Source organism: Moschus berezovskii, chromosome 4, assembly GCF_049115385.1.
Source record: "Moschus berezovskii isolate FMDL1 chromosome 4, NW_MosBer_1.0, whole genome shotgun sequence".
NCBI classification, from domain to species: Eukaryota; Metazoa; Chordata; class Mammalia; order Artiodactyla; family Moschidae; genus Moschus; species Moschus berezovskii.
In genome coordinates, this window is record NC_142463.1 from 111955451 (window position 1) to 112015541 (window position 60091).

At 42.3% G+C, this 60091-nt stretch overlaps 1 pseudogene across 1 annotated transcript; it reads left to right on the plus strand.

The window, feature by feature from the left end:
- Nucleotides 1-18255: 18255 nt before the first annotated feature.
- LOC148778213 (SLAM family member 5-like) lies at nt 18256-36050 on the plus strand (annotated as a pseudogene). Its single transcript, XR_016037142.1, has 6 exons — nt 18256-18328; nt 25223-25603; nt 28266-28556; nt 30360-30494; nt 30697-30788; nt 35919-36050. The product of XR_016037142.1 is annotated as an SLAM family member 5-like (transcript).
- The last annotated feature ends 24041 nt before the right edge of the window (nt 36051-60091 follow it).

Sequence of the window (60091 nt, forward strand, 5' to 3'; positions counted from 1 at the left end):
AATGCAACATCCATTTATGATAAACCCCCCTAGAAGGTGGGAATAGAAGGAACATTCCTCAACATAATGAAAGCTATGTATGACAAACCCACAGCAAAACTTATTCTCAATGGTGAAAAATTGAAAGTGTTTCCCCTAAAGTCAGGAACAAGACAAGGGTGCCCACTCTCACCACTACTATTCAACATAGTTTTGGAAGTTTTGGCCACAGCAATCAGAGCAAAAAAAGACATAAAAGGAATCCAAACTGGAAAAGAAGGAGTAAAACTCTCACTGCAGATGACATGATCCTCTACACAGAAAACCCTAAAGACACTACCAGAAAATTACTAGAGCTGATCAGTGAATATAGTAAAGTTGAAGGATATAAAATCAACACACAGAAATCCCTTGCATTCCTATACACTAATAATGAGAAAATAGAAAGAGAAATTAAGGAAACAATTCCATTCACTCTTGCAACGAAAAGAATAAAATACTTAGAAATATCTCTACCCAAAGAAACAAAAGACCTATATATAGAAAACTATAAAACACTGGTGAGAGAAATCAGAGAGGACACTAATAGATGGAGAAAAATACCGTGTTTGTGGATTGGCAGAGTAAATATTGTGAAAATGAGTATATTACCCAAAGTAATTTATAGGTTCAATGCAACCCCTATCAAGCATGCAATGGTATTTTTTACAGAGCTAGAACAAATAATTTCACAATTTGTATGGAAATACAAAAAACCTCGAATAGCCAAAGCAATCTTGAGAAAGAAGAATTTAACTGGGGGAATCAACCTGCTGGACTTCAGGCTCTACTACAAAGCCACAGTCATCAAGAAAGTATGGTACTGGCATAAAGATAGAAATATAGACCAATGGAACAAAATAGAAAGCCCAGAGATAAATCCAAGCACTTACGGACACCTTATCTTTGACAGAGGAGGCAAGAATATTCAATGGAGAAAAGACAGTCTCTTTAACAAGTGGTGCTGGGAAAATGGGTCAACCACTTGTAAAAGAATGAAACTAGAACACTCCCTAACACCATACACAAAAATAAACTCAAAATGGATTAAACATCTAAATGTAAGACCAGAAACTATAAAACTCCTGGAGGAAAACATAGGCAAAACACTCTCCTACATAAATATCAGCAGGATCCTCCATGACCCAACATCCTGGAATATTGGAAATAAAAGCAAAAATATACAAATGGGACCTAATTAAAATTAAAAGCTTCTGCATAGCAAAGTAAACTATAAGCAAGGTGAAAAGACAGCCTTCAGAATGGGAGAAAATAATAGCAAATGAAGCAACTGATAAAGGATTAATCTCAAAAACATACAAGCAAATCCTACAGGTCAATTCCAGAAAAATAAAACATCCAATCAAAAAATGGGTCATAGAATTAAACAGACATTTCTCCAAAGAAGACATACAGATGGCTAACACATGAAAAGATGCTCAACATCACTCATTATCAGAGAAATGCAAATCAAAACCACAATGAGGTACCAGTTCATGCCAGTCAGAATGACTGCTATGCAAAAGTCTACAAGCAATAAATGCTGGAGAGGGTGTGGAAAAAAGGGAACCCTCTTACAATGTTGGTGGGAATGCAAACTACGGCAGTCACTATGGAGAACAGTGTGGAGATTCCTTAAAAAACTGGAAATAGAACTGCCATATGATCCAGCAATTGCACTCCTGGGCACACACATCAAGGAAACCAGAATTGAAAGAGACACATGTACTCCAATGTTCATCACAGCACTGTTTATAATAGCGAGGACATGGAAGCAACCTAGATGTCCATCTGCAGACGAATGGATAAGAAAGCTTTGGTACATATACACAATGGAGTATTATTCAGGCATTAAAAAGAATGCATTTGAATCAGTTCTAATGAGGTGGATGAAACTGGAGCCTATTATACAGAGTGAAGTAAGCCAGAAAGAAAAACACCAATACAGTATCCTAACGCATATATGTGGAATTTAGAAAGATGATAACAATAACCCTGTATACGAGACAGCAAAAGAGACACAGATGTATAGAACAGTTTTTGGACATGTGGGAGAGGGCGAGGGTGGGATGATTTGGGAGCATGGCATTGAAACATGTATATTATCATATGTGAAATGAATCACCAGTCAAGGTTGGATGCATGATACAGGATGCTGGGGGCTGGTGCACTGGGATGACCCAGAGCTATGGTATGGGGATGGAGGTGGAGAGGGATTCAAGACGGGGAACACATGTACACCCGGAGCAGATTTATGTCAGTGTATGGCAAAACCAATACAATATTATAAGGTAATTCAGTTCAGTTCAGTTCAGTTCAGTTCAGTCACTCAGTTGTGTCCGACTCTCTGCGACCCCATGAATCACAGCACGCCATCCTCCCTGTCCATCACCAACTCCCGGAGTTCACTCAAACTCATGTCCATCGAGTCGGTAATGACATCCAGCCATCTCATTCTCGGTCGTCCCCTTCTCCTCCCGCCCCCAACCTTTCCCAGCATCAGAGTCTTTCCCAGTGAGTTAACTCGTCTCATGAGGTGGCCAAAGTATTGCAGTTTCAGCTTCAGCATCAGTCCTTCCAATGAACACCCAGGATTGATCTCCTTTAGAATGAACTGGTTGGATTTCCTTGCAGTACAAGGGACTCTCAAGAGTCTTCTCCAGCAACACAGTTCAAAAGCATCAATTCTTCGGCGATCAGCTTTCTTCACAGTCCAACTCTCACACCCATTAGCCTTCAATTAAAATAAATAAAATAAAATGAAGACAATAAGAACAACAACAACAAAAAGGATATTCTTTTTTGTTTGTTTGTTTGTTTTTAAGTATTTGTTAACTTATTTTATTTTATTTTTTTGTAATTTATTTTTTATTGGAGGCAAATTATTTTACAATATTATGTTGGTTGGTTTTGCCATATATTGACATGAATTTGCCCCGGGTTTACATAAGTTCCCCCTCCTGAACCCCTCTCCCACCTCCCTCCTCCCTTTATTTTCCCTCTGGGTCATCCCCACATGTCAGCCCCGAGCATCCTATAACATGCATCAACCCTGAACTAGTGATTCGTTTCACATATGACAACATACGTGTTTCAATGCCATTCTCCCAAATCATCCCACCCTCACCCTCTCCCACAGAGTCCCAAAGACTGTTCTATACATCTGTGTCTCTTTTGCTGTCTCGTATACAGGGTTATCATTTGCATCTTTCTAAATTCCATATATATGCATTAGTATACTGTATTGGTGTTTTTCTTTCTGGCTTACTTCACTCTGTATAATAGGCTCCAGTTTCATCCACCTCATTAGAACTGATTCAAATGCATTCTTTTTAATGGCGGAAAAATACTCCATTGTGTATATGTACCAAAGCTTTCTTATCCATTCGTCTGCAGATGGTCATCTAGGTTGCTTCCTTGTCCTGGCTATTATAAACAGTGCTGCAATGAACATTGGAGTACATGTGTCTCTTTCAATTCTGGTTTCCTCGGTGTATATGCCCAGGAGTGCGATTGCTGGATCATATGGCAGTTCTATTTCCAGTTTTTTGAGGAATCTCCACACTGTTCTCCATAGTGGCTGTACTAGTTTGCATTCCCACCAACAGTATAAGAGGGTTCCTTTCTCTCCACATCTTCTCCAGCGTTTATTGCATGTAGACTTTTGGATAGCAGCCATTCTGCCTGGTGTGAAATGGTATCTCATTGTGGTTTTGATTTGCATCTCTCTGATTATGAGGGATGTTGAGCATTTTTTCATGTGTTTGTTAGCCATCTTTATGTCTTCTTTGGAGAAATGTCTGTTTAGTTCTTTGGCCCATTTTTTGATTGGGTCATTTATTTTTCTGGAATTGAGCTGCAGGAGCTGCTTGTATATTTTGGAGATTAATCCTCTATCAGTTGCTTCATTTGCTATTATTTTCTCCCATTATGAAGGCTGTCTTTTCACCTTACTTATAGTTTCCTTTGCTGTGCAGAAGCTTTTGATTTTAATTAGGTCCCATTTGTTTATTTTTGCTTTTATTTCCAATATTCTGGGAGGTGGGTCATGGAGGATCCTTCTGTGATTTATGTTGGAGAGTGTTTTGCCTACGTTCTGCTCTAGGAGTTTTATAGTTTCTGGTCTTACATTTAGCTCTCTAATCCATTTTGAGTTTATTTTTGTGTATGGTGTTAAGAAGTGTTCTAGTTTCATTCTTTTACAAGTGTCTGACCAATGCAATCCCTATCAAGCTACCAACGATATTTTTCACAGAACTAGAACAAATAATCTCACAATTTGTATGGAAATACAAAAAACCTCGAATAGCCAAAGCAATCTTGAGGAAGAAAAATGGAACTGGGGGAATTAACCTGCTACACTTCAGGCTCTACTACAAAGCCACAGTCATCAAGACAGTATGGTACTGGCATAAAGACAGAAATATAGATCAATGGAACAAAATAGAAAGCCCAGAGATAAATCCACACACCTATGGACACCTTATCTTTGACAAAGGAGGCAAGAATATAAAATGGACAAAAGACAGTCTCTTTAAAAAGGATATTCTTGACACCAGGTCCCAAACATTTCAAAACTAAGCTTAAACTCTTTTAAGGGCTATTATAAAATGAGTTATTTCAACAAGGTACAAGAAGACTAATATTGAGCTGACAATAACCTAATTTCTATCAGTTGATTTGTTAAAGTCCACATGAAATAGAATTACTCTATTTACTACAGATATAAGCTTCCATGTTCTTTAAAAAGGAGTTAGTGGACGCTTATTTGGATTCTCTAGAGTAAATAGTGGAGAAGGCAATGGCACCCCACTCCAGTACTCTTGCCTGGAAAATCCCATGGATGGAGGAGCCTGGTGGGCTGCAGTCCATGGGGTCGCTAAGAGTCAGACATGACTGAGAGGCTTAACTTTCACTTTTCATTTTCATGCATTGGAGAAGGAAATGGCAATCCATGCCAGTATTCTTGCCTGGAGAATCCCAGGGATGGGGGAGCCTGGTGGGCTGCCGTCTATGGGGTCACACAGAGTTGGACACGACTGAAGTGACTTAGTAGCAGCAGCAGAGTAAATAGTCATATTGGTCAATGTTTCTTCTCCTCCCACAACCTTCCCAAATGCAAAATATTTATTATTATTTACCAACTCTTTTCTTCATTTAACTATTAACCAGCAAATTCTCTAACAATCAAAAGATTCAAACTGCTCTGGATAAACCTTTCAGTTCAGTTGAGTCACACAGTTGTGTCTGACTCTTTGTGACCCAATGGACTATATAATGCCAGGCTTCCAAGTTCATCACCAACTCCCAGAATTTGCTTAAATTCATGTCCAGTGAGTCGGTGATGCCTTCCAACCATCTCATCCTCTGTCGTCCCCTTCTCCTCCTGCCTTCAATCTTTCCCAGCATCAGGGTCTTTTTCATGAGTCAGTTCTTCACATCAGGTGACCAAAATGTTGGCGTTTCAGCTTCAGCATCAGTCCTTCCAATGAATATTCAGGACTGATATCCTTAAGGAAGGACTGGTTGGATCTCCTTGCGGTTCAAGGGACTCTCAAGAGTCTTCTCCAACACCACAGTTCAAAAGCATCAGTTCTTTGTCTTTTGAAGACTTCAGCTTCTGAAGTCTTTCTGAAGTCAAAACTCAGCTTTCTTTATAGTCCAACTACACATCTGTTCATGACTACTGAAAAAAATGATAGCTTTGACTAGATGGACCTTTGTTGGCAAAGTAATGTCTGCTTTTAATATGCTGTCTAGATTGGTCAGAGGTTTTCTTCCAAAGAGCAAGCGTCTTTTAATTTCATGGTTGCAGCCATCATCTGCAGTGATTTTTGGAGTCCCCCAAAATAAAGTCTCCCATTGCCTCCATTGTATCCCCATCTATTTTCCGTAAGTGGTGGGATCGGATGCCATGATCTTAGCTTCTTGAATATGGAGTTTTATGCCAGCTGTTTTGCTCTCCTTTTTCATTTTCATCATGAGGCTCTTAAGTTCTTCTTCAGTTTCTGCCACTGAGAGTGGTGTCATCTGCATATCTGAGGTTCTTGATATTTCTCCCAGCAATCTTGATTCCAGCTTGTGCTTCTTCCAGGCCAGCGTTCCTCATGATGTCCTCTATATATAAGTTGAATAAGCAGAGTGACAATATACAGTCTTGACGTACTCCTTTCTCAATTTGGAACGAGTCTGTTGCTCCATGTCCAGTTCTAACGGTTGCTTCTTGACCTGAACACAGGTTTCTCAGGAGGCTGGTCAGGTGGTCTGATATTTCCATCTCTTGAAGAATTTTCCACTGTTTGTAGTGATCACACAGTCAAAAGCTTTGGCGTAGTCAATATAACAGAAGTAGATGCTTTGCTGAAACACTCTTGACTTTTTGATGATCCAACGGATATTGACAATTTGAACTCTGATCCCTCTGCCTTTTCTAAATCCAGCTTGAACATCTGGAATTTCATGGTTCATGTGCTGTTGAAGCCTGGCTTGGAAAATTTTGAGCATTACTTTGCTAGCGTGTGAGATGAGTGCAATTGTGTGGTAATTTGAACATTCTTTGGCATTGCCTTTCTTTGAGATTGGAATAAAAACTGACCTTTTCCAGTCTTGTGGCCACTGCTGAGTTTTTTCAAGTTTACTGGCATATTGAGTGCAGCACTTTCACAGCATCATCTTTTAGGATTTGAAATAGCTCAACTAGAATTCCATCACCTCCACTATCTTTGTTCATAGTGATGCTTCCTAAGGCCCACTTGACTTCATGTTCCAGGATGTCTGGCTCTAGGTGGGTGATCACATCATCATGGCTATCTGTGTTATGAAGACCTTTTTTGTATAGTTCTTCTGTTTATTCTTGCCACCTCTTCGTAATATCTTCTGCTTCTGTTAGGACCATATGATTTCTGTCCTTTATTGTGCCCATCTTTGCATGAAATGTACCTTTGGTATTCCTAATTTTCTTGAAGAAATCACTATTCTATCCCATTCTATTGTTTTCCTCTACTTTTTTGCACTGATCACTGAGGAAGGCTTTCTCATCTCTCCTTGCTATTCTTTGGAACTCTGCATTCAAAAGGGTATATCTTCCCTTTTCTCCTTTGCCTTTCGTTTCTCTTATTTTCTCAGGTATTTGTAAGACCGCCTCAAACAACCATTTTGCCTTTTGCATTTCTTTTTTTGCAGATTGTCTTGATCACTGCCTCCTGTACAGTGTCACCAACCTCCATCCATAGTTCTTCAGGCACTCTGTCTATGAGATCTAACGAGCCTGTTAAGTTAACTGTGTGAGAGTGGTGGTTAGAAGCCTACTGGTAGGTTCTAGTTGACCATCAGTCTCCTGGAAGTGGCCCTCAATAGCAGTAGAGAGGCACAGAGGGCACCTTGCTGACATTTCTCTGAAATGATGATGTTACTTCAAAACTGAGTTTAGAGACAGGTGCTGGGTAAATCACAGGTTAACCATACCTTTGTAAATAGAGTGGCATTGTCAGGGATTAAGAAGAGTTGGTGGTAGAATATATTATATACTTATTTTATGTGTATATTTTTATATGTATCACATTTATACATTTTATATGTATACTTGTGTATTTCATATGTATATATAAAACATATACATATATATGTATAAAATGTATACATTTTAACATATATGTATATATAGATGTCAACACTTTTCTGATTTCACTTAATGTTATATTCTATAAATCTTTTCAATCAGTATCTATAGTGCTTCCTGATATTCTTACAGGAGTGCAGTATCCAACCGTGGGAACATTCATAGTACAATTAAGGTGTCCCTAGTGACAAAGAGATCCAAGCAGTCCACTCTAAAGGAGATCAGTCTGGGGTGTTCATTGGAAGGACTCATGTTAAAGCTGAAACTCCAATACTTTGGCCACCTCATGTGAAGAGTTGACTCACTGGAAAAGACTCTGATGCTGGGAGGGATTGGGGGTGGGAGGAGAAGGGGAAGATAGAGAATCACATGGCTGGATGGTATCACCGACTCGATGGACATGAGTTTGAGTGAACTCTGGGAGTTGGTGATGGACAGGGAGGCCTGGCGTGCTGTGATTCATGGGGTCGCAAAGAGTCGGACATGACTGAGTGACTGAACTGAACTGAGCTGACTGAGTGACAAATCTTTAGATCATGTTCTATCATTTGATCTCTGAAACAATTCAACAAAATAATCTTGAATGAATCCCAAGCATGGAAAACTATTTTAGAGATACGATTGTAGAGCACTTGCAGCCAGAGTTTTGACTCTTTGGTTGTGGCCAGATTGTGTCCCATATGGGTTCTACCATTTTGCATCTCTACCAGCAATGTACGAGTGCCTGTCTTTCTACACCATTTTTTTTTTTTCTTTTTTTAACTTTTGAAAATTTATACTTTTGGAATTTGAAGTCAAATGGTCTGGGTCCAGAAGCCACGCTTTTAACAGTTAGGCTATTCCACCTCTGAAGAATATTTAAGAGATGTCTATTATTTTTCTCAGTGCTAGGGATACAGAGAAGGCAATGGCAAGCCACTCCAGTACTCTTGCCTAGAAAACCCCATGGATGGTGGAGCCTGGTGGGCTGCAGTCCGTGGGGTCGCTAAGGGTCGGAGACGACTGAACGACTTCACTTTCACTTTTCACTTTCACACATTGGAGAAGGAAATGGCAACCCACTCCAGTGTTCTTGCCTGGAAAATCCCAGGGATGGGGGAGCCTGGTGGGCTTCCGTCTATGGGGTCACACAGAGTCGGACACGACTGAAGTGACTTGGCAGCAGCAGCAGCAGCAGGGATACAGAAGAGAGTGAGATGAATAAATTCCCAGCCCTCAAGAATTCACCTCCTAAGGGGGATAGCGGTAATCAACAAATGACAAAATAGATATGCAGGGTCAAGTGGTGGCAAGAGTGTGAGGACAGAATAAGCAGAGGAATGCAGGAGGGCTTCTATTTTAGATGGGACTGCAAGGGAAGACCTCTTTGGGGACCTGGCATTTGACAGAGCACTGAATGAGTGTGCATGAGAGCCATTTTAGTAGGTGGAAGGACATTCTGGGCAGAGAATATGAATGTGCCAATGCCCTGAGCTGGGAGCCTGTCCAAAGCACTGGAGGAAAGTTCACAAGGCTTGTGATGCTGGAGAGGAATGACTGACAGACCCTGAAGAACTGAGGTGGGAAAGGTGGCCTGGGGAACAATGGCATGGAGCCTGGAAGGACAAGATCAGGGCTTGAATTTGTTTCTAAGTGGAATGATTTAACAACAGAGTGTTCGGAGCAGCAGGACAGGATGTGACAATGGTTTAAAGGTTCACTTTGGCTCTGCATGAGGCACAGCAAGGGTAGGGTCTGGGCATGAGTTGGGAGGCACCTGCAAGATTCCAGCATAAAGTGGAAGTGGAGGAAGTGGTGAGAAAGGGGTCATGAAATATTATGGATAGGTAGCAGGATTTGCTGATGGGTCAGACATGAGTCTGAGCGAAAGAGGAATAAGGATTTTGACCTGAGTACCATGGAAAATGAGGCACCATATCCTGAGACAGGGACCACCAGGGAAGAAGCAGGCTTGAGGGTCAGGCATGAAATTTGAGTTTGAGATGCAATGGGAACTTCACGTGAGACTCTCAAGTAGGCAATTTTACACATGGGTCTGGAATTCAGAAAAAGTTTTATGTAGACAGGCAAGTGGTCCAGGCAGCAAAGTCTGGGCTTCAGAAGGTCATAATCAGGAAGAGGAGGCTGTTACGGTGTGGCCAGTGATTCAGTGTGAAAGTCAGGAGACTCTGGTGTCCAGTAATCCAAGTAAAGAAGGTTTCTTGAAAAAAGAAACTGCCGAACATCAGTAAAGTGAAGACAGGGATCAACCCACTGGGGTTGTCCATGTGGAGCTCATGGCCACCAGACTCTATAGGCTTCAGCTTATTTGCCATTCCTCAGAGGGGCCTCCCTGCCCCTTCAGTGTCCTCCTCCCCTCCCAGCATCCTGTAATTTCCCTTCTCTGTAACTGCCATGATATCTACATAAGACATTTCCTTGTTTAACATCTGTTGCCCACTGACGTGTGGCCTCATTACAGACAAGGAACAGAGAAATTGTGTTTACTGTACATTATGAGCATCTCGCACATGACTGGCATCCAAGAGGGAATCAGTAAACATTTACTTAGTAAATGTTGTGTAAGCCTCTGTGAGCCAGGTCTGGGGACAAAACAAAAATAACTTTCAATTCTGCTTTTGTGCGGTCAGCAGTGGGAACAGGGTTTATCTGGAAACAAGTGTTTCTGTGTATATAGGGGAAGATAGCTACACATAGATCTCACTGGCCTTTGTGGAAAGGGTGAGGGACATGCCTGAATATCTCTCATGAGCAGTTGTAACCAGAAGGGATATGTGCTCAAGACAAGTAGAACTTTAACAAAAGAAAAAAAAATTAAAACTATTTTAGATTGACAGAGAAAACGGCAAGATGGTACAGAGAGTTGCCATGTACTCCACAAACAGTCTCCCCTATTACTGTTAAAGGAAACGCTGACTGAAACCCTGAGCAGACATCACAGTAACTATTTGCATGAGCTGCTTTATGACAGGAGCTCCTGGTAAGGACGCGGAACTAACAAGCCACCACCAACCGGGAGAATTCGAGAAAGGTCAAAAGAAGAGAGGAGACACCAATCCATATGTCCTACCAACCTCCCAGAATCCTCCTCACTGGAAATTCATCTTGACTGAGTGATGAGTGCACCACCAGAAAGGACCCAGAGTCAGCATGAAGGGCCAGAAACTCGCATCACCACGAAACCCAAGACTACGAGCCACGTGGCAGAGCAGTTCTCATGGGTCCCCTTACCCTGCTGCTCTCTACCTAGGTGCACCTTCACAATAAAATCTCCTGCATTGTCAGCACATGTTTCTCCTTGAACAATTCATTCCTGAGTGTTAGACAAGAGCCCACTCTTGGGCCCTGGATGGGTCTCACTTCCTGCAACATTATCAACATCTTATACTCCTAATATTTGCTGCAATTAATAGAGTGATATCAATATGTTAGGACTTCCCAGGTGGCTAAGTGGTAAAGGATCTGCCTGCTAGTGTAGGAGACACAAGAGATGTCAGTTTAAAGCCTAGGCTGAGATGATCCTATGGAATAGGAAATGGCAACCCGCTCTAGTATTCTTGCCTGGAAAAGTCCTAGGAGAGAGGAGCCTTCGTAACATATCAGCGTTATAATATGGACACATTAATAAAGTATGAAGCATTGAAAGTTCATATTTTATTCAGTTGTCCTTCAATTGTTACCCAATGTCCTGGATCTCATCTTGCATTTAGTCATCATGTGTCCTTGGTCTCCTCTGGGCTCTGACAGTTTGTTGGCTGTACCTTTTTCTCATGAGAGGTTTGAGTAGAGCCTGTAGGGTATTTGGTAACATTTTCCTCAATTAGGATTTGTCTAATGTTTTTAGTTTGTCTAATGTTTCATAGCTGTGAAAAGAAAACAAGCAAAAAGCAAAACAGAGAAGGAAAAATCAACCCATTTGAATGCAGAGTTCCAAAGAATAGCAAGGAGAAATAAGAAAGCCTTCCTCAGTGATCACTGCGAAGAAATAGAGGAAAACAACAGAATGGGAAACACTAGAGATCTCTTCAAGAAAGTTAGAGATAACAAGGGAACATTTCATGCAAAGGTAGGCTCAATGAAGGACAGAAATGGTATGGACCTAACAGAAGCAGAATTTATTAAGAAGAGGTGACAAGAATACACAGAAGAACTGTACAAAAAAGATCTTCACAATCCAGATAATCACAATGGTGTGATCACGCACACTCACCTGGAGTCAGACATCCTGGAATGTGAAGTCAAGAGGGCCTTAGGAAGCATCACTATGAACAAAGCTAGTGGAGGTGATGGAATTCCAGTTGAACTATTTCAAATCCTGAAAGATGATGCTGTGAAAGTGCTGCACTCAATAAGTCAGCAAATTAGGAAAGCTCAGCAGTGGCCACAGGACTGGAAAAGGTCAGTTTTCATTCCAATCCCAAAGAAAGGCAATGCCAAAGAAAGCTCAAACTACCGCACAGTTGCACTCATCTCACACACTAGTAAGTAATGCTCAAAATTCTCCAAGCTAGGCTTCAGAAATACGTGAACCGTGAACTTCCAGATATTCAAGCTGGTTTTAGAAAAGACAGAGGAACCAGAGATCAAATTGCCAACATGTGCTGGGTCATCGAAAAAGCAAGAGAGTTCCAGAAAAACATCTATTTCTGCTTTATTGACTATGCCAAAGCCTTTGCCCATGTGGATCACAATAAACTGGAAAATTCTGAAGGAGATGGGAATACCAGACCACCTGACTTGCTTCTTGAGAAACGTGTATGCAGGTCAGGAAGCAACAGTTAGAACTGGACATGGAACAACAGACTGGTTCCAAATACCAAAAGGAGTACACCAAGGCTGTATATTGTCACCCAGCTTATTTAACTTATATACAGAGTACATCATGCAAAATGCTTAGCTGGAGGAAGCACAAGCTGGAATCAAGATTGCTGGGAGAAATATCAATAACCTCAGATATGCAGATGACACCATGCTTATGGCAGAAAGTGAAGAAGCACTGAAGAGCCTCTTGATGAAAATGAAAGAGGAGAGAGAAAAATTAGTTTAAAGCTCACCATTCAGAGAACTAAGATCATGTCACCCGGTCTCATCACTTCATTGCACATAGATGGGGAAGCAGTGGAAACAGTGACTGACTTTATTTTTTTGGACTCCAAGATCACTTCAGATGGTGATTGCAGCCATGAAATTAAAAGACATTTACTCCTTGGAAGGAAAGTTATGACCAACTTAGACAGCATATTAAAAAGAGAGGCATTACTTTGCCACCAAAGTCCATCTAGTCAAGGCTATGGTTTTTCCCGTGGTCATGTATGGATGTGAGAGTTGGACTGTGAAGAAAGCTGATTGCCGAAGAATTGATGCTTTTGAACTGTGGTGTTGGAGAAGACTCTTGAGAGTCCCTTGGATTGCAAGGAGATCCAACCAGTCCATCCTAAAGGAGATCAATCCTGTGTGTTCACTGGAAGGACTGATGTTGAAGCTGAAACTCCAATATTTTGGCCAGCTGATGCGAAGAGCTGACTCATTTGAAAAGACACTGAGGCTGGGAAAGATTGAGGGCAGGAGGATAAGGGGACCAAAGAGGGTAAGATGGCTGGATGGCATCACTGACTCAATGGACATGGGTTTGGGTAAACTACAGCAGTTGGTGATGGACAAGGAGGCCTGGTGTACTGAGGTTCATGGGGTTGCAAAGAGTCAGACACGACTGAGTGACTGAACTGAACTGAACTAAACTGGATGTTTCTCTCATGATTAGACTAGAGTTTTGGATTTTGGGTAAGGACATCTGAAGAAATTTCTGTTTTCATTGTATCATATCAAGGGTACATGTTATTAACATGACATACCGTGGAGGATGCTAACCTTCATCACCTGGCTAAAGGGAGTGTTCCCCAGGCTCATCCACTGTGAAGTTATTGCTTCATATTCTCCATACTTTTCATGAAAAGTTTTGGGGTCACAGCAATCTTCCCACAAAAAGGTGTTTTAATTGGGCAGGAAGTTCAAAATGCAGGAGAAAAAGCCCCCTACAGGGGCCATTGTGAGGTCTGTGCCCAGCAAGCCACCTTATTGTTGGGGAGAGACCCTGTTCACAGGAAGGCGCTGTCTTGGGTCCCTGTTTTGGCATCTGTCCTCAGACTTTTATTTCGAATGAATAACTTGGCATTCTCCTTTAGAGACCAGGGGTTAGATAGATGGGGCTGCTCTTAGGGGCTGTGGAACTTGACAGTTCTGTGGTGTGGAGTGTTTAGTCTCAAGAGAATAGACCAGAGCCTGAGCCTCAGTAGACAGCAGTGAGTCTGAGGCAGCTGAGTCTGTGCCTAGGAGGGGAGTGCAGACATCTCTTCCAGCTCTCTACGATAGCAGGCACAGGGCTGACAGAGTCTTAAGGGAAGTGGTTGGAGGGGGTGCAGACAAGAGCCCATCAGATCCTGTGGGATCTGGCTATGCCCTGTGTGTAGGGAGCATACCTAGCACTAGTGAAAGCCATAAGGCAGAGAAAGCCATAAGGGTGCAGTTCAGTTCAGTTCAGTTCAGTCACTCAGTCGTGTCCAGCTCTTTGCGACCCCATGAATAACAGCACGCCAGGCCTCCCTGTCTATCACCAATTCCCGGAGTTCACTCAAACTCATGTCCATTGAGTCGGTGATGCCATCCAGACATCTCATTCTCTGTTGTCCCCTTCTCCTCCTGCCCCCAATCCCTCCCAGCATCAGACTCTTTTCCAGTGAGTCAACTCGTCGCATGAGGTGGCCAAAGTATTGGAGTTTCAGCTTCAGCATCAATCCTTCCAATGAACACTCAGGACTGATCTCCTTTAGAATGGACTGGTTGGATCTCCTTGCAGTCCAAGGGACTCTCAAGAGTCTTCTCCAACAACACAGTTCAAAAGCATCAATTCTTCGGCGATCAGCTTTCTTCACAATCCACCTCTCACATCCATACGTGACCACTGGAAAAACCACAGCCTTGACTAGACGGACGTTTGTTGGCAAAGTAATGTCTCTGCTTTTTAATATGCTATCTAGGTTCATCATAACTTTCCTTCCAAGGAGTAAGTGTCTTTTAATTTCATGGCTGCAATCAGCATCCGCAGTGATTTTGGAGCCCCCCGAAATAAAGTCAGCCACTGTTTCCACTGTTTCCCCATCTTTTCCCATGAAGTGATAGGACCAGATGCCATGATCTTAGTTTTCTGAATGTTGAGCTTCAAGACAACTTTTTCACTCTCCTCTTTCACTTTCATCAAGAGCCTTTTTAGTTCCTCTTTACTTTCTCCCATCAGGGTGGTTTCATCTGCATATCTGAGGTTATTGATATTTCTCCCAGCAATCTTGATTCCAGCTTGTGCTTCTTTCAGCCCTGCGTTCCTCATGATGTACTCTGCATATAAATTAAATAAGCAGGGTGACAATATACAGCCTTGACATACTCCTTTTCCTATTTGGAACCAGCCTGTTGTTCCATGTCCAGTTCTAACTGGTGCTTCCTGATCTGCATATAGATTTCTCAAGAGGCAGGTCAGGTGGTCTGGTATTTCCATCTCTTTCAGAATTTTCCAGTTTATTGTGATCCACACAGTCAAAGGCTTTAGCATAGTGAATAAAGCAGAAATAGATGTTTTTCTGAAACTCTCTTGCTTTTTCCATGGTCCAGCGGATGTTGGCAATTTGATCTCTGGTTCCTCTGCCTTTTCTAAAACCAGCTTGAACATCTGGAAGTTCACGGTTGACGTATTGCTGAGAACTGTCATGGAGAACTTTGAGCATGTCTTTATTAGCATGTGAGATGAGTGCAATTGTGCGGTAGTTTGAGCATTCTTTGGCATTCCCTTTCTTTGGGATTGGAATGAAGACTGACCTTTTCCAGTTCTGTGGCCACTGCTGAGTTTTCAAATGTGCTGGCATATTGAGTGCAGCACTTTCACAGCATCATCTTTCAGGATTTGAAATAGCTCAACTGGAATTTCATCACCTCCACTTGCTTTGTTTGTAGTGATGCTTTCTAAGGCCCACCTGACTTCACATTCCAGGATGTCTGGCTCTAGGCGAGTGATCACACCATCGTGATTATCTTGGTCATGAAGATATTTTTTGTACAGTTCTTCTGTGTATTCTTGCCACCTCTTCTTAATATCTTCTGCTTCTGTTAGGGCCACTCCATTTCTGTCCTTTATCGAGCCCATCTTTGCATGAAATGTTCCCTTGGTATCTCTAATTTTTTTGAAGAGATCTCTTGTCTTTCCTATTCTGTTGTTTTCCTCTGTTTCTTTGCATTGATCGCTGAGGAAGACTTTCCTATCTCTCCTTGCTATTCTTTGGAACTCTGCATTCAGATGCTTATATCTTTCCTTTTCTCCTTTGCTTTTGACTTCTCTTCTTTTCACAGCTATTTGTAAGGCCTCCTCAGACAGCCATTTTGATTTTTTACATTTCTTTTCCATGGGAATTGTTTTGATTCCTGTCTCCTGTACAATGTCACGAATCTCTGTCCATTGTTCATCAGGTACTCTATCTATCATATCTAGCCCCTTAAATTTATTTCTCACTTCCACTGTATAATCATAAGGGATTTGATTTAGGTCATATCTGAATGGCCTAGTGGTTTTCCCTACTTTCTTCAATTTAAGTCTGAATTTGGCAATAAGGAGTTCATGATCTGAGCCACAGTCAGCTCCTGGTCTTGTTTTTGGTAACTGTATAGAGCTTCTCCTTCTTTGGCTGCAAAGAATATAATTAATCTGATTTCGGTGTTGACCATCTGATGATGTCCATGTGTAGTCTTCTCTTGTGTTGTTGAAAGAGGGTGTTTGCTATGACCAGTGCGTTCCCTTGGCAAAACTCTATTAGCCTTTGCCCTGCTTCATTCCGTGCTCCAAGGCCAAATGCGCCTGTTACTGTAGGTGTTTCTTGACTTCCTACTTTTGCATTCCAGTCCCCTATAATGAAAAGGACATCATTTTTGGGTGTTAGTTCTAAAAGGTCTTGTAGGTCTTCATAGAACCATTCAACTTCGGCTTCTTCAGCATTACTGGTTGGGGCATAGGCTTGGATAACTGTAATATTGAATGGTTTGCCTTGGAAATGAACAGAGATCATTCTGTCGTTTTTGAGATTGCATCCAAGTACTGCATTTCAGACTTTTGTTGACCATGATGGCTACTCCATTTCTTCTAAGGGATTCCTGCCCACAGTAGTAGATATAATGGTCATCTGAGTTAAATTCACCCTTTCCAGTCCATTTTAGTTAGTTGATTCCTAGAAGGTCTACGTTCACTCCTGCCATCTCCTGTTTGACCACTTCCAATTTGCCTTGATTCATGGACCTAACATTCCAGGTTCCTATGCAATATTGCTCTTTACAGCATTGGACCTTGCTTCTATCACCAGTCACATCTACAACTGGGTATTGATTTTGCTTTGACTCCACCCCTTCATTCTTCCTGGAGTTATTTCTCCACTGATATCCAGTAGCATACTGGGCACCTACCGACCTGGGGAATTCCTCATTCAGTATCCTATCATTTTTCCTTTTGATACTGTTCATGGCGTTCTCAAGGCAAGTACACTGAAGTTGTTTGCCATTCCCTTCTCCAGTGGACCACATTCTGTCAGATCTCTCCACCATGACCTGCCCGTCTTGGGTGTCTCCACACGGCATGGCTTATTTTCATTGAGTTAGACAAGGCTGTGGTCCGTGTGATCAGATCGACTAGTTTTCTGTGATTATGATTTCAGTGTGTCTGCCCTCTGATGCCCTCTTGCAATACCTACCGTCTTATTTGGGTTTCACTTTCCTTGGTCTTGGGTTATCTCTTCACGGCTGCTCTAGAAAAGCGCAGCCACTGCACCTTACCTTGGACAAGGGTATCTCCTCACGGCCGCCCCTCCTGACCTTGAACGTGGAGTAGCTCCTCTCGGCCCTCCTGTGCCCACGCAGCTGCCTCCACTTTGACTTGGGGTTGTTCCTCTCGGCCGCCAACCCTGACCTCGGGCGTGGGGTAGCTCCTCAAGCAATAGATAAATGCTGACATTTGCATTGGTGATGAGGGAAATGACACTCAAAGAACTTTGTTCTTTTGCTTATAATTTCTTATTTAGGCAAGTGACAGTTGAAGCTTATGGAAAATCAAACTCACCAAATAGTGTGAAGACATAGGAGACAACAGCAAAAGCAGTAGACTTGTGGCCTACCCTGGCTGAAACAGCATGAGTTCTGTGCCTTGACCACAGGCTGCTTTGGATGAGCATGGCTATCTGGGCTGAGCTGTTCCCACAGGGAACAGGTAAGGGGATTCCAAGGAGTGCTAGTATGAGGAATGTGAGATTAACAGTCTGGTATGACCACAGGATGGGCATCTCTAACATAGTGAAGCAGTACAGTATTTTACTCTGCAATTGTTTATTGACGTCCTACTGTAGGTGCTGGCAATAGTAATAGGAAACCTCTGCGTGACTAAATATTGGATGGTGGACTGCAAATAGAACTAACATGGTAGCCCCACCCTAGAGGTAGAGAATGGCATAAGTGTTCTTTGAGTGACACTCCCTCTTGTCTTTCTGCTCCTCCTAGATGCCTCCTCTGCAACTGCACAGGGTGTCAGGCAGACTGAGATGGCACCTTGCTCAGAAGACCCCCACCTCTGCTGGGCCTCCAGGTTCCTGGGATTCATCAGCCTCCTCCTCAGTGAGTGGCCCAGGCTCCTGGGAGGGAGGGCCTCTGGGTGGAGCAGGGAGGCCTTTTCTGTGTCTAATGTTCTTGGTGAACAAAAAGAAATAACAGCTTTTTAATTATTTAGCAAATGCAGTGCATTTGGTTTGGAGTTCTGGGGTGAACAGGAGAGCAAAATGACCTGGAGGTGGCGAGTCTAGGACATCTGAGCTCACGCAGCCTTCACTATTTTTGGTGGGCATTTATCCTGTTCCTTTACCTGCTGAGTATTTCTCAGCCTTTTCATCTTGTTTATATTGCTGTGTTTGGGGCGGCCTTTCTGTATTCTGGCAGTTTGTGGTTCCTCTTTATTGTGGAGGTTCCTCGCTGTGAGTGGGGTTGGACGGGTGGCTTGTCAAGGTTTCCTGGCTAGGGAAGCTTGTGTCAGTGTTCTGGTGGTTGGAGCTTGATTTCTTCTCTCTGGAGTGCAATGAAGTGTCCAGTAGTGAGTTCTGAGATGTCAGTGGGTTTGGTGTGACTTTGGGCAGCCTGTAGATTGAAACTCTGGGCTATGTTCCTGTGTTGCAGGAGAATTTGCGTGGTATGTCTTGCTCTGGAACTTGTTGGCCCCTGGGTGGTGCTTGGTTTCAGTGTAGGTATGGAGGCGTTTAATGAGTTCCTATCGATTAATGTTCCCTGGAGTCGGGAGTTCTCTGGTGTTCTCAGGATTTGGACTTGAGCCTCTTGCCTCTGGTTTTCAGTCTTATTCTTACAGTAGCCTCATGACTTCTCCATCTATACAACACCAATGATAAAATATCTAGGCTAATGATGAAACGTTTCTCCACAGTGAGGGACACACGGAGAGGTGCACAGAGTTACATGGAGAAGAGAAGAGGGAGGAGGGATGTAGAGGTGACCAGGAGGAGAATGCTGCTGCCGCTGCTTGGTCACTTCAGTCATGTCCGACTCTGTGCGACCCCATAGATGGAAGCCCACCAGGCTCCCCCATCCCTGGGATTCTCCAGGCAAGAACACTGGAGTGGGTTGCCATTTCCTTCTCCAATGTGTGAAAGTGAAAAGTGAAAGTGAAGTCACTCAGTCATGTCTGACTCTTTGCGACCCCATGGACTGCAGCCTACCAGTCTTTGCCGTCCATGGGATTTTCCAGACAAGAGTACTGGAGTGGGGTGCCATCACCTTCTCTGCAGAAGGAGAATAGGGGGAATCAAAAGGGTCGAGAGCAAGCTAGTCAGTAGTCACTTCCCTATGTGCTCTCCACAGTCTAGACCCTTCAGAGATGTTCACGGAGTTACACAGAGAAGAGAAGAGGGAAGAGGGAGACAGAGGTGGCCAGGGGGAGAAGAGGGGGAATCAAAAGGAGAGAGACAGATCCAGTCAGTGATCAGTTCCCTAAGTGTTCTCCACAGCCTGGAACACACAAAGAGATTGACAGCATTGGGTAGAGAAGAGAAGGGGGAGGGAGGAGATAGAGGCGACCTGGGGGAGAAAAAGGAGAGTCCAAAGGGGGAGAGAGCAGTCAAGCCAGTAATCACACTCCTAAGTAAAAATGTGTACTGAACATTGGGTTCCTAAAGGTACAAAATTGATAACAAATACCAAAAAGCAAAGATTAAAAATCTAGAGTAGAGGTTAGACTCTCAAAAATACAATATTAAGAAAACAAAACAAAGTCACAAAAATGATAAAATATATACATATATATGAAGTTTGCTTTAAAAATGGGGTCTTTTTTTTCTTTTTTTGCAAGGTAATAGTGGGTTATATACACTTGAGGGTGAATTCATATCAATGTATGGCAAAACCAATACAATATTGTAAAGTAATTAGCCTCCAATTAAAATAAATAAATTTAAAAAAACTAAAAAAAAAAAGAAAATTAAAGGAGTAATAGAGGACTTAAAAATTTTTTAAAAATTTAAAAAATGGTAATAGTAAAAATATATGTAGTACTTTCTCTGGAGCTGTTGCGGACAGGGTGGGGTCAGTTTATTTTCAGAGAGTTCCTTGATCCGGCTTATACTCCTCAAGATCTATAGGCCACTTCCTATGTAGTTGGTGCTAACTACAGGGTTTTAATCTATTGCACCTGTCACTTCCAGAGCAATTCCCTCTGTTTATTTTAGCTTCTTCTGTTTGCTGGCCTCTTCGGTGTCTAATCTCCTCCCTGATACAGGGAGGCAGTGGTGGTCACTTTTTTTAGGCTCAGTTGTTCAGTCGTGCTGTGGGGAGGGAGGAACACTGCAAAAATATCACTGGCGTGTGTGGGGAGTGCTCGCAGTGTCTCGACCACACTGGGTTTGCCCCCACTCACGGCGTGTGTGCTTTTCCAGTCTGCACTGCTCAGGCTCTAGGTTGCTCTGCTGGCAACTGTCTGAGGCAGGCCCTCCGTTGCATGCACTTCCCAGGTCTAAGCCACTCAAGTTCAGCTTCTCGGGTACTCCACAAAGGTGTAGACTCGGTTGGGCCTGTGTTTTGTGCCCTTCCCAGGTCCGAGCAGCTCAGGTGACCAAGTGCTTGGCGAGTGCATTCATCCCCAGTTGGAGGCTGCGTCTTATTGACCTCTCCCATCCCAGCTGCTCAGTTTTCTGGGTGTACAGCCTGCGTGCCTTCTCAGGTGTGCCGTGTATCTCTTCTGGTAAGATGATCTCTGGCTGCGACCCTCTTGGCGGATGTCGACCATCCAGAATCCCAAAAAGTCTTGGTTAGCAATGAAGCCTGCTTGCAGTTAGGGAGAGGATGTCTCTCTGGGGCCATGATTGCCCCTTCCAGCTCTGGCTGCCCTTGCCTGCCTGTCTGCCTGCCTGTCTCTGGCGGGGGATGGGCCGGTCTGCAGCTCGCTAGCTCTGCTCAGTCCTTTGTTCTGTGAGTTGGCCTGGCAGTGTCTTAGGTTATGGCTTTTCATGGGATAGCTATCCCACAGTCTGGGTTGCTATCTCAGGTTAGTTCCCTCAGATTGCCCTCGGAGCATTCAAGCCCGGTCATTCGGTCATTCCCCGCTTGCTAGTTGCAGATGCGAGCTTCTGGGCTGCTTCTCCGCTGGGAGTTGCCATTAGGCACATAATCTGTGGGTTTTAATTATTTATTTATTTATTTATTTTTCCTCCTGATTATGTTGCCCTCTGAGATTCCAAGGCTTGCCACAGACCCGCCAGTGAGAGTGTTTCCTGGTGTTTGGAAACTTCTCTTTTTTAAGACTCCCTTCCTGGGATGGATCTCCATCCCTACCTCTTTTGCCTCTCTTTTTATCTTTTATTTTTTCCTACCTCCTTTCAAAGACAATGGGGTGCCTTTGTGGGTGCCTGATGTCCTCTGCCAGCATTCAGAAGTTGTTTTGTGGAATTTGCTCAGAGTTCAAATGTTCTTTTAATGAATTTGTGGGGGGGTGGGTAGTGATGTCCCCGTCCTATTCCTCCACCATCTTAGGACCGCCCCCCAGCCTTCACTATTTTAAGGGAAACATTTGAGGGAGGTAAGGCTGTCTCTGCAGCAGTAATGGGAAGTCTGGAGAACCCAGAGATGCCTGCGGAGAGGAAGAGAGACTAAGAAGCTGACTTCTTGACTTGGACGGGCTGGGGAATAACTCAGAGGGAACCTGACAGTCTGTGCAGCTGTCCTGTGGAGGAGGAGGTTGATTAGAACTCTGTCTGAGATGGAGAAAGCAACTGTAGTCTCGAATTCTTGGGCAAGATGCAGGATGTTAAATACAATGAAATGAAATCCTGCTTTTGTAAAAGGAACAGCAGCTTCTTAAGAATAAGAGTTTCTGCATACCACCTGTTGTAAGAATATGGCGAAAGTATGGAAGGAACAATAGCCTGGTAATGTGGGCTCTTGAAATGGGTGAACAAGGGGAAAAGAGAAGAGAGAGGGATATAGAAACTATGGGGACTTAAGTGAAAAGTGAACTGAACTGGACAAACCCTAATCACATACGTGACTTCCTGGAAGATGATATGATTACTTATATGGAAATTAAATGTAAACTAATGAGGAAATGCCCACTGAATTATGAGATCTGGAAAAAGTTGGAAAACTTTTATTGTTTTAAGTTTTTGTTTTAGTATCCAGCCACTAAATGGACTTGTAGAAGTTATATGAAATCTAATGAATTAGAGACTGTTTATAAAGAGATGTCTTGAATTAAGAATGAGCTTTGCAAAACATTACCTCCTTTTTAACAAGAAAACTCTATGTTAACAGTAAAATGTAGACCTTCTCTACTCTTCAGTTTTTTTAAGTGGAAAATCTGTTCTGTTATCTAGGGTTTTGTCCATAGTCTTTCAGGTTGGCAGATTACATAAGAGGGAGGGAGAAACGAATACAGTTTTAAGTTGATTTGTTAATTTAAATTTTACATTATTTAATTAAACTTTTACACTATCTTCTTTTTAACTACACTCTCCGTGACTTTTTCTCCTTCAGGATTAGACCTTTGGTAGATAGCAGCTCTTGTCCCCTTCCTTCTCTTTCAAAGTCTTCTCTCATCGTCCTCACAGGTGGGCTCACTATTCCCTTCTGAGGGGATCCTCTCTGTAGCCTGAGGGCTGAGCTTCCTCTCTCCCTCCCTCCTCCTCTCTCTCCTCTCTCCTGTTTTGGTTTTGTTTTTTTCCAGCAAGTGGGGAGTCTGGCTGGGCTGTTGTTTAACCCTCCGCTGGCAAGAAGTTCCTGCCCTGCTAAGACCCTCAACATTCTTGCTTCCTCATTTCAAGAGAGGAAAACTGGAGGATGAGGCTCCAGAAGCTGCTCAGACCTAGTGATGAGACAGCAGTGCTGTGCTGGGAGCTCCTGGGGAGGACAGGGAGAGGGTGAGGGAGCTGGTGGGAACTCCTTCAGGGGAGAAGCACTGGGCTGAGAGAGGGGAGCCCTGGTGCCAGGTGTGGCTTTGCCCAGCACAAGTTCACCTCCTGAGAAGCTTCCTCTTCTGTGACACAGATGCCCCCTGAAGCCTGACCTGGAGGAGATGCGTGATTAAGTGAATTAGTGATTAAATGAATACAAAGAAATATCTGAAACCCTTGGGCATATGAACACAGGTTGTGCTATTCTCTGCTTCCACTGAGAGCTGGGAATGAGAATATAGGAGGAGGGAGACAGGTCTGAAATGATGAGAATTTATTGAATTGGAAAAAAAAATCGGGACCGTGGAAGGCTGAGACTAATCATGGCAGATGAATCCTGACCTGCTGAAAGAAGCAGATTGATCATCTTTTCAGGATAGGGCACTTTCCCTCATTCTGTTCTGTCCTACCTGGTCCCCAGAAAGGAAAGAGTGTGTCAGATCCCTTGGGCCTATGTCTGAAGAGGGAGGGTGAGCTCAGGAGATGGAGGCCATGCAGCAAATGTGCCCACTGGTCACAACTCAGGGTCACAAGGACAGTAGAGCTCATTAAGAAATCACCAACTCTCCCCCCTTCATATTCTAGTCCTTGGCAGTTAGCCTTGTGATGAGTGCTGGCCAAAAAACATGAGCAGAGAGAATAATACTTCTGGACAGATGCAGTGAAACCCCTGTGTGATTCTCCTGTCTCCCCTCCCGGGGGTGGGGCTGGAGCCTGTGTGGAGGGTGTGAGCTCCATGGGTTCAGTTGCTGCTACTGCTGCTAAGTCACTTCAGTCGTGTCCGACTCTGTGCGACCCCATAGATGGAAGCCCACCAGGCTCCCCCGTCCCTGGGATTCTCCAGGCAAGAACACTGGAGTGGGTTGCCATTTCCTTCTCCAATGTGTGAAAGTGAAAAGTGAAAGTGAAGTCGCTCAGTCGTGTCCGACCCTTAGCGACCCCACGGACTACAGCCAACCAGGCTCCTCCATCCATGGGATTTTCTAGGCAATAGTATTGGAGTGGCTTGCCATTGCCTTCTCCGATGGGTTCAGTTACAAGGTAGTAAATCCTCCAACATTTGACTTAGGATCCTTCCCTCACTCTCTGAGGGGCCCTGTGGTAGGAGATATAAGCTCTGCTTGTTCTGAGATTCTGAGGTATTGTAAGTGATTGTTACCTAGCACAGCCTAGCCTGTCCTGACTACTACATTGCCCTGAAGATGCTGGGAGGGAGAGCAGTCTTCGTCTTTGCATTAGGTATCTGATGCTGTGTAACGTGTTATCCCAAAACTTACTGCCTTAAACACCATCAGATATAATCTCACAGTTTCTGTGGTTCAGGCCTTAGAATTGGATCAGCTGAGTCCTCCGGCTCAGAGTCTTCAAGACTGAAATCAGAGTCTTGGCTGCATCAGCTTAGGGTCAAATGGGCAAGATACGTTCCTAAGAGCTCTCATGGATTGCTGATGGGAGGCAGTTCCTGTGGGTTTTGGACTGAGGGTGCCATTTCCTCCCTGGATGTTTGCCAGAGGCACCCTCAGTTTCTTGTCATGTGGGCCACTCCTTAGGGCAGCTGACAACATGGCAGCTGAGTTCCTCAGGGCGAACAAGAGTGAAGGTGAAGGAGAGAGTGTGAGCAAGAGGGAACTCACAGTCTTGTGTAACCTAGGATCACTGAGTGACATCCCTCCCATCTGCTCTAGTCTAGTCCTAAGCCACTCTCTAGATGCAGCCCCATTCCAGGGGAGGGCACTACATAAGGATGTGTACATAAGGGGACACTTAAGAAGCTCCTCCTACAGTTCTGCACTTGGCATGGAGAGAAAGTGTGCCAGGTGCTTTTGATCCATGATCTCATTCAATTTACAATGTGGGTGAGGAAACTGCAGGTTAGTTAAAGCTACCTACTCGAGGTAACAGTTCACTAGAACTAGGATTTAATGTAGAATTGCTTCAAAATAATGATACTATTTTGCCTTTTAAGAATCAAGGGAGTATATTGGATGAATTTTGTTTAAAATACAAGCTATATAATTTTATCCTTTATTGTACTGAAAAAATATATTTCCTGTTTCCAATGCCCTAGGTATCTGCAACACTGGTGTTAAGAGTTCTGGAGCACGTTTTTCTAGAGTTCTGGATTCTGGAGCCCATGTTCCGCTGCAGGGGATCCAAGGAGGTTCTGTGTTGTTTCATATGTTCGAGAATCAAGAAACTGAGCCAGAGGAGGTCTCATGGGGCTTTGGCCATGAGTCAAACTACAGAGTCCTGTTGCAAGTCCATCGTGGGGCACACACTCCTACCTGGGTCAGCCTCCAGGACAAGTACCAGCACAGGGTCCATGTGCCCAGTGTGATGTCCCTGAGGATTGAGAACCTGACCTCTGAGGACAGTGGGCAGTACCGGGCTCGAGCCAGCTTCACTGGAGGAAGAGAATATACCCAGGTTTTCCTCCTCACTGTCTATGGTGAGTGACACTCCTCACTCCACCCTATGGCTTCCCTTGTTCTTTTGTTCTAGGAGTTTCACACAAGCCCCATTTTTCAGGATCCCTTCCAGATACCAGCCTTCAGACTCCTTTTCACCTTTGAATTAGGAAGTAAGTGGTTTGCTGCAAATGGTGAGAGGAGTTGGGATTTATACCAGGAATAAAACCACTTTAGTATTTTGGGCAAGGAGAATGGAAATTTGGGGAAGTGATATTGCCATAACAATTATTGTTCTTTTTAGGTCCAGGTTTACTTGATGTGGGTATTAGTTGTCTGTTGCTGCTTTAATTTGGAGACTTAACACAAAGCAAAATTATTATCTTATTATGAGCTTTTTATCTTATTATGAGCAACATGTCAGAAGTCACACATGAGTCTCACCAGGCCAAAGTCAAGGTATTGGTAGGGCTATGTTGTTTCCTAGGGATTCCAGAAGGAGATTCATTTATTTGTATTTTCCACCTTCTAATGGTTGTTTATATTATTTGGCTCATGATCACCTTCCTCCATCTTAAAAGCATGCAATATTGGGACCAATTCTTCCCAAATCTTATCCCTTTGACCTCATAATCCTCTTCCTTCCATGTTTAAGGACCCTTGTGATTACATTGGTCCCATCCAGGTAATCAGAATAATCTCCTTATTTTAAAGCACACTGTTTAACAGCCTTAATTCCATCTGTTACCTTAATTTCACCTTGCCATGTAACCTAACATAGTCACAGGTTTGGGGTCCATTATTCACCTATCACAATTCAGAAATCCATGGGTAGTCTGTACCTCCTTTTCCTTTTACTCAGTGCCAGCCCAAGACCAGCCTCACCCTCAAAGATTCCACCAATTCAGCTCTAAAAGTGTTAATAGATGTAGGAGAAAAGTTACTCTTTAACATTTCCAGAGACCCTCACTTAGTCAACACTTTTTTTCCCTAAAGTCTGCCTGCCTAGGAAAATATCTGCTGTGAGAGATTGACTGTTGCTGCTTTAGGTTCCCATGTGATTTCTACAACCAACTGATCAGTGTATCACATCTCAAGTTCAGTGGCATGTTCTAACCAGATTCAGACTCATCATAGTAGTTGCTACTGCTGCATTTCCCACAAATTTGTCCATCCTTGTGAGAACAGAAGCTTTCTCTGGGGTCCCAGTGCTGAACAGATGTCTCTATTCTCTAGAGACTATACAATCTCAAGCATTATCTGTGCAAGAGAGAAGGGCAGGATCCTGATCCAGGACTAGGCCTTCTGTCCCAGACTTCTACCACTTCTAGGAGAAACCCAATTTTCTTAGAAATAATGGGTATTGGAAAGGTGGGATCAGGCTTTATTTTCTGGTTGGAGGTCTTCAAGGCTTTCTAAACACACACACACAATTTAGTAAAATTACATATGGCTCACCTCGGTGGCTCCCCTCTTTATTGTCACTTGCTGTGTGTTAAGTATTTGGCAAATTGTGTTTTTATATTTTTAATTAATTTACTTATTTTAATTGGATGCTAGTTACTTTAAGATATCGTAGTGGTTTTTGCCATACATTGACATGAATCAGCCATGGGTGTACATGAGTATGCCATCCTGGACCCTCCTCCAATCTCCCTCCCCATCCCATCCCTCTGGGTCATCCCAGTGCACCAGCCCTGAGCATCCTGTCTCATGCATCAAACCTGGGCTAGTGATCTGTTTCATACATGATAATATATATGTTTTAATGCTATTCTCTCAGATCACCCCACACTCGCCTTCTCCCACAGAGTCCACAAGACTGTTCTTTACATTTGTGTCTCCCATTCTGATGGCTGTCTTTTCACCTTTTTCCTTCATTTTTCAAAAGCTTTTAAGTTTAACTAGGTCCCATTTGTTTATTTTTGCTTTTATTTCCATTACTCTGGTAGGTGGGTCATAGAGGATCCTGCTGTGATTTATGTCGGAGAGTGTTTTGCCTATGTTTTCCTCTAGGAATTTTATAGTTTCTGGACTTACATTTAGATCTTTAATCCATTTTGAGTTTATTTTTGTGTAAGGTGTTAGGGAGTGTTCTAGTTTCATTCTTTTACAATTGGTTGACCAGTTTTCCCAACACCACTTGTTAAAGAGATTGTCTTTTCTGCATTGAATATTCTTGCCTCCTTTGTTAAAGATAAGGTATCCATCAGTTCAGTTCAGTTCAGTCACTCAGTCGTGACCGACTCTTTGAGACTCCATGAATCACAGCCTGCCAGGCTTCCCTGTCCATCACCAACTCCCAGAGTTCACTTAAACTCATGTCCATCGAGTCAGTGATGCCATCCAGCCATTATCTCTGGGCTTTCTATTTCGTTCCACTCTTCTATATTTCTGTCTTTGTGCCAGTACCATACTGTCTTGATGATTATAGCTTTGTAATATAGTCTGAAGTCAGGCAGGGTGATTCCTTCAGTTCCATTCTTCTTTCTCAATTGCTTTGGCTATTCGACGTTTTTTGTATTTCCATACAAATTGTGAAATTACTTGTTCTAGTTCTGCAAATTGTGTTTTATCTGTAAAATGTGTTCACTATCATTAAGGGGAGAATGCCAGGGTTTCAGTGAGATAATAGGTGAGAATGTGCAGACTGAAATGTTCCCCATTCATGTGATCCCCATTCTTTTGTCTCTTCTCTCCCAGATCCTGCACCACTTCCCCAGATCCTGGTCAAATCCACATCTGTCACACCAGGCTGGTGCAATGCCACCCTGGAGTGCACAGCCTCAGGGGACACAGAGGACCTGAAGGTGACCTGGGGGAGCATGGGCCTTCCCAGGGAGCAGAGAATAATGCTGGGTCCATTCTCTGACTCCTGGACCCTGACACTGAGCGTGCCCCTGAGCCAACCCAGTGCCAGCTTGACCTGTGTGGTCAGCAACCAGGTGGATCAGAAAACTGCCACCTTAGACCTGGAGGAAATCTGTGTCTCTGGTGAGTGCACCTGCCAGAGGGGATGGGCACTCTGAGAGCTAGGGTCTTTGTGCTTTTCTCCCACCATGTTATTAGCACCACCTTCTTACCAGGTCACCCCTTTCAGGAGCCTGGGAGGTATAGTCAGCTCATGTCTGCATTAACTGTCTCTCAAGTCCATGCTTGCCTCTCCACCCCTATTTTCCCCCAAAGAAAGAAGGAATTTGTTTTTGATGCAAGTCAAGTCGGTTCACCTCCAGATGAGCAACTCTCAGTCCCAGCTGACCCTGGAGGCAGAGCAGGTGTGGTGTGTGGGAGGTGGAGAGAACTAGAGCTACAACAGCAAAAGCATGCCCTAGAGATGTATTTCTCTGAGGGCTCACCCCTCTCCTGACCCATGCTCCCTGCTGCCTGCACCTGCCTGCCTGTTGCCCTCTGGGGAGCTCCTTCCCTACGAGCTGCTGCAGGGCAGTGTCAGGTATGGTCCAGGGCAACAGTTTTCCAGCACTTCTCCTACCTCATCCATTATCCATAGTGTGTCATCCACTGTAGTGTTTTGAAAAGCAATTGGATTTTGTGATTGGCCTGTATCATCTGTAGGAGTCTGACCCAGGACTCCCCATAGGATTCAGGGTTCTGAAGCTCCTCTGCCAATGTTCCTTACCTCACACACTTCACACTGAATTGTTTGCTTGGCTTCCCTGAATGAGTCCTGCAATTGCAAGCTTCTGAGCCTCTGGAAATGCTGTTTCCTCTACCATCAAACCTCCCAAGTCAAGAGTTTTTCATTTCCTTATTTATTCCTTTTGCAGGGTTTTCCTCAGGTGACGGGCATGTAACCAGTGTCCTGCACTTGGTTATAGTTCTGTTATGAATCAAGTTTGAACAAAGGGTACCTCAATATCATGTTTCACAGACACTGAAGCTGCGGTAACCATCCTGCCTCAGGCATCATCTGCTTTAAGGAGCAGTCCATGGCCACCCCACACTGAATAGCAATGCTATTGATGGGTTTGTCTTCTCCACAGCCTGGAATACCTTGAGGGCCGAGGACTTGTCCGTTCTCCTTTGAATTCTTATACCAAACAAAGCTTCTAGCTCTGCTCAGTTAATATTTCAATGAATGAACGACTGGTATCCTGTGTGCAGTCCAGCACCTCTAACCGTCTCCCATGAGTTGCTGGTGGGAGCTGATATGTCAGCATCACTTAAAATCTCATGATACCTTTCCCTTGGTCCCATTCTGGAGTCTCAGATAAAGTTCAACACTCAGCATGACCCACAAGACCCTCTGGAAAAGCCCCTTCCTCCCTCTGATCCTCTTTGCCCAGCTCGCCCTTGCCCTATCCTTTCCTGCCTGCTGGTCGAGGGTGATTGCAACCTTAGGGCTGGAGATTTGCTATGGAACAAACAAATGTAAGTGGAAACAGCCATTTCCACTCCTTCTTGTAACGCTGTAACCCAGTCTGAATGTCTGGTAAACTCCTATTCCTCCTTCAAGGCTGAGTTTTTGCATCACCTCTTCTGGGAGGCCCTCGTGGAAGACCAGTGTACAAGGGATAAACTTCTATGCCACTGCCATCTCTCTGGCTGGAAGACTTTGGTATTTTCAGTCTTCCCTCTGTGTGACCCCAGCTTGCTCCTCTCAGCATCCCTGGCATCAAGCAGGAGCTTGGGACCTGGGTGAATGAATGATACTGCCTCACTCTTTCCTCTTTCGCTCAGACTTCACCATCTCCTCTCTCTATATCTCCCCTTGGCAATGGGTATTACAAGTTCTGTCTTTCCTTAACTTTCTTCATTCTTTCTGTGTGAGGAAAACAGATTCACCTAGAAACAGCAGAGCTAAGACCATTCCGGGCATCATAGCGGCTGTCGTGATTATGCTGTTGATCCTCATAATTGGACTGTTCCTTTGGAAGACCTATGGGAAGAAGAGGAAGAGGAAGAATGGAAGAGGCAGGTGCATTTCTGATTCTTGCCCCAGGTCCCATCCCTCCCCCACTGACCCCTTGGCTGCCTTCCTCCTGCATTTTGCTGCTCAAGGATTATCTCTGGGGAAGGGGAAGGTGGGCATGGGCTTGGCCTTGGGTTTATTGCCATGGGGGAAGGTATATGATTTCAAGGCCAAGGTACAAGCTTCACTCTGTGTATGACTCAGGTACAGAACTTCAGGAGAATCAGAGGGACAATGATGATGACATCCAGTATGCATAGCTGAGCCAGCAGGTATGTGGAGAGGCCACATACAAGGTGAGAAGTGGGAGCTGTGCCAGCCTGGGCTCTCACGGGTCTTTCTCCTGGGTCTATCAACCCAGTCATCTGCTGTTCATGGGCCTGCTGTCTCTCACCATGTGGTAGATGGTATTTACAAAGAACATTTCAAATTTGGGGCCAATGTAGAGCTGGTCACTTTGGGGGAATTCACATGTGGTTTGTATCAGCAGCATTGGTTCCATGTGGATCACTCTGGGGCCTCTCTCAGCTCTTTAGAAACGTTATGTCTTCCATTCAAAGGTAATTGGTGAACATACTTAGAAGAAAAGGAGCCTCTTAGAGTGTGCAGTGAGGTCCACACACCAGAAAGTGGGTCGATGTAGATAATTTAATTGGAGGAAGCAGGAGACTTGGCACTCCTAGAACACTTCCACTCACAGACTGATTCTTGGAGACACCTGCCCCCACCCCCCCAGCCCTGGTTCGGCTGCAGCTGTCCCAGGTCTGTGTTACTCTGACTTTCCTGCTGCCAACTCTCTGGGTGCACGTGTCCTTCTGACATCCTCTGTCACCTCCCCAAGCTTCCCTCCCACTCAGGATCCTCACCCTCCCGGATGAATCCTCTTCCTCCATCATCGACTCAGTGCCTAGCCCCTCTTCTCCTGAAGCTTTCCAAAGAGGACCTTCCTACACATAATAATCCCCACAGCCTCTCCTGTGTGGTGGTGTATATCTTTCTGAGAACATAAGCTCAGGCAGGCATGGGGACAGTGTGGAAGATATTTACCAGACCACAGAGGAAGAGGTTAGGACCTTGGTGCTGGGTGCTGATTTGGGAGTCTATGGAAGCCACATGGGTAGGTGGGAGTCCATAAAGGACTGTCCTGAGTTTTGTTTTGCACCCTGTGTAGGGCAAAAGTTGAGTGTTCGGCACGGTGTGTGTGTGTCTGTATGTACATTGGGGGCATAGCCAGTTTACATGCGCCACATCCCTTGTTCCTCCTGATCACTAGAACTAACCTCAGCTTCAGTTCATGGACCTCAAATCTACCTCCTGTGGAGTGGAAAGAGGAGTTTGTACTGTTTCTAGCCCTTGCAAATGTTCTGTGTCTCAGATAAGGACCAGGCTGGATTTGTATTCTTAGGAAAGCAGCCTCAGGCCTTTCCTGTCTGGGGTGGGGGTCATTAGAATGGAAGTGCAGGGTGCTCCCACCCACCCACATACACACTCTGATGAAGCTGCTGTGAGGAGTGAAGTTTAAGGAAGATCTGAACCAGCCTTCTCCTGCCTCTTCTGACCCTCAGCCCCCACAACCTGCTGGCCTCAGATCCTAGTCAGCCTCCTCTTTGCTCACTCACATCCTTCTGCCTGAAATGCTGTTGCCTGCCCTGTCCCTTCTTCTTATCCCTGTTGTTTGAATTCTGCCATCCAACACAAAGCCCCCTTCCAGGTCACCTGTTCTATATGTTCCTTAAAATTTGGAAATGGTCTCTTCCACATCTGACATTTTCAGATACATTGAACAAAACAAAGTCCCCTACCATAGTTTGCCTTGGGTTGGTCATCACTCTTTTCGGCTAACCTCACCTGTACCTCCCTCAGAAGGGTGCCGTGTCTTTAGGAGGCCAGTGCCAAGAGATAAGCACCTCTCTCTGTGAAGAGTGTAAGCCAGCCTCCACCTAGCTCCCACAGGGACTCAGCAGACTGAGACCCAGAGCACAGTCTACAGAAGTCTTTTTGATAGTAAGCCCACAAGGGAGCAAGATTAATGTGATGACCTCAACCACTCTACCTGGCTTCCCTACCCACCACCAGCCTCCTGATGACCTGAGGCAGCCTGCACTGAATTGTGTGGGAGCTTATCCACCTCCTGTGGGTCCTTACCTCATCAAAGCCTTTGCTTCCTGCCTTTAGTTCCAGCTCTTGAGTAAGAGATAGACTCATTGTAGTTCTGTGATTTGTGGTCCCTGTTCTGCTGATCTAGATGTCTGGGTCTCTTGATTCCACTTCCATCTCAGCAAGCTTAGCTGCTTCGTTTCTGACCTCAGAAAGCAAGATTCTGACTTAAAAGCTTGAGCATTAGGAACCAATGCTAATATCTTGCTGTGTGGTACATGGATAATGAAAAAATAGAGTTTCCATAATAAGGCTGTTTTTAGCATGTTTAGCTCAGGCTGAACAGAAGGCTAAGAGAGAAGTTGACCTCTCTCACTGGCATCCCAGGTGATTGGTCATGGCTTGTTCCGTGCCATCAGTCCAGAAGCAGTGTAAGATGTGACGACCCATTGACCCCCTTCCCCCGACCTCACTTCTCAAAGCATAAGACAAAAAAGAAAAAGAAAAGGAACTCAACATTGCAAGCCTGTATTGAATGAGGTTTTGTCCTGTGAATTTTATAAGTATCATTTCTTCTTATAAGAAGTCTTTAGAGTAGATTTACTGTTCCTATTTTGCAGGACAATATATAGTTGGTATATTTAAGAGAAAATTCTTAAATCTAACGTTAGAAAATTCCAGCATTCATATCTTATCCTTTGCCACATGGTCACTGAAGACCTTGGAATCTTGGCGTATTCAAAGATGATCTTCCATTTGCTCCTCTTCCAAGGATCCTGGTTCTGACTAAGGTGCCTCAACGTGGAATGAGTTCATCCTGATGATGGATGAAGCAGTTGGTGGCTGAAAGTGGAATTGCTCCTTAGGAGGACATTGAGATGGTAGATGCGGGTGGGAGACGTGCAGTGAGAGGTCCTGTCTTCTGGCTCAGAGGAGACACCGGAAGCAGGGATGCTTCTTCTTCTTGGGTCTTGTGGGAGTTCCTTCCTCTCATACAATGTGTGTTGCGGATTTCAGCATCCCTATTCTCAAGTCAGCTTCCCTTTCCATGAATATTCAAAAATAATGTGATGCTGAAATCCCCAATATACAAATGGAAAATGAAGTCTACCTACGGTAAGTACTCTTGCTAGTTGTAAGTGATGTAGGCATAATCTCAGGGAGGGTATAATAATTTCACTCATTTTAATTCTTTCTCTCTGTCATTCCAGACACACAAACAGTTACTATCATCTGTTGTGTTATCTTTCTAAATCTTCCTCTACTTGCTCTTCTTCTCTCATTCCCATCTTCCACCTGCAGCTGCAATACTTTTACATTTCCACCAGCAATATATGAGAATTTCTCCACATTATCTCGAACTCTCATTAATTATTTATTTATTTCACTTTAGCCATCCTAGTGCTGATGAAGTGGAAATTGCTTGTGTCCTGAATTGCATTTCTCAACATGTTCATGTTGAACATGTTGAACTGACAATCTGCATGCCTTATTTGAAGAAATTTCTTTCTCCCTTTTTCCATGCATTACTCCTACCCCTCCATTGAATCTGCTTTTGTGTGGTCACCATGGTGACTTTATGTTGTTAAATCCAGTGGTCAATTTTCAGGCCTTATTTCCCGTAAGTCCTCAACCACAGTGGACCTATACTTCTGGGAAACACTATTTGCATTTGCAATTACCATTGTTTTCTACGTACTGGATAGTTGCTACAAAGTTTCCTTTATCAGTATCATTCCAACCTCTAAATTTTTGAATAGCCAATGTTCATACCCAGATGACCTCGCTTCACTGTCTACACTCATTGTTTTTTGATGCTCTGGCTATGCAGTAATCCTGTGACCTTCTGTGGCAAAAAGGACCTAGAGATGCTATCCATTCCTGGATGCCATACTGTGAATATCCAACTGTTTACTTGACATCTCCGTGTGCATGTATAATAGTTGTCTCTATCTTGACGAGTTTAAACTCAAATTCCCCAAACAATCTTCCTATAGAGTTTCTCATCCTTCCAAATGTTACCTCAATCCTTCCATTATTTTTTTTTCCTGGCCATTAAACCTTGGTTGATCCTTGACTTCATTCTTTTTTTGTTTTTTTCAATTTCATTTCTTTTTCACTCTCTACTAGAAAATATATCTCAGCATTCTATATATATTTGAATACTTATTTTTGTACACCTGTATGAAAAAAATATATGTTTATAACCAAATGCCTCTCACCACCTCCTTGGTCCAATTGGGTCATCGTTTCTCATTTGGATTATCACAGTTGCCTCAGAGTCTCTCACGTTTGTCCTTAATCCTTTAATGTCTATTTTCACAGTACCACCCAGATGAATCTTTTCTGAACCTAAGTTTTATCACATTATTCGTGAATTCAGAACTACACAATTAGCTCCCTTTATCTGGAAGGTGCTGTATCGTTTGGCCTCATCTTCCTTACTCCCCTCCTTCCTTAATGCACTCTAGGATATTGGGCTTCCTGCTATGCCTTCAATACTCTGTGCATGCTCCTTCGTCTCTAGAATTCTTTCCCTCCAGGTATCCACATGTCTCCTTTCCTGACCTACTTCAGGTCTTTGTTCAGATGTTAACTTCTCAGTAAGACCCCTGATGTCCCTATATAAAACTGCAAACTCCTTCTGGTGGCTTCCTTCCTCCTTAACGCTCCATTTTTCTCCAGAGTACTTTCACAAGGCTGTGTGACAGGGTACAGTTATTCTGGGCTATTGTTTAAAGACAGTTGGTATTGAGGCCTCAAAGAATAAACTGCAATCCTATCATGCAAATACCATTATTATTCCCAGAAAGTGGGACATAACTAATAGGTGGTGGAGCTGGAGTTGAAATCTGTTGGATTCTAAAGCTCTTGAACTCCATGTAGTCAACAATCCTTGCCTCCTTGGCATAAATCTCTCTTGATTGTATTGCATGATTTTCTTAGTGCGTTGGCAGATTCAGTTTGCTAGTTGAGGATTTTTGTGACTGTGTCTCTAACACCGATTTGTAATTTTTTGTGTGTGATATCGTTGTCTGGCTTTGGTATTAGTGTGATGGTGGCCTCCTAGGAAGAATTTGGTAGTGTTCTTATCTCTACAAGTTTTTGGAAGAGTTTGAGAAGGATATGTGTTAGTTCTACTCTAAATGTTTGATAGAATTCACCTGTGAAGCCATCTGATTCAGGACTTTGTTGAAAAATATTTAATTAAAATTTAATTTCATTACTTGTGATAGGTCTATTTATATTATTAATTCTTCCTGATTCTGTCTTCAAAACCTGTACCTTTCCAAGAATTACCGAATTCTTCCAGATTGTCCATTTTGTAGGTCCTCACTGGGTCAGACCCAACTCCTCTAGGGCAGCCTGAAGAGAAAACTCCTGCGGAGAATCCAAATGCAGAGGTGGAGTTAAAACTACAGTTGAAATCCAGGGGCAGTGTGGATAAGGAAGAGGACTGAAAACCTCCTCACCAGTTGTGCAAGTTACAGATTAAATCCACATGACAAACTAAGTATACTCTGTGTGTATGGAATATATAAAAGGACAATACGAGGCCCACAAAAGAAAGCAGTGGCTCTAGCAGATGTGCACTTCAGAGGCAAGAATATGTAGCAGTACGACCACATTAGAGTCTGAGCTATCCCCATAGCAGGTCCAGAGGGCAGCCCAGTATTAGAGGGCATCCTAGGGAGACAGGTGGACTGTGACTCACAGCAAGGGAAAGGACACTGGCAGATGATATCTGAGAAAAACATTTATTATTATTCTTATATTTTTATTTGTTCTTCAGTTGGTTCTGGATTTTTCTTCTTTTCTTCCTCTGTTGCTGTGGTTGTTGATTTGATTGTTACTATTAGCATTTTCGGAGAAGGCAATGGCAAGCCACTCCAGTACTCTTACCTAGAAAATCCCATGGATGGAGGAGCCTGGTAGGCTGCAGTCTGTGGGGTCGCTAGGGGTCGGACACGACTGAGCAACTTTACTTTCACTTTTCACTTTCACACATTGGAGAAGGAAATGGCAACCCACTCCAGTGTTCTTGCCTGGATAATCCCAGGGACAGGGGAGCCTGGTGGGCTTCCATCTATGGGGTCACACAGAGTTGGACATGACTGAAGTGACTTAGCAGCAGCAGCAGCAGCATTAGCATTTTAAGCTTTGCAGAACTTTTTAAAAATAACACTTTTTATTTCCTTCATACACTTCTACAGCTATGTTGGCCTTTTGCATTTCTGTGGGGGTTTTGTATATATAATTTTATCTTAAAAATCTTTTCTGATTTAAACTTTTTTTCCTTGGTTGTGTTTTTCTTATTGTTCTTTTCCTGCTGTAGTTGTTCTTTTATATATATATATATATTTTAACTTTACTTTTCTATTTTCCTTCCTTTTTCCTTTGCTTTCTCTTTTTCAACATGTTTGTTACTTTCTTTAGTTTTCTTTGCTTTATTCCTCAGTTGGCATTTTGTTTTGGTTTTGCTTTCTAGTTTGTGTTTTAGTCAGCTTTGTTTTTAATTGGTTTATATCATTTTTGGTTTCCTTTGTTTGCCAGGTCACTCTCTTGTACTTACTTTCCTTTGGATTGTTTTGGTATTTTTTGGTTGTGTGTGTGTGTGTGTGTGTGTGTGTTCCATTGTTTTTATTATTAATGTCTGACTTTATATGTACCATTTCTCTGGGGTTCGTCTTTTGCTTCTCATTTTGTTTTTTTGTGTTTGTTTTAACCCCCTTTAATGGTGATGGACAGGGAGGCCTGGCGTGCTGTGCTTCATGGGGTCACAAAGAGTCGGACACAACTGAGCAACTGAACTGAACTGAATGTCATAATAAATGACTTGTGGAATCTCGGTTCCCCAGCCAGAGATCAGGCCTGAGTCTTTGGAGCAGGAGTGCTGAGTCCAGGACCCTTGACTGCCAGAGAACTCCAAACCCCAGGAAGTATTACATAGTAAGAATTCCCATGAAGGCTTCCACCTGTATACAAGACCTAACATTGCCCAACTTCCAGCAGCACCCTCTACAGGAAGCATGACTCAAACAACAAGTGAGACAGAAACATAAACCCAGTCATCAACAGAGAGGATTCCCATGGACAACCCCCCCGAAAAAAAACCACCTACACAAAAAGAGTATGACAAGGCTGTATATTGTCACCCTGCTTATTTAACTTCTATGCTGAGTACATCATGTGAAATGCCAGGCTAAATGAAGCACAAGCTGGAATCAAGACTGCCAGGAGAAATATCAATAACCTCAGATATGAAGATAATACCACCCTTATGGCAGAAAGTGAAGAACTAAAGAGCCTCTTGATGAAAGTGAAAGAGGAGAGTGAAAAAACTGGCTTAAAACTCAACATTCAGGAAACGAAGATCATGGCATCTGGTCCCATCACTCCATGGCAAATAGTTGGGGAACAATGCCAGACTTTATTTTCTTGGGCTCCATAATCACTGCAGATGGTGACTGCAGCCATGAAATTAAAAAATGCTTGCTCCTTGGAAGAAACTCTTTGACCAACCTAGACAACATATTAAAAAGCAGAGACATTACTTTGTTGACAAAGGCCCATCTAGTCAACACTATGGTTTTTCCAGCAGTTATGTATGGATGTGAGACTTGGACCTTAAATAAAGCTGAGCACTGAAGAATTGATGCTTTTGAACTTTGGTGTTGGAGAAGACTCTTGAGAGTTTCTTGGACTGCAAGAAGATCTAACTAGTCAATCTTAAAGGAAATCAGTCCTGAATATTCATTGGAAGGACTGATGCTGAAGCTAAAGTTCCAGTACTTTGACCACCTGATGTCAAGAACTGACTCATTGGAAAAGACCCTGATGCTGGGAAAGAGTGAAGGCAGGAGGAGAATGGGGAGACAGAGGATAAGATGGTTGGATAGCATCACTGATTTGATACACATGAGTTTGAGCAAGCTCTGGGAGTTCATGATGGACAGGGAAGCCTGGCATGCGACCGTCCATGGGGTCACAAAGAGTCAGACACCACTGAGAGGCTGCACTGAACTGATAGAGCTATAGACTCAAGGGTTGGGTTTTCTCAGGGCAGGAGTGAAACCCCACCCATCAGCAGATAATTGAATTAAAGTTTTACTCAACAAGGTGCTGCCCACCAGACCAGTCCCTCCCATCAGGAAGCTTACACAAGCCTCTTAACCTCATCCATCAGAGGGCAGACAGAAAAAGCAAGAAGAACCACAATCCCACAGTGACTAAAACAAAACTACATTACAGAAAGTTAATCAGTATGAAAAACAGTGGAAACAGTATCAGACTTTATTTTTTGGGGCTCCAAAATGACTGCAGATGCTGATTGCAGCCATGAAATTAAAAGATGCTTACTCCTTGGAAGGAAAGTTATGACCAACCTTGATAATATATTGAAAAGCAGAGACATTACTTTGCCAACAAAAGTCCATCTAGTCAAGGTTATGGTTTTTCCCGTGGTCATGTATGGATGTGAGAGTTGGACTGTGAAGAAAACTGATCACCGAAGAATTGATGCTTTTGAACTGTGGTGTTGGAGAAGACTCTTGAGAGTCCCTTGTACCGCAAGGAGATCCAACCAGTCCATTCTAAGGGAGATCAATCCTGGGTGTTCATTGGTTGGACTGATGCTAAAGCTGAAGCTGCGATACTTTGGCCACCTCATGTGACGAGCTGACTCACTGGAAAAGACTCTGATGCTGGGAAAGGTTGGGAGCGGGAGAAGGGGATGACCGAGAATGAGATGGCTGGATGGCATCACTAACTCTGTGGACATGAGTTTGAGTGAACTCCGGGAGTTGGTGATGGACAGGGAGGCCTGGCGTGCTGTGATTCATGGGGTCGCGGAGAGTCGGACACGACTGAGCGACTGAACTGAACTGAACTGAATCAGTATGAAAACGCAGAAAGTTATGGCTCAAATGAAGGGATAAGATAAATCCCCAGAAAAACAACTAAATGAAGCAGAGATAGGCAGCTTCCCAGAAAAAGAATTCAGGTTAATGATAGTGAATATAATTCAGGATCTTAGAAAAAGAATGGAGGCAAAGATTGAAAAGATACAAGAAATGTTTACCAAATACCCATAAGAACTAAAGAATAAGTAAACAGAGATGAATAACTCTAGAAGGAATCCATAGCAGGATAACGAGGCAGAAGTACAAATAAATGACCTGTACAGAATGGTGGGGATCACTGCTATAGGACAGAATACAGAAAAAAAGAAATGAAGAGAATCTAAGAGGCCTAAAGGACAATATTAAACGCATGAACATTTGCATTATAGGGGTTCCAGAAGGAGAAGAGAGAGAGAAAGGATCTAAGAAAATATTTGAAGAGATAATAGCTGAAAACTTCCCTAACATGGAAAAGGAAATAGCAACCAAGTCCAGTAAGCATAGAGAGTCCAAGGCAGGGTAAGACCAAGGAGGAACACACTGAGACAGACAGTAATCAAAATGACAAAAATTAAAATATTAAGAGCAACTTGGGAAAAACAGCAAATAACATACAAAGGAACTGCCATAAGGCTATCAGCTGATGTCTCAATAGAAACTCTAGAAGCCAAAAGGGAATGGGATGACATATTTAAGGATGAAAGGAAAGAACCTACAATCATGAATACTCTGCTCAGCATGACCTTCCTTCATATTTGTTGATGAAATCAAAAGCTTTCCAGAGAAGCAATAGTAATGAGAATATAGCACCACCAAACAAGGTTTACAACAAATGCTAAAGGAATTTCTCTAGGCAAGAAGAAAGAGAAAGAAAAGACACATCTACAGAAAATAAATCCAAAATAATCACAAAAATAGTAATAGGATCATACATCTCAATTATTACCTTAAATGTAAATTGATTAAATGCACCAACCAAAAGACATAGACTAGTGGAGTAGATGAAAACATGTACATGTATGCACTTACCACATCACTTTGCTTGATCCCCCAAACTGTATGTAATTATTTTATATTGTTAGGTTAATTATGTTTCCATTATGGCTTGTAAGTGTAATTGTCTGTTATTTTTTATCTGGCTATCGATTTTTAAAACTGATAAACATCTTTTACTGTTGTGATTATGTAACTATTACTTAATACCATTGTATCATGATTGATAAACAGAAAAATAACAGAATTCTACATCATCAAAGGGCTTCCCTGTTAGCTCAGCTGATAAAGAATCCATTTGCAATCAGGAGACCTGAATTTGATGTCTGGAACTGGAAGTTCCCCTGGAGAAGGGATAAGCTACTGGTTCCAGTATTCCTGGGCTTCCCTGGTGGCTCAGACAATAAAGAATCCACCTGCAATGTGGGAGACCTGGGTTCGATCCCTAGGTGGAAAAGATCCCTTGGAGGAGGACAAAGCAACCCACTTCAGTATTCTTGCCTGAAGAATCCCAGTGGACAGAGGAACCTGGTGGCTTACTCTCCATGGGCTCACAGAGTCAGATGCAACTGGGTGACTAAATACAGCACATCACATATCATCAAAACTACCAATGAATAGAAAAACCTGGTATCACTTTTTAAAATGCAGGTGCATATCAGAGTATCTTGGAATTTTTTTGAAAAATACAAATGCCCGGTATTCCGTTTTTTTTTTTTTTTGCCAAAGCTTCAGATATGTTTCCAATGAACAGACATGTTTAAAAGCAACTGGACTATATGAGAATCTTTTACTTTTTTCTCGTTTGTATCATTTTTCCTAGTCCATATTTAGTGCTCCCATTTCATTTGGTTTATGTTTTCCAGTTTTTCCATCTCTTTCTTTTTAAAAAAAGTTCTTTCTCAAGCCTTTATCAAGCATAGTAGAAAGAGGCTTTTGTATGCATATATATAAAAATACTATGTATTATATATATTTAGAGAACATGAATTTTTGCATAATTAAAAACTTTATGACATTTTGCTTCCATATTTTGATTCAGTATGAATAGATCACTAGATTTCTGAATTAAAAATAATATATGAAACAAGCAACAAAGTTTTACTGTATATCACAGAGAGTTATAGTCAACATCTTATAATAACCTATAATGGAAAATTATATCCAAAATAATATATGTGTATATGTATAACTGAATCACACACACAAAAAATGAATTCTACTTTTTAAAATTTAGTAATGTTTATCTTGTTACCAGCTTTTCTAAATGCCCTATGGACATTTAATAGCAATGTATGAAATACAAAATTTTAAATATATTTGTTTAGGATATAAGATTAATATAAATTAATTAAATGTAAATCTATTATAGTAAAAAAGAAAACCGCTTATATGGTTTACTTGTATGTTAATTAAACTTATTGTAATGATTTCACAATACATATGTGTATCAAATCACACTAAACACCTTAAACTTTCAATGTTTCATGTCAACTGTATCTCAATAAAGCTGAAATTTTAATATAAAAAAGCAACAAGTAATATACAAAGAAAACCCCATATAATTAATAGCTGATCTTTCAGCAGAAACTCTGCAGACCAGTAGGGAATGGTAGGATATGCTTAAAGTACTGAAAAGGAAAAAATCTACAACCAAGATTACTTTACCTGGCAAGAATCTCATTCAAAATTAACGGAGAAATCAAAACTTTACAGATAAGGAAAAGTTAACAGTATTTATCACCACCAAACTAGTTTTCTCAGGGTTTCCCTGATAGCTCAGTTGGTAAAAAAAATTCGCCTGCAATCCAGGAGAACTTGGTTCGATTCCTGGGTCGGGAAGATCGCCTGGTGAAGGGCACGGTTACCCACTCCAGTATTCTGGCCTGGAGAATTCCGTGGACTGAGAGAAGTCCATGGGGTGGCAAAGAATCAGACACGACTGACCAACTTTCACTTTAAACTAGCTTTACAACAAATATTAAAGGGGCTTTTATAGACAGGAAGCACAAGAGAAGCAAAAGACCTATCAAAACAAACAAAACAAGAAAATTCCAGTAGGAATGTGTATATCAATAATTACTTTAAATGTAAATGGACTTAACACTCCAACCAAAAGACACAGACTGGCTGAATGGATACAAAAACAAGACCCATTTATATGCTGTCTACAAGAGACCTTTTTCAGACTGAGAGATGCATACAGGCTGAAAGTGAGAGGATGGAAAAAGATGTTCCATTCAAATGGAAATCAAAAGAAAACCAGAGTAGCAATTCTCATATCAGACAAAGTATACCTTAAAATAAGGAACGTTTGAAGAGATAAGGAAGGACATTACATAATGATCAAAGGATCAATCCAAGAAGAAGCTATGACAATTGTAAATATTTATGCACCCAGCATAGGAGTATCTCAATACACATGCAAACACTAACAGACCTAAAAGGAGAAACTGCAAGTAGCACAATATTAGTAAATAACTTTCACTCCCCATTTACACCAATGGACAGATCATCAAAACAGAAAATTAATAAGGAAACACACTCCTTAAGTGACACATTAGACCAGATGACCTGCCTATTGAGAAACCTGTATGCAGGTCAGGAAGCAACAGTTAGACCTGGACATGGAACAACAGATTGGTTCCAAATAGGAAAAGGAGTACATCAAGGCTGTATACTGTCACCCTGCCTATTTAACTTATATGCAGATTACATCATGAGGAATGAGGAAGAAGCACAAGCTGGAATCAAGATTGCCAGGAGAAATATCAATAACCTCAGACATGCAGGCTTATGCAGATATACGTAAGCTTCTTGATGAAAGGGAAAGAGGAGAGTGAAAGTGTTGGCTTAAAGCTCAACATTCAGAAAACTATGATCACAGCATCCAGTCCCATCACTTCATGGCAAATAGATGGGGAAACGGTGGAAACGGTGGCTGACTTTATTTTGGGGGGCTCCAAAATCATAGCAGATGGTGACTGCAGCCATGAAATTAAAAGACACTTACTTCTTGGAAGGAAAGTTATGACCAACCTAGATAGCATATTAAAAAGCAGAGACATTACTTTGTCAACAAAGATTCGTCTAGTCAAGGCTATGGTTTTTCCAGGAGTCATGTATGGATGTGAGAGCTAAGCTGAGCACTGAAGAATTGATGTTTTTGAATTGTGGTGTTGGAAAAGACTCGTGAGAGTACCTTGGACTGCAAGGAGATCTGACCAGTCCATCCTAAAAGAGATCAGTCCTGGGTGTTCATTGGAAGGACTGATGTTGAAGCTGAAACTCCAATACTTTGGCCACCTCATGCGAAGAACTGCCTCATTTGAAAAGACCCTGATGCTGGGAGTGATTGCGGGGAGGAGAAGGGGACTACAGAGGATGAGATTGTTGGATGGCATCACCGACTCAATGGACATGAGTTTGGGTAAGCACCGTGAGTTGGTGATGGACAGGGAGGCCTGGCGTGCTGCGGTTCATGAGGTTGCAAAGTGTCGGACACGACTGAGTGACTGAACTGACTGACTGACTGACCTAATTGTTGTCTTCAGGACATTCCATCCAAATGCAGAAGAATACACTTTCTTCTCATGTGCACATGGAACATTCCTCAGGATAGACCACACTTGGAAAACAAATCAAGCCTCAGTAAATTTAAGAAAAATGAAATCATATCAAACATCTTTTATGACCACAATGCTGTGAGACTAGATATCAAATACAGGAAAAAAAAAGGTAAAAGGCACAAGCACATGGAAATTAAATCATTTGTTTCTAAATAATGGACAGGTTAATGAAAAAATAAAAGGGGTGCTCATGGTTTATAACATAAATGGCATTATTTTGAGAGAGGGATAACTTAGGTATGGTATTGGGTTTTTTTTTCATTTTGCAGCTTGAGGCAGTTGTAAAATAACTTAATCTAGCTTTTTGCAACTGTGTATTCTATAGTATTTTTTCATGTGGTGAAATTTTAACTGTTAATGTTTTTGGCATTGTGCTTTGTAACAATAAAAAAAAGAAATAAAAGGGAAATCAAAAAAATTTCTAGAAGCAAATGTCAGTGAAAACACAATGTCCCAAAATCTATGGGATGCAGCAAAAGCAGTTTTAAGAGGGAAGTTTAAAGCAATAAAATCCTACCTTAAGAAACAAGAAAAATGTAGAAAACACAACCCAACTTTACATCTAAAACAACTGGAAGAAGAACCAAAATCCCCCCAAGATTATTAGATGGGAAGAAATCACAAGGATTAGAGCAGATATAAATGAAAAAGAAATGAAGGAAATGATAGTAAAGATTAATGAAACTAAAAGCTGGTTCTTTGAGAAGATAAGCAAAACTGACAAATCATTAACCAGACTCATCAAGAAAAAAAGAGAAAAATCTAATTTAAAAAATTAGGAATGAAAAAGGAGAGGTTATATCAGACAATGCATAAATACAAAGAGACTATTATGAGCACATATATGGCAATAAAATGGACAACCTGGAAGTAATGGACAGATTCTTAGAAATGTTCAACCTCCCAAGATTGAGCCAGGAAGAAATAGAAATTATGAACAAGATAATTATAAGCACTTGAATAGAAACAGTGATCAAAAGTCTCTCCAAAAACAAAAGCCCAGGGCCAGATGGCTTCACAGGTGAATTCTATCAAACATTTAGAGATGGCATAATGCCTGTCCTTCTGAAACTCTTTCAAAAAATTGCAGAGAAAGGAACAATTCCAAACTCATTTTATGAGGCAACAATCATCCTGATACCAAAACCAGACAAAGACATCAGAAAAAAAAAAATTATAGGCCAATATCACCGATGAACATAGTTGCAAAATCCTCAACAAAATCCTAGCAAACAGAATTCAACAGCATATAAAAAAGATCATACACCATGATCAAGTTGGGTTCATCCCAGGGATGCAAAGAGTCTTCAGTAAATGCAAAGCGATCAGTATGATACACCATATTAACAAATTGAAAGATAAAAGCTACATGATATCTCAGTAGAGGCCGAAAAAGCTTTTGACAAAAGTCAGCTCCCATTTATGATAATGCATCTTCAAAAAATGGTCACGGAAGGAAGCTACCTTAACATAATAAAGGCCATATATGATAAACCCACAGAAAACAATAGTCTCAATGGTGAAAATCTGAAAGCATTTCCTCTAAGATTAGGAACAAGACAAGGGTGCCCACTGTTGTCACTGTTATTCAACATAGTTTTGGAAGCTCTAGCTATGCCAATCAGAAAAGAAAAATAAATAAAAGGAATCCAGACTGGAAAAGAAGAAGTAAAACTCTCACTGTCTGCAAATGGCATGATACTATACATAGAAAACCCTAAAGATACTATCTGAAAATTACTAAAGCTAATCAGTGAATTTAGTAAAGTCACAGGATACAAAATTAATGCACAGAAATCACTTGCATCCCTGAACACTAACAATGAAAAAGAAATTAAGGAATCAATCCCATTTACCACTGTAACAAAAAGAATAAAATATCTATGAATAAACCTACCCAAGCAGACAAAAGTGCTTTATACAGAAAACTGTAAGACACTGATAAAAGAAATCAAAGATGACACAAACAGATGAAGACATGTTCCTTGCTCCTGGATCGCAAGAGTCAGTATTGTGAAAATGACTATACTACCAAATGCAACCTACAGATTCAATGCAATCCCTATCAAATTACCAAGGACGTTTTCCACAGAACTAGAACAAAAAATCCACAATTTGTGTGGAAACACAAAAGACTCTGAATAGCCAAAGCAATCTTGGGATATAAGGTTGGAGCTGGAGGAATCAACCTTCTTGACTTCAGATTATACTGCTGCTGCTGCTGCTGCTAAGTCGCTTCAGTCGTGTCCGACTCTGTGCGACCCCATAGACGGCAGCCCACCAGGCTCCCCCATCCCTGGGATTCTCCAGGCAAGAACACTGGAGTGGGTTGCCATTTCCTTCTCCAATGTGTGAAAGTGAAAAGTGAAAGTGAAGTCGCTCAGTCGTGTCTGACCCTTAGCGACCCCAAGGACTGCAGCCTACCAGGCTCCTCCATCCATGGGATTTTCTATGCAAGAGTACTGGAGTGGCTTGCCATTGCCTTCTCTTCAGATTATAGTACAAACCTCCAATCATCGAGACAGTATGGTCCTGGCAAAAAAGCAGATATATAGACCAATGGAACAAGATAGAAAGACCAGAGATAGACCCATGCACCTATGGGGACCTTGTCTTTGAAACGGGAGGCAAGAATATACAATGTGGAAAAGACAATCTCTTCAACAAGTGGTGCTGTGAAAACTGGACAACTATGTGTAAAGAATAATATTAGAACACTTTCAAACACCACACACAAAGGTAAACTCAAAATGGATTGAGGACCTAAATGTAAGATCAGAAACTATAAACTCTTAGGGGAAAACATAGGCAGAACCCTCTATGACATAAATCACAGCAAGATCCTCTATTACTCATCTCCTAGAGTAATGGAAATAAAAACAAAAATAAATAAGTGGATTATAGTTAAACTTAAAAGTTTTTGCACAGCAAAGGAAACTATAAGCAAGGCGAAAAGAAAACCCTCAGAATGGGAGAATATAATAACAAATGAAACAGAAGGCAAAGGATAAATTTCCAAAATATGCAAGCATCTCATGCTATTCAATAGCAGAAAAACGAAAGACCCAATCAAAAAGTGGGCAAAAGACCTAAACAGACCTATCTTCAAAGAAGACGTATAGATGACTAATAAACACATGAAAAGATGGTCAACATTGTTCTTTATTCAGTTCAGTTGCTCAGTCATGTCTGACTCTGTGAATTTTCACTTTTTATTAGAGAAACGCAAATCAACACTACAATGAAACACCACCTCACACCAGTCAGAATGACTATCACCAAAAAAACTACAATGAAAGCTTGAAAGGATGAAAAGAAAAGGGAACCGTCTTGTACTGTTAGTGGGAATGTAAATTGAAACAGCCATTATGGAAGACAGTATGGAGATTCCTTTAATAACTGGAATAAATCTAGCCCAACAATCCCACTACTGGTTATATACCCTGAGAAAACCATAATCGAAAAAGACACATGTACCCCAATGTTCATTGCAGCACTGTTTACAATAGCTATGACGAGGAAACAATCTAGACATCCTTTGACAGATGGATGGTAAAGAAGCTGTGGTATATATACACAATGGAATGTTACTCAACCATGAAAATGAACACATTTGAGTCAGTGCCAATGAGGTGGATGAACCTAGAGCCTACTATATAGAGTGAAGTAAGTCAGAAAAACAAATATCGTATATTAACACACATACATGGAATCTAGAAAGATAGTACTGATGAACCTATTTGGAGGGCAGCAGTCCAGACACAGACATAGAGAACAGACTTATGGACCCGGGGGTGGGGTGGGGAGAAGAAGAGGGTGGGACGAATGGAGAGAGTAGCGTGGCAACATATCCACTACCATATGTAACATGTATGACCAGTCGGAACTTGCTGTATGACTCAGGGAACTCACCCTGGGGCTCTGTGAACATAGAGGGGTGGGATAGTGTGAAAAGTGGGAAGGAGGTTCAAGAGGGAGGAGACATATGTATACCAAAGGCTGATTCATGCTGATGTATGGCAGAAACCAACACAATGTTATAAAGCAGTTATCCTTTATTGAAAAATAAATACATTTAAGACAATGAGAACAATCAGTAAGAGCTAAACTAACAAAAGAGCTTCCGAGGTGGCGCTAGTGGTAAAGAACCCACTTGCCAATGCAAGCAGACACAGAGACGCGGGATGGATCCCTGGGTTGGAAAGGTCCCCTGGGAGGAGGACATGGCAACTCACTCCAGTATTCTTGTCAGGAGTGTTCCATTGACAGAGAAGCCTGGTAGGCTGCAGTCTACAGGATTGCACAGAGCTGGACATACCTGAAGCAACTTAGCGTGCATGTAAACTGACTGAACAAACTTAGCATGCATGCAAACTAACATAGCAAAACAAACAAACAAAAAAAGGAAAATAAAAAGGGAAAAAATGGAAGAAAACAAACTCACAAAAGCAATAAAAAATATACAATAAAGTTAAAAGCAAACAAAAACATAAATAAAATATAATGTAAAAATAAAACATTAAAAAATATATATAAATTAAATGTATATATAACAAAAATAAGAAAATAGAAGCAACACCAGTGAATGGACAAAACAAGATAAAGAAAAGAATAATACGAATAAGAATATTTTCCTGGGGCTTCCTCAGTCAGTTCCTCAGTGACACAGAGCCAATTCTTGCTTCCCCGGAAGGCCCTCCGATATCTCTAGGTAAGTCTGTGAACCTACTGTGGGCACTGTGGGACCAGTCTACACTCTGATCTGGCCCAGCTCCCACATGTACTTGCCCTCAAAGTTCCCTGCTGTTATGTATAAATAGGTCTGAAATGTGGGAATACTCATTGTTCAGGTATTCCATGTATGCAAGATTTGCCAAACTGACCTGTGGGATTTACTCCATGACTTGTGCAGCTGCATGGAAAGATTTCCTTTCTTCTCTCTTAGTTGCACCACCCCCAAGGCTCAGCTTCGGTTTTGACCAAACCTTTTAATGTATGCACCCTCACGTATCTTTTTCCTGCTCTGGTGGGAGGGAGTCAAAGCAGGGATTGAATGAGGCTCACTTAAATGCAGGCAGTTGGGTAGCCTATGGTGGCCACAGCTGGAGTGCAGTGTAGGTGAGTTGTGGTGGGGACTGGTAGAAAGTTGAAACAGACTGCAGTTGGTCACTTTGGATGGAGTCCCTTCTGGTGCCTTGGAGGCTGGGGCTGGAGAGTGGGGAGCAGTGTTGCCCTCCCATGCACCATTCAACAATGGTGCCTTATTTCCTAAGCTGACCAGGATTCCTCCAGGACCATTCCCAGCTGTGGAGCCCCTCACTCCCATCCCTTCTGCTGTGTCTATGCAGCAAACAGCAGTCCTCTCCCAGGATTCTCTCTCTTAACCCAACACTTTAGTGCTCAGTCCCTGCATGCATTGAGGATTTCCATCTCAGGCAGAGGCACTCAGGGCAGATTCACAAGGAGGCTCTGGGATGGATGGTGCTCAGGACTCCAGAGTCTACAGTGTTGGAATAGGCCTTGGCTTGAGGAGCAGGCCAGCTGCTCAGATGGGTGCCCCACTAGGTGCCTGGGAGCCCAAAGAAGCTGGCAGGTGGAGAAATGGGTTGTAATGGTGGCCCTGCCCCTTGCAGGCCACTCAACAATGATGCCTAACTTCTATGGGGTCCCGAGCTTTTTTCACAATTTTTTCTGGTTGTGGAGCTGCTTACTCCTGTCCTTTCAGGCTATCTTTCCATAGCCAGCAGCTGTCCCCTCCCTGGGTCCATACTCCAAACTCTACTTTCCAGCACCTAGACCACCTCTGCAGCAAGCAATTCACAACTCAGACTGGGACGCACAGAGCTGTGGTTATAGGCCCTGTGTGTAGCTCTTACTTGTCCTGCCTCCTGTTCTGCCATCTTGACTCCTCCCCTGTTTTTAAATTAACTTGAAATGCTCTGCTTTGGCTATTTCTCACATCCCTAGAGCACTCACATGCAGACCCAGGAGCCTGATTTCCACATATTGGACCAGTCCCCTTGGTTTGTACCTGCCGTGGCCTCTGTCAGGAACAGACACACTGGTCACAGGCCTCCCAAGCTGCGTCACTTACGATTTCTGTAACCCCTTCCCCTCTTTGTGGCTGTGTGTGTTCCGCTTGCCTTCTGAAGGTCATCCTGCATGCCTCCTCCTAGAAGTCTTCTTGCTTTTTTTTTTCCGTTTTCACATGTTCTGTTTTGTTATCTTTGGTGAAAGAAAATGTTTCTTAAGAGCCTCTGTACTGTAGCATAAACAATCAGCAATGAAGTGATTTCTGCTTCCATCTCCCCCCATTGGAGTTTGGACTCCTCTAATACAATGACTTTTCCTCCCGTTTTTGTATCCCAAAGACAAACAGTTGCACATAGTTGACACACATTATACATCTGTTGAATGTTGACATAATATTGGAAGACACACTCAGGAAATCTCTAGGACAGTTTGATCCTCAGCTGCCAGGTGGCACCAATGCTCAGGTGCTGTGGGAGAGCTGGGAAAAGTGAAAGCAAAAGTGTTAGTTGCTCGGTGGTATCAGACTCCTTGTGACCCCGTGGACTATAGCCTGCCAGGCCCCTCTGTCCATGGAATTCTCTAGGCAAGAATACTGGAGTGGGTAACCATTCCCTTCTTTAGGGTATTTTGCTGACCCAGGGATAGAAACTGGGTTTCCTTCAAGGCAGGCAGATTCTTTACCCTCTGAGCCACCAGGGAAGCCAGATAGTTGGGAAAGAAGATGCTTTGAGGGATGTTTGAATGTTGGTGACAACTGGTTCTGGTGGGTCGTGAAGTCATTCCCTTTTCTCTCCAAGACTTACTGCTTGGACTTCTGAGAGGACTATTTCAAAATCCCATGGACTGGATGGCATAAACTTCAGAAATTACTTTTCTCATAGATCTGGAGGCTGTGAAGTCCAAAATCAGGCTACTGTTGATGTCCTTTTTGGTGAGGTCTGTCTTCCAGGATTGCTGTCTTCTTGCTGTATCCTTACATGAAGGACAGGGAAAACTCTGCTCTCTCCTCCTCTTCTAATGAGGGAATGAATCTCATCCTGGGGCTCTACCCTCATGACTTGATCATAAAGTAACCACCTTCCGAAGGGCCACCTCCTGAAACCAACACATTGTGGGTTATGGCTTCAACATATGAATTGTGTGGAGATACAAATATTCAGCTTTGGGAGAAATATCAATAACCTCAGATATGCAGATGACACCACCCTTATGGCAGAAAGTAAAGAGGAACTAAAAAGCCTCTTGATGAAAGTGAAGGAGGAGAGTGAAAAGTTTGGCTTGAAGCTCAACATTCAGAAAACGAAGATCATGGCATCTGGTCCCATCACTTCATGGGAAATAGATGGGGAAGCAGTGGAAACAGTGTCAGACTTTATTTTTTGGGGCTCCAAAATCACTGCAGATGCTGATTTCAGCCATGAAATTAAAAGACACTTACTCCTTGGAAGGAAAGTTATGACCAACCTAGATAGTGTATTAAAAAGCAGAGACATTACTTTGCCAACCAAGGTCCATCTACTCAAGGCTATGGTTTTTCCAGTGGTCATGTATGGATGTGAGAACTGGACTGTGAAGAAAACTGATCGCTGAAGAATTGATGTTTTTGAACTGTGGTGCTGGAGAAGACTCTTGAGAGTCCCTTGGACTGCAAGGAGATCCAACCAGTCCATTCTAAAGGAAATCAATCCTGGGTGTTCATTGGAAGGACTGATGCTGAAGCTGAAACTCCAATACTTTGGCCACCTCATGTAATGAGTTGACTCACTGGAAAAGACTCTGATGCTGGGAGGGATTGGGGGTGGGAGGAGATGGGGACGACAGAGAATGAGATGGCTGGATGGCATCACCGACTCAATGGACATGAGTTTGAGTGAACTCTGGGAGTTGATGATGGACAGGGAGGCCTGGCGTGCTGTGATTCATGGGGTTGCAAATAGTCGGACACGACTGAATGACTGAACTGAACTAAACTGAACTCAGGGGCTTATAGGTGTGGTTAGAACTAGATGCTCGGGGGGAGGTGGGGTATGGATTGAAGGTGAAGCCTTCATTCAGATGTAAAGATACAGCCTGGATTCAGGCATTAGGGGTCAGGTCTCTGGGCAATATGAGCCCAGGTGAGAAGTCATAGTGGGATACCTACGTGGAGGGTTTATGTTCATGATTACGGTGGTGAGAATGGTTAATACTTTGGGGTGGGATTTAGATTCATGTGGGAGATAGTACAGGCTTGGCAGTATGGTGGGTACCACTGGCTTCGGGGGACACTTGAGAATTCCATGTCTCAGATCTGAGCTCTTGATCCAGATAAGAGACCTCTGAGGTGGAGCTGCCACAGAGAGGAGGGTGAGGAGACTGGCTTTCCCAATTTCTCTGTCTCCTTGTCATTCCTCACTTCATTTCCTTTGTGGGAAGTTTTTGTTTTGTTTTACTTGCCCTGTTTTTCTATAGAATGTGGACAGGCTCATTCCTGTGTCTCAGGTCAGTTTGGAGACAGCCTGGGCTGATGGATGCATAGCACTCTGGAACTTGTAGGGCGCTTCCTGCCTTGTTTTCATCCTGCCTTCCCTGTTGTGTGACCCTGAACCTCTGATTTCTCATGAGCCCAATGAGGATCTTAATATTGTAAGGATTAAATAAAATAAGCTATGACTCAGTGGTAAAATAAATATTTGTCAAATAGTACCCATTTGAAAGCAATTCAACATTTATTGGTTTACTTTACGAGACAATAGGGACACAAAGAGAACAATTTATTATGTTCTCTGTGGAAGAGACCCTTGATGGCAAAGATCTCATACATATTTAAAAATTCAAGTAAATATTTATAGAAAAAGAGAATATCTTTTCCAACTTTGTTTACCATAGCCACTTTCTTCAAGGGTAACACTCTTGTTTTCTTACAATTAATAGTAATAGTTTCAAATCTAAATTTGCTGGATGTTTAGAAACATCAATATTTTTTGAGCCACTAAGTAATATTGACTCAAAAGATGTGTGCCAGTTTCAGCAGTGTCACATGTGAAAAACATGGGTGCAGGGATTTGACACACAGGATACCATCACTTCTCTCCCCAAAGCCCGCACAGCAGCAGACTTGACGATGGCCTCCTTTGCAGTCTGCTCTCTGCATCTTAGTTCAAGCTGCTTCTGCCCCCTGGAGTGTCCTTTCCTCCCACTCCTAAGTCAGATGAGTGAAATCCTGGCCCTGGGTTGAGGTGTAGCTCAAGGCATCGCTTGTCCTTGAAGTTTTCCAGACTGTTCCCTTGACCACTCAGTGCTTTTGTGTTTAATAGTGTCGGCCCCCCACTGAAGTGTGCTCTGTCCCCACATTCTCCCTGCTGGAAGATGACATTCCTATGGGAGTGCTTGTATGTTCCTCACCTGTTACCACCATGAGGCCTTAGTCTGTGTTCAGTAAATTTTTTTTTCCAATTTAATGCCACCATATTTAATTACATGTTTTGCAATGGAATAAAGCTGAGGAAGGGTTATCTTGAGTGTTAAGAAAGCAGACATAGCTATGCTCTAATAAACCGATGGGCTCACGGTATTTCCAACAGTTTCACAAGGTTTATCTTTGATGATACAGATGCACATTGTCTTAATTTAATGGAATTATCTAAAAAGGAAAGGAGAATTATTTTTTATAGACTTATCACAGATTTGATAGAATTACCATTAAGTCAAAGTTGTAGGACACGAGCAGAGCATTTGTTCTACATTTAATTGTGTGTGTGTGTGTATGTGTGTGTGTGTCTAAAAGGAAATACTTAACTTTAAGTGCATTTTATATCACATGTCACCCACGAACATCCTGCACCCTACAACTGAAAGAAGGCATTGAAGAAACCTTGGAAGAGTTATGTCTCAGGACTCACAATTAACCTATGAGAACTTAGAACCTTAACTGGGTTCGAAAGCGTTTCCCAAAGTTTTGGCATAGATTTTCTCCCTTGTTCTTTAGGCATTTAAAAACATTCCATGCAATTAAGAGTTTATTGTCATGTTAAGACACACTTATTTTAAAGCTTTAATTTTAAACTCTCTGTCTATAAATTGATCTATGCAAAATTACTTTCTAGTAATTTAACTTTCATCATTTTGGATGCGTAAGGTCTCCAAAGGGAGACCTCTGTCATGCATCTTATAGCACTTAGCTGCATATGTGATTATTTCTGACAACACTGAAGACTTCTATCAGAGACAGAACAGCACACTGCAGCCAGCATCTGCCCCTGGGTAAGTCAAAATTCTGACTGTCAATGAGCATGTTCAAACTCATCATGTACAAAAGCAGGGAATGCCTGTATAGAAGTAGCAAGCTGCTATGTATTCTGTGCACAACCTCTTTGTTCTGGAGAAATCTAAATTATTTGCCTCAGATTTCAAGAAAAAATGACATAATGCTACAGAAGAGAAACCACAACATAAAATAAAGGAGAAACCAGAACAGAGTTAAAGTCAATTTTTCCCTCTTTGAAGTTTTGGTGAATTACAACATTATGTGAGTTTCAAAAGTACAGCACGATGATTTGATATTTTTATAGATTACACTCCAAGGTTATTATAAATGCTGACCATATTTGCTGTGCTGTACATCTCATCCTTGTAGCTTGTAACATAATATGCCTAGTAGTTTGTGCCTTTAATCCTCTTCCCCATTTTGTTCTTACCTTACCTGCTTCCCTCTCATAATCTCTAGTCTGTTCTCTATATCTGTGAGTCAGCTTCTGTTTTGTCATGTTTGATTTAAGACTGAGCAGATGGCAGTGCCGATAGCCACACTGTTTCAGATGCATCACTTTCCTTGAAAATCTATTCAATATATATTCATATGCTGTGCTGGTAGGAAGACACACTGAAATGGCTGACCCCAAAGGCGAATATTCTTTTGACCAGAATAGTGGAATTATTATTGTCCTAGCTATCAATGAAGCAAACAGAGCCATCTGTCAGGCAAAGCAAACACACACATAAATTTCAGAAAGTACAGTTGCCATGACAGGATTTGGACTGAATTACTAACTAGGACTGTGAAATATGGTTTGATCTTGTATGTAATGGATGTCTCTGAGGGATTCCCTAATTAGCATTAATCTTCTTAAACTATATACTCACATTTCTTCTTCAGTAGATCATTGAACTGCATTCTGCACAAACCAGATGGATGTGGGCACTGGGAAGAACAAACTGTTTTTTCCAGTTTGATACAGTATTGACACGGTGACACATCAGTTTCAAAAATGGATATTCTTGATACTAGGTCCCAAACATCTAAACTAAGCTTAAACTCTATTAAGGGCTATTATAAAATAAGAAATTTCAGCAAGCTATAAGAATACTAATATTGAGCTAACAATAACCTATTTTCTATCAGTTGATTTGCTGAAGTCCACATGAAATAAAATTACTCTATTTACTACAGATAAAAGCTTCCATGTTCTTCAAAGAGGAGTTGCTGCTGCTGCTGCTGCTAAGTCGCTTCAGTAGTGTCCGACTCTGTGCGACCCCATAGACGGCAGCCCACCAGGCTCCCCCATTGCTGGGATTCTCCAGGCAAGAATACTGGAGTGAGTTGCCGTGTCCTTCTCCAATGAATGAAAGTGAAAAGTGAAAGTGAAGTCGCTCAGTCGCGTACGACTCTTAGCGACCCCATGGACTGCAGCCTACCAGGCTCCTCCGTCCATGGGATTTTCCAGGCAAGAGTACTGGAGTGGGTCGCCATTGCCTTCTCCGCAAAGAGGAGTTAATGGACCCTTATTCGGAATCTCTAGAGGAAATAGTTATATTGGTCAATGTTTCTTCTCCTCCCGCAACATTCCCAAATGCAAAATATTTATTATTTTTTACCAACTCTTTTCTTCATTTAACTATTAACCAGCAAATTCTCTAACAACCAAAAGATTCAAACTGCTCTAGATAAACCTTTCAGTTCAGTTGAGTCACTCAGTTGTGTTTGACTCTTTGTGACCCAATGGACTATAAAATGCCAGGCTTCCAAGTTCAACACCAACTCCCAGAGTTTGCTTAAACTCATGTCCAGTGAGTCGGTGATGCCTTCCAACCACCTCATCCTCTGTCGTCCCCTTCTCCTCCTGCCTTCAATCTTTCCCAGCATCAGGGTCTTTTCCAATGAGTCAGTTCTTCGCATCAAGTGTCCAAAGTGTTGGAGTTTCAGCTTCAGCATCAGCCCTTCCAGTGAATATTCAGAACTGATTTCCTTTGGGATGGACTGGTTGGATCTCCTTGCAGTCCAAGGGACTCTCAAGAGTTTTCTCCAACACCACAGTTCAAAAGCATCAATTCTTCCACTTTTGAAGACTTCAGCTTTCTGAAGTCTTTCTGAAGTCAAAACTCAGCTTTCTTTATCGTCCAACTATCACATCTATTCATGACTACTGAAAAAACCATAGCCTTGACTCAATGGATCTTTGTTGGCAAAGTAATGTCTCTGCTTTTAATATGCTGTCTAGATTGGTCATAGCTTTTCTTCCAAGGAGCAAACGTCTTTTAAATTCATGGTTGCAGTCACCATCTGCAGTGATTTTGGAGCCCCCCAAAATAAAGTCTCTCATTTCTTTCATTGTTTCCCCATCTATTTGCCATAAAGTGATGGGATGAGATGCCATGATCTTAGTTTCTTGAATGTGGAGTTTTAAGCCCAGCTGTTTCACTCTCCTCTCATTTTCATCATGAGGCTCTTCAGTTCTTCTTCAGTTTCTGTCACTGAGGGTGGTGTCTTCTGCATATATGTGGTTCTTGACATTCCTCCCAGCAATCTTGATTCCAGCTTGTGGTTCCAGCCCAGCATTTCACATGACGTACTCTGCATATAAGTTAAAAAAGCAGGGTGACAATATACAGTCTTGACGTACTCCTTTCTCAATTTGGAATCAGTCTGTTGTCCATGTCCAATTCTAACTGTTACTTCTTGACCTGCACAGATTTCTCAGGAGGCAGGTCAGGTGGTCTGGTATTCCCATCTCTTGAAGAATTATCCACTGTTTGTTGTGATCACACAGTCAAAATCTTTGGCATAGTCAATATAGCAGAAGTAGATGTTTTGCTGGAACACTCTTGACTTTTTGATGATCCAAGGGATATTGGAAATTTGACCTCTGATTCCTCTGCCTTTTCTAAATCCAACTTGAACGTCTGAAATTTCATGGTTCACGTGCTGTTGAAGCCTGGCTTGGAGAATTTTAAACATTATTTTGCTAGCGTGTGAGATAAGTACAATTGTGTGGTAATCTGAACATTCTTTGGGATTGACTTTCTTTGGGACTGGAATAAACACTGACCTTTTCCAGTCCTGTGGCCACTGCTGAGTTTTCCAAATTTGCTGGCATATTGAGTGCAGCACTTTCACAGCATCATCTTTTAGGATTTGAAATAGCTCAACTAGAATTCCATCACCTCCACTAGCTTTGTTCATAGTGATGCTTCCTAAGGCCCACTTGACTTCATGTTCCAGGATGTCTGGCTCTAGGTGGGTGATCACATCATCATGATTATCTGTGTTATGAAGATCTTTTTTTGTATAGTTCTTCTATGTATTCTCACCACCTCTTCTTAATATCTTCTGCTTCTGTTAGGACCATATCATTTCTGTCCTTTATTGGCCCATCTTTGAATGAATTGTACCCTTGGTATTCCTAATTTTCTTGAAGAAATCGATATTCTATCCCATTCTATTGTTTTCCTCTATTTCTTTGCATTGATCGCTGAGGAAGGCTTTCTTTTCTCTCCTTGTTATTTTTGGAACTCTTCATTCAAAAGGGTATATCTTTCCTTTTCTCCTTTGCTTTTCATTTCTCTTCTTTTCTCAGCTATTTACAAGGCCTCCTTAAACAACCATTTTGCTTTTTGCATTTCTTTTTTTGCAGTTTGTCTTGATCACTGCCTCCTTTACAATGTCACCAACCTCCATCCATAGTTTTTCAGGCACTCTGTCTATCAGATTTAATGAGCCTGTTAAGTTAACTGTGTGAGAGTGGTGGTTAGAAGCCTACCAGTAGGTTCTATGTGACCATCAGTCTCCTGGAAGTGGCCCTTATTAGCAGTAGAGAGGCACAGAGGGCACCTTGCTGACATTTCTCTGAAATGATGATGTTACTTCAAAGCTGAGGTTAGAGACAGGTGCTGGGTAAATCACGGGTTAACCATATCTTTGTAAATAGAGTGACATTGTCAGGGATTAAGAAGAGTTGGTGGTAGAATATATTATATACTTATTTATATTTATGTATATATTTTTATATGTGTACATATAACACATTTTATACATTTTATATGTATACTTGTGTATTTCATACATATATATAAACATATATGCATATATGTATAAAATGTATACGTTTTAAACACGCATATATATAGATGTCAACACTTTTCTGATTTCACTTAATGTTATATTCTATAAATCTTTTCAATCAGTATCTATAGTGCTTCCTGATATTCTTACAGGAGTGTAGTATCCAACCGTGGGAACATTCATAGTACAATTAAGGTGTCCCTAGTGACAAATCTTTAGATCATGTTCTATCATTTGATCTCAGAAACAATTCAACAAAATAAACTTGCATGAATGCCAACCATGGAAAACCATGTTAGAGATAGGATTGCAGAGCACGTGCAGCCAGAGTTTTGACTCTTTGGTTGTTGCCAAATATATTCTGTCCCAATATATTCTGTCCCATATGGGTTCTACCATTTTGCATCTCTACCAGCAATGTACGAGTACCTGTCTTTCTACACCATTTTTAAAAAAAACTTTTGGAAATTTGAACTTTTGGAATTTCAAGTCAAATGGTCTGAGTCCAGAAGCCACACTTTTAACCATTAGACTATCCCACCTCTGGAGAATATTTAAGAGATGTCTACTACTTTTCTCAGTGCTAGGGATACTGAAGAGAGTGAGACGAATAAATTCCCAGACCTCAAGAATTCACCTCCTAAGGGGGATAGTGGTAATCAACAAATGACAAAATAGATATGCAGGTGGTGGCAAGAGTGTGAGGACAGAATAAGCAGAGGAATGCAGGAGGGCTTCTATTTTAGATGGGACTGCAAGGGAAGACCTCTTTGGGGACCTGGCATTTGACAGAGCACTGAGTGAGTGTACATGAGAGCCATTTTAGTAGGTGGAAGGACATTCTAGGCAGAGAATATGAATGTGCCAATGCCCTGAGCTGGGAGCCTGTCCAAAGCACTGGAGGAAAGTTCACAAGGCTTGTGATGCTGGAGAGGAGTGATTGACAGACCCTGAAGAACTGAGGTGGGAAAGGTGGCCTGGGGAACAATGGTATGGAGCCTGGAAGGACAAGATCAGGGCTTGAATTTGTTTCTAAGTGGAATGAGTAACAACAGAGTGTTTGGAGCAGCAGAAAGACAGGAAGTGACAATGGTTTAAAGGTTCACTTTGGCTCTGCATGAGGCACAGCAAGGGTAGGGTCTGGGCATGAGTTGGAAGGCACCAGCAAGAGTCCAGCTTACAGTGGAAGTGGAGGAAGTGGTGAGAAGGGGGTTCAGTTCAGTTCAGTTGCTCAGTCGTGTCCAAACCCATGAACTGCAGCACGCCAGACCTCACTGTCCATCACCAATTCCTGGTGTCCACCCAAACCCATGTCCATCGAGTTGGTGATGCCATCCAACCATCTCATCCTCTGTCGTCCCCTTCTCCTCCTGTCCTCAATCTTTCCCAGCATCAGAGTCTTTTCAAATGAGTCAGCTCTTCGCATCAGGTGGCCAAAGTATTGGACTTTCAGCTTCAACATCAGTCCTTCCAATGAACACCCAGCACTGATCTCCTTTAGGATGGAGAAGGGGGTGGATCCATGAGATATTATGGAGAGGTAGCAGCATTTGCTAATGGGTTAGATGTGGAGTCTGAGTGAAAACCAGAAATTTGGCATGAGTACTATGGTGATTGACAGTGCCATT